Source organism: Triticum aestivum, chromosome 5A, assembly GCF_018294505.1.
Source record: "Triticum aestivum cultivar Chinese Spring chromosome 5A, IWGSC CS RefSeq v2.1, whole genome shotgun sequence".
Taxonomy (NCBI): domain Eukaryota; kingdom Viridiplantae; phylum Streptophyta; class Magnoliopsida; order Poales; family Poaceae; genus Triticum; species Triticum aestivum.
In genome coordinates, this window is record NC_057806.1 from 184694312 (window position 1) to 184766400 (window position 72089).

Here is a 72089-nt window from a genome sequence, read left to right on the forward strand (position 1 = left end):
TCTCACCATTAGTGAACAGGGTAGCTATATCATTTAATTTAGTAAGATGTGCTACAACAATTTCAGATTCATAGCCATAAAAAGGATCAGATTCAACCAAAGTAATTATATCAGGATCAATAAAGAATTCATAATCCTTATCAGTAACAAAGATAGGTGAAGTAGCATAAGCAGGATCATATTTCATTGTAGCATTCAGAGTTTTTTGTTTAAGCTTAGATAATAATTTCTTAAGATCACTTCTATCATTGCAAGCTAGAAAGTCTCTTTTAGTTTCTTCATCCATAACATAACCCTCAGGCACAACAGGTAATTCATATTTATAAGGAGAGCCTTCATAATCACTTTCATCAGTATTATCAGTTTCAATAATTTCATTCTCTCTAGCCCTAGCAAGTTGTTCATCAAGAAATTCACCGAGTGGCACAGTAGTATCGGGCATAGAAGTAGTTTCATCATAAGTATCATGCACAGCAGAAGTGGCATCATCAATAATATGCAACATATCAGAATCAATAGCAGAAGCAGGTTTAGGTGTCGCAAGCTTACTCAAAACAGAAGGTGAATCAAGTGCAGAGCTAGATGACAGTTCCTTACCTCCACTCGTAGTTGAGGGATAAATCTTGGTTTTTGGATCTCTCAAGTTCTTCATAATGATAAGCAGATATAAATCCCAAGTGGCTCAAAGAATAGATCTAAGCTCCCTGGCAATGGCGCCAGAAAATAGTCTTGATAACCCACAAGTGTAGGGGATCGCAACAGTTGTCGGCGTTCTGGGAACGGGGGTCCCCAAACTTGCCTGCCTGCAGCCTGCGGCGTGGCTCAAAAGGGGGCCCAGCACGGCCCGTCTTCATCAACACAGACCCAAGACCCTCGCGAGGGGACAAGCCTCGCGGGGCGGATGACACAGAGCTTCCTCAGGCACGGCCTCTTCAGGCTGACTCGCGAGGAGGCGGAGAGATCAAGGCGGGGTACCTCACGAGGTGCCCGTGACGCAAGCCATGACGACCAATGGTGCCAGGTGGGCGCCAGCCTGCGCAGTGTCCTCCTTTCCTCTTTGGTGCAAAGGGAGCAAGCGCAGGCGAGAGCATCAAGCAAAGGCACCCGTTTCGGTGCAACGAGACCAAGACCAGTCCAACGACAGGGAGGAAGTCATTGTGGAGCCCAAGCCAGCGTCACCACCATAGCCTTTGGCAGGCGAGGACCAACTTTAGTCAGGGTAAGTGTACCAGATGTTCCCCTTCAAAATGGCCAATTGTTGGCGCCCTTCCCACTCAATATTTGGGAAGAGGCCCAGGGCCTTTGCCTATAAATAGGACTAGCCACCCATAGGGTAGGGGGATCGGAATCAGGGAGAGAATCGAGAAGAGAGAGAGAGAGGGGTGACTGAACTCCTCCCAGCAGTTCATCCCCCCAACCAAGAACAGACCCTCACGAGGCTGTTCTTCCTTGTGTTGCTCATCATCATCAGCCCAAGAGGCAATCCACCACACCACACACTGGAGTAGGGTATTACACCACAACGGTGGCCCGAACCAGTATAAACCCTGTGTCTCTTGTGCTGTTCTTTCCATAGCTTAGATCTCAGCGAGGTGGAGGGGTGCAGGTAGGTAGAAGGCGAAATCTCCGCGCACACCCCAGTGTTCGAACCTCAAGGGTCTGCCGGAACCCGAAATCCGACATTTGGCGCGCCAGGTAGGGGTGCACCGGAGTTTTCCCTTCCGCCACCGCCACGACCTGCCTCGCGATGAGTAGCGCGTCGCCCGCTCCGGCCGCCGGCGCCAGCACGGGGGCCAGGGGGCTCCGAGCCCTGGCCCCAGCCCTGCAACGGGCACGGTGGCTGGACAAGTTCAAGCCAACGACGCCGCCGCGCTACGGCGGCGCGACTGATCCGCTGGCCTTCTTGCTGGCGTACGAGGAGGCCATCCTCAAATCTGGAGGTGACGATAGGGTCATGGCCAACTGGCTCCCCATGGCCCTCACCGGTGCTCCGCGCGCATGGCTGCTCCACCTGCCGGTAGCCTCCGTGGCCTCTTGGGAAGAGCTCCGCAGCCTCTTCCCCGCCCACCACGCTACACCAACACCCCTGGTCGTCGCAGCTCTCCTGGGCGGCTCGCAGGCGCCGCCTACAAGTCACCACGTCAAGCCGTTCATCCACCGGGTCAGCGCCGCTTCCGCGCGGCAGGGGGCTCTCTCGGACCGGGCGGTGCCCAAGGCCGGCATGACCTTCAGCTCGGAGGACCGCCCCTCCAACTCGGCCTACTCGGGTGCGCTCCCCATGCCGTGCACCCCCACCATCTGCCAGGTGGCCGTCACCAGAACTCTCATCGATGGCGGTGCGGGCCTCAGCGTCCTCTCGGTTGAGGCCTTCAACCTCCTCTGCATACCCCTGGAACGGCTGCAACCCAGCCGGCCCTTCTGAGGCGTTGGGGGCGGATCATCCAGCTCCTTGGGACAGATCCGGCTCCCAGTAACCTTCGGCACCTACAACAACTTCCGCACGGAGCTGGTCGACTTCACATCGCCCCCATCGGCCTCCCCTACAACACCATCCTCGGCTACCCAGCGCTGTCCTAGTTCATGGCCGCGATGCACCCGGTGTACAACCTCATGAAGATACCTGGGAGCAGCGGTGTCCTCACCGTGCACGGGGACACCGGAGACACGCTGCGGGTGCTCAAGCTTGCCTTCAAGACGGCAGCGTCAGCACAGCCCGCCGACTCGGAGACCCCCGAGCCCAAGGGGGCTGCACCCACCAAGAAGAAACAGTTGTTCACCCAAGACAAGGCAGAAACCAAGCAGATACCCGTCGATGAGGACGGGTCCACCAACGCCACTTTCACCATAGGCGCCAACCTCGAGCCCGAGCAGGAGGAGGCCCTGGTCAGGTTCCTCCGCGCAAACAAGAAGGTATTCGCTTGGGAGCCTGACCAGTTGGGGGGGATCCCTAGGAGCGTAATCGAGCATCACCTCAACGTGTGCCCCAACGTGCGCCCTGTGAAGCAGAAGGCAAGGCGGCAGTCCATAGAAAAGCAGGCCTTCATTGTCCAAGAGACCCGCAAACTAGAAGCCGCTGGGGTCATTCGCGAGGTCCGATACCCGGATTGGTTGGCCAACCCTGTCGTTGTGCCAAAGAAGGGAGGGAAGGAGCGCATGTGTGTCGACTTCACCAACCTCAACAAGGCATGCCCGCAAGATCCGTTCCCGCTCCCCCGCATCGACCAGATCGTCGATTCCACCGCAGAATGCGACCTGCTATGCTTCTTGGATGCCTTCTCTGGGTATCACTAGATCAAGATGGCGGTAGAAGACGTCGAAAAGACAGCCTTCCTAACCCCGTGTGGGGTGTACTGCTACACATTCATGCCATTCGGGTTGCGTAACACAGGGGCGACCTTTCAGCGGCTGATGCACATCACCTTGGGCCCGCAGCTCGGGAAGAATGTTGAGGCTTACGTCAATGACATTGTGGTGAAGTCTCGGGAGGCCAGGACCCTGATACAAGACCTGGAGGAAACCTTCGCGAGCCTCAACGCAGTGAACCTGCGGCTCAACCCAGAGAAGTCTGTGTTCGGAGTCCCCTCGGGCAAGCTCTTGGGTTTTCTCGTGTCCCACCGAGGCATCGAGGCTAACCCGGAAAAGGTCAAGGCGGTCGAGGACATGAGCCCGCCAAAGACCCTCAGAGAAATGCAGAAGCTCACTGGGCGCGTGACCGCGCTAGGGTGCTTCATCTCCAAGTTGGGGGAGCGAGAGCTGCCCTTCTTCTAGCTAATGAAGAAAAAGGGGCCCTTTGAATGGACTGAAGAGGCCGACAAGGCGTTCCAGGATCTCAAGAGATACCTGACCAGCCCTCCGGTCATGGTGGCTCCGCACCCTCAAGAGCGCCTGGTGCTTTACCTCGCCACCACTCCCTACTCCGCCAGCGCAGCCCTGGTGGCGGTTAGGGAGGAGCATAGAATCAAAACCACAGCAGCAGCCTGGGACAAGGCAAATCAGGAACAAGGAAGGCCCACAGAAACCGCCACCGTGGCTGAGGAGGATCAGCCGCCGCAGAGGAGTGCACCGGAGGCGGAAGAGGCCCCTCTCCCAGATGGCCAGCCTCAGGAGGCCTCATCGCCTCAGGAGGCGCCATGGTCTCCGGAGGGTGCCACCAGCACTGACGCACCCAACCTCATTGAGCACCCACTGTACTTCGTCAGCACGGTGTTGCGGGACGTGAGGGCACAGTGCCCCATGCCTCAGAAGCTCCTCCTCGCGCTACTGGTGGCCTCGCGCAAGCTGCGGCACTATTTTCAGGGTCACCCCATCAAGGTCATCTCGTCATACCCCCTGGAGAGAGTGCTCAGGAGCCCTAACTCAGCTGGAAGGGTCACTGAGTGGAACATAGAACTGCAAGCGTTTCAGCTCAAATTCAGCACGACCAGAGTCATCAAGGGAGCAGCATTAGCGGATTTTGTGGCAGAATGGACGGAGGCATCAGGCCTCAAGGGCGACGAGGATTGGTCCCTCTCCCCGGGAAGCGAGGCGCCAGAAGGCTGGGTCATGTACTTCGATGGGGCGTTCTCCAGGCGTGGCGCTGGGGCTGGGGCGGTGCTTATATCGCCCACTCAGGACAAGCTCTACTACGCTGTACAGCTCTGTTTCCAGCAAGGTGAAAAGGTCTCCAACAACATAGCGGAGTATGAATGTTTAATAGCGGGCTTGAAGGTCGCAGCTGCCCTGGGGGTGAAACGCCTCACCATCAAGGGCGATTCCCAGCTCCTTGTCAATTTCTCCAACAAGGTGTACGAGCCGAAATATGAGCACATGGAAGCCTACCTTACGGAGGTCCGCAGGATGGAGAAGCAGTTCTGGGGGTTGGAGTTGCAGCATGTGCCCCGTGGCACCAATCAGGAGGCCGACGACATAGCCAAACGGGCGTCCAGGCGGTTACCTTAGGAGCCTGGCGTCTTCGAGGAGAGGATCTTCAAGCCCTCAGCCCTGCCATCATTGTCAAACATGGCTCAGCCTCGGGAGGAGCTCCCCTAGCCACCTGCCTCAGGAGCCCCGGTCTGTGGCCCAGCCTCGGGAGCACGCCTGCTCCTGATGATGGAACCTCAGGAGGGGTGCTAGATCACGGAGCTCCGGAGTTACTTAACACAAGGGACCCTGCCGGAGAAGGAGGAGGAAGCGGAGCGTGTGGCACGGCAGGCCACGGCATACTGCATCAAGGATGCAAAGCTCTACCGGAAGCGACCAAATGATGTATCCCTGCACTGCATCTCCAGGGAGCAAGGAAAGGAACTGCTGGAAGATATACACGGCGGAGACTATGGACATCATTCATCATCACGGACCCTCGTCGGCAAGGCGTTCCGCAGTGGGTTTTATTGGCCCACCGCACTCAATGACGCTATCGAACTGGTGAAAGCTTGTGAGGCCTGCCAGTTCCACGCCAAGCAGATCCATCAGCCGGCAGGAGGCCTGTAGACTATACCCCTTTCGTGGTCATTTGCAGTCTGGGGGCTGGACATCCTGGGCCCGTTTCCTCGGGCGCCAGGGGCTACCGCTACCTCTACGTCATTGTGGACAAGTTCACCAAGTGGGCTAAAGTAGAGGGCGTCCGCACCATCCCCGCGGGTTCCGCGGTCAAGTTCATCAGGGGCATCGTGAGCCGGTTCGGAGTGTTGAACCGCATCATCACAGACAACGGTTCGCAGTTCACCAGTAACCTCTTCAAAACATATTGTGCTAACCTTGGAACGCAGATATGCTATGCTTCCGTGGCGCACCCCCGAAGCAGCGGCCAGGCCGAGCGAGCCAATGCAGAGGTCCTAAGGGGCCTCAAGACCAGGACGTTCAAGAAGAAGCTGGAGGCCTGCGGCAGAGGTTGGTACGACGAGCTTCAGTCCGTGTTGTGGTCCATCCGCACAACCGCGACCAAGCCGACTGGAGAGACCCTGTTCTTCCTCGTCTACGGAGCCGAAGCGGTCCTCCCTCACGAATTCAGACGTCGCTCCACGCGGGTCCTGGCGTTCAATGAGGCGCAGTAGGACGCCATGCGGGGGATGGACCTTGTGCTGGGGGAGGAACGTCACCGAGAAGCCGCGCTGCGAGCGGCGAGGTAACAACAAGCGCTGCGACGATATCACTGCCGCAACATCCGCCCCAGAACTCTTGAGGTAGGAGACCTCGTGCTCATGCGGGTTCTCTCCAGGGAGGGACTGCACAAGCTCTCTCCCATGTGGGAGGGCCCGTTCAAGGTTGTTCATGTTTCCAGGCCTGGCTCCGCGCGCTTGGAGACTCAGGAGGGGGTGCCGATCTAGAACGCATGGAACATCCGGCACCTTCGGAGGTTCTACCCCTAAAAAGGCCCAGAGCCTGTGAAGAAGGCGAATGCCTGTGAAGACTATCCTTTTTGGAAAAGGCCCAGAGCCTGTGAAGAAGGCGAATGCCTGTGCAGATTATCCGTTTTGGAAAAGGCCCAGAGCCTGTGAAGAAGGCGAATGCCTGTGAAGCTATCGCGTTTTGGAAAAGGCCCAGAGCCTGTGAAGCTGTCGCGTTTTGGAAAAGGCCCAGAGCCTGTGAAGAAGGTGAATGCCTGTGAAGTTGTCGCGTTTTGGAAAGGGCCCGGAGCCTGTGAAGAAAGCAAATGCCCGTGAAGCCTGCTTCCCCCAAGAAAGGCCCAGAGCCTGTGAAGAAGGCCAACGCCTGTGAAGCTCGCCGCCCGTGACACTCTCACGTAATAATGAGTTGGGGCTGTACACGCCCTGGAGTCTCAGGAGCGCCGGCCTCAGGCCCTGGGGCTCCCTCCCACGCCCAGTGGCAGCACTTAGCTCCGCGCTGGTGAGAAGACGTCGAAGACTAGATTAGGTGCCGGACGCGGCTTTTTCATTTGCTTTCCGCAGTTGGCTTGTTCGTTCTCATTTGAAGTTTTATTAAAGCTGTTGCCATCTTTGGCTTGTGGTTCTTCGACTTTTCACTCTCCTGCCTCGATTTCTCTTATGCAAGGCCTCGCGAGGGGGGCAGCCGAGTGCCCTCGCGAGTGTTCCTGTCCTAGTCATTCAAAGGTTTCACGACCTGGGTCCATTACAGGAGCACCCTCTAGTCCGTGCCCCACGGGCACCGCGACACGAACACAGGGCCTGGGTCGGTCGCCCCCCCACAGCTGGGGCCGGGAACTATCCACGCGCGGGCACGTAGCCGGAAGGCACGATAATGGAGGCAAAGCGATGATTAACAGCAATAACCCAAACACGCCCCCGTGGGGCTCCACGCTACTGTCTTTTTACGCAGGAAAAAGGGAAAGAAAGAACAAATCAGGCGCAGCTCGCCTCACACCGGCCTGCAGGGAAGACTCGAGCTGCCTCCGGGGCTCAGGCAGACTCCCTCTCGCACTTCACCGAGGCGCGACGGCGGGCAGACACGCTACCACCTCCCAAGCAGGTACGATGGCATGGAGGCTGGCCGCGGCCACCGCTAGAAGAGTCGCCGCCTGAAGAAGAACCGGTGAAGCTTGGGGAACCCTGAGCGCCGCCAGTCACGCGAGCGCTGTCCTCTCCATCATCGCCGGGGCTGGGTTCCCGACCGCGGTCGTCGTCCTCAGGGCAGCACCCTGCGCGGCGACCATCTTCCCCAAACACCCTCACGTAGAGGGTGGCATCACCATCAAACTTGAAGTGCAGGGTGCACTGACGGCTCAGGCCACGCGCACGGGCAAAGGTCTGCCAACCGCGGGCCAAGGCCAGGCTCCCGGCTGCAGAGACCTCCAGTGAAGCCCATGAGGCCCAGCTGCAGCAGCCGTCTGCCTGAAGCAAGAGGCTGCCCGGGGCGCCGGCCGGGAGTTCGCCGAGGAGGAAGCGAGGAAGTGGAAGCCGGGTGCTAGTCGGCTTCGCCGACCACACAACGAATTCCGGCAGCACCTCTGCAGCGCGAAAGCGCGGCCTAGGGGGTCGCTCGACCGAAGCGCACCCCCCGGCCACAGCAGTCTGCCCGTCACTGTGCCAGAAATCGTCTCCGCGGCCGCAGGGAGCTGCCGTGGTGGCCACAGGATGTTTGCGAGGGCGCCCTCGGGCGCGCCTGGGCGGGGGAGAGGTAGGCTCAACCTGGCGAGCCTTCCCCTTCTCTGCGGCCGAGAACCTCCTCGACGGGGCCATGAAGAAGAAGGAGAAGCAAGGGGGATGAACTGGAAGGGCGCGCACCGTTCCGTACTTATGGCCGGCGAAGGCCAACCGCCGACCCCCACGATCGTAGGTAATCATGACCCGCTTTGCATGCAGGGACTTGTCCAATCCGTGTAGTTGCCGAGGCACCGTGGGGAAGTGGAGACGCCCACATCCAATCAACCGCCACGCGGCGCCCAAGGCCGCAGGCTGTTAGGGCCCGCGGCGCTTCGCTCTTGCCCTTTCGCCTCCCTGCATGGCCAAGTCCGGGCGCGCCTTGGGCCCGGGGGCTACTGTCGGCCTTCTGGGAACGGGGGTCCCCAGACTTGCCTGCCTGTGGCCTGCGGCGTGGCTCAAAAGGGGGCCCAGCATGGCCTGTCTTCATCAACACAGACCCAAGACCCTCGCGAGGGGCCAAGCCTCGCGGGGCGGACGACACGGAGCTTCCTTAGGCACGGCCTTGTCAGGCTGACTTGCGAGGAGGCGGAGAGATCAAGGCAGGGTACCTGACAAGGTGCCTGTGACGCAAGCCATGACGACCAAGGGTGCCAGGCGAGCGCCAGCCCGTGCAGTGTCCTCCTTTCCTCTTTGGTGCAAAGGGAGCAAGCGCAGGCGAGAGCATCAAGCAAAGGCACCCGTTTCGGTGCAACGAGACCAAGACCAGTCCAACGACAGGGAGGAAGTCATTGTGGAGCCCAAGCCAGCGTCACCACCAGAGCCTTTGGCAGGCGAGGACCAACTTTAGTCAGGATAAGTGTACCAGATGTTCCCCTTCAAAATGGCCAATTGTTGGCGCCCTTCCCGCTCAATATTTGGGAAGAGGCCCAGGGCCTTTGCCTATAAATAGGACTAGCAACCCACAGGGTAGGGGGATCGGAATCAGAGAGAGAGTCGAGAAGAGAGAGAGAGAGAGAGAGAGAGAGGTGACTGAACTCCTCCCAGCAGTTCATCCCCCCAACCAAGAACAGACCATCGCGAGGCTGTTCTTCCTTGTGTTGCTCATCATCATTAGCCCAAGAGGCAATCCACCACACCACACACTGGAGTAGGGTATTACACCACAACGGTGGACCGAACCAGTACAAACCCTGTGTCTCTTGTGCTGTTCTTTCCATAGCTTAGAACTCAGCGAGGCGGAGGGGTGCAGGTAGGTAGAAGGCGAAATCTCCGCGCACACCCCAGTGTTCGAACCTCAAGGGTCTGCCCGAACCCAAAATCCGACAACAGTTTTCGAGGGTAGAGTATTCAACCCAAATTTATTGAATCGACACAAGGGGAGCCAAAGAATATTCTCAAGTATTAGCAGCTGAGTTGTCAATGCAACCACACCTGGAAACTTAATATCTGCAGCAAGGTATTTAGTAGCAAAGTCATATGATAGTAGTGGTAACGGTAGCAAAAGATAATGGTAGCAAAAGTAATGTAATGTAGGCATTGTAATAATAGCAACGGAAAAGTAAATAAGCGAAGAACAATATATGGAAAGCTCGTAGGCAATGGATCGGTGATAGAGAATTATGTCGGATGTGGTTCATCATGTAACAGTCATAACCTAGGGTGACACAGAACTAGCTCCAATTCATCAATGTAATGTAGGCATGCATTCCGAATATAGTCATACGTGCTTATGGAAAAGAACTTGCATGACACCTTTTGTCCTACCCTCCCGTGGCAGCGGGGTCCTAGCGGAAACTAAGGGATATTAAGGCCTCCTTTTAATAGAGTACCAGACCAAAGCATTAACACATAGTGAATACATGAACTCCTCAAACTACGGTCATCACCGGAAGTGGTCCCGATTATTGTCACTTCGGGGTTGCCGGATCGTAACACATAGTATCTGACTATGGACTTGCAAGATAGGATCAAGAACTCACATATATTCATGAAAACTAATAGGTTCAGATCTGAAATCATGGCACTCGGGCCCTAGTGACAAGCATTAAGCATAGCAAAGTCATAGCAACATCAATCTCAGAACATAGTGGATACTAGGGATCAAACCCTAACAAAACTAACTTGATTACATGATTAATCTCATCCAACCCATCACCGTCCAGCAAGCCTACGATGGAATTACTCACACACGGCAGTGAGCATCATGAAATTGGCGATGGAGGATGGTTGATGATGATGATGGCGACAGAATCCCCTCTCCGGAGCCCCGAACGGACTCCAGATCAGCCCTCCCAAGAGATTTTAGGGCTTGGCGGCGGCTCCGTATCGTAAAACATGATGAATCTTTCTCCCTGATTTTTTCTCTCCGAACACGAATATATAGAGTTGGAGTTGAGGTCAGAGGAGCTCCAGGGGGCCCACGAGGTAGGGGGTGCGCCCCCACCCTCGTGGATGGGGTGTGGGCCCCCTGGCCTCGATCTTTTGCCAGCATTTTTTATTATTTCCAAAAATACACTCTGTGAAGTTTAAGGTCATTTCGAGAACTTTTGTTTCTGCACATAAATAACACCATGGCAATTCTGCTAAAAACAGCGTCAGTCCGGGTTAGTTCCATTCAAATCATGTAAGTTAGAGTCCAAACCAAGGGCAAAAGTGTCTGGAAAAGTACATACGACGGAGACGTATCAGTGCAGCAATATGGCCCAATCCTTTTTGTAGCAAAGGACAAGCCTGGACAAACTCTTATATAAAGTAAAGCGCTCCCGAGGACACATGGGAATTATCGTCAAGCTAGTTTTCATCACGTTCATATGATTCGTGTTTGGTACTTTGATAATTTGATTTGTGGGTGGACCAGTGCTTGGGTACTGTCCTTACTTGGATAAGCATCCCACTTATGATTAACCCCCATTCCAAGCATCCGCAACTACAACAGAAGTATTAAGGTAAACCTAACCATAGCATGAAACATATGGATCCAAATCAGCCCCTTACGAAGCAACTCATAAACTAGGGTTTAAGCTTCTTTCGCTCTAGCAACCCATCATCTACTTATTACTTCCCAATGCCTCCCTCTAGGCCCAAACAATGGTGAAGTGTCATGTAGTCGATGTTCACATGACACCACTAGAGGGATGACAGCATACATCTCATCAAAATATCGGACGAATACCAAATTCACATGACTACTTATAGCAAGACCTCTCCCATGTCCTCAGGAACAAACGTAACTACTCACAAAGAATATTCATGTTCATAATCAGAGGGGTATTAATATGCATAATGGATCTGAACATATGACCTTCCACCAAGTAAACCAACTAGCATCAACTACAAGGAGTAATCAACACTACTAGCAACCCACAGGTACCAATCTGAGGTTTGGATACAAAGATTGGATACAAGAGAGGAACTAGGGTTTGAGATGAGATGGTGTTGGTGAAGATGTTGATGGAGATAGACCCACTCCCGATGAGAGGACCGTTGGTGAAGACGATGGTGATGATTTCCCCCTCGAGGAGGGAAGTTTCCCTGGTAGAACAGCTCCGCTGGAGCCCTAGATTGGTTCCGGTAAGGTTCCGCCTCATGGCGGCGGAGTTTTGTCCCGTGAGCTAGCTTCTGATTTTTTTTCCTTGACGAAAGACTCCATCTAGCCAAAGATGGACATCAGAGGGCCACCAGGGGGCCCATGAGGTAGGGGCGTGCCCAGGAGGGTAGGGCGCGCCCCCCCACCCTCGTGGACGATGGGTGGCCCCCCCTTTGGTACTTCTTTCGCCCAATATTTTTTATATATTCTGAAAATAATTCCCATGGAGTTTTAGGACTTTTGGAGATGTGCATAATAGGTCTCTATTATTTGCTCCTTTTCCAGCTCAGAATGACAGCTAGTTGTTCATCAGGAAATCTATCATCAATAGGTAGTGGGTCATCGAGAACATTCTCTAACCTAGACAAGTTGTGTGCAACGGGGTTCTCAGCTCCCTTTCTATCAATAATATGCAAATCAAATTCTTGTAGAAAGAGAACCCATCTAATAAGTGTAGGTTTAGCATCTTTCTTTTCCATAAGATATTTAATAGCAGCATGATCAGTGTGAATAGTTACTTTAGAATCAACAATATAAGGTCTGAACTTATCACAAGCAAATACAACTGCTAAAAATTCCTTTTCAGTAGTAGCATAATTTCTTTGGGCACTGTCTAGAGTTTTACTAGCATATTGAAAAACATTTAATTTATTATCAACTATTTGTCCAAGAACAGCCCCTAGAGCATAATCACTGGCATCACACATAATTTCAAATGGTAATTTCCAGCCAGAAGGTTGAACAATAGGTGCAGAAACCAAAGCTTTCTTAAGTATTTCAAATGCGTCTACACAGTCATCATCAAAGACAAAAGGAACATCTTTTTGTAAGAGGTTAGTCAGAGGCCGAGAAATTTTAGAAAGTCCTTAATGAACCTCCTAGAAAAACCGGCATGACCAATGAAACTTGTTATACCATTAATGTCCCTGGGACACGGCATCTTTTCAATAGCATCAACTTTAGCTTTATCAACTTCAATACCTCTTTCAAAAATTTTATGCCCCAAGACAATACCTTCATTAACCATAAAGTGGCACTTCTCCCAATTCAAGACAAGACTAGTTTCTTCACATCTCTGCAAAACTCGATCAAGGTTGCTTAAGCAATTGTCACATCCCTAGCTTCTGGCATTGCTCTAGCCTAGCTTCATGTGTGCATCATGTCTATATTTTGAAACTTGAATTGAGGAATATTGGAAGCCTCAAAACCCTAAATAAAAGAGGGGAAAAAACCCTAGAAATCTTATTCATTGCTCCAAAAGGCTCTTCTTAAATGTTTGATAATTTTTGGTAAGGGTTCTGGTCCCAACCAAAATATTGAACATTTTTAAGGATTTATTTTTGGGACTTTGAATTTAAATCATTAGCTATTTGAATTTGAATTATATTCATACAATTAGAATATAATTTCAAATACCCCTGAAATATTTTATGAGCTTTTGGAAAAGTCCATCTAGCCAAATAAAATTATTCAGAGGAGTTTTTGGCATTGTTTGAATTTGTTTAAAAATTCAAAACAGTGGCAAAACGAAATTAAATAAAACAAAACAGAAGAAAATAAAACAGAACAGTAAAAAAAAGAGAGAGAAGCCCACTTACCTGCAGCCCCACCTAGCGCCCCATCTGGCCCAGCTCCCCCAGCCGGCCCAGCCCACCTCCTCCCCCTTGTCCTCTTCCTCCTCTGCCAGGAGGACGAACAGAGGCGAGGCGTGGCGCGCGCCGACGCTGCCTCGGCCACCTCCTGCTTCCCCCTGGCCACCTCCTGCTTCCTCTCGTCGCCCTGGACCCCGTCCGCGATGCCACGCACCCCCCCCAGGCCTCTCACTCTCTCCCCGAGCTCCTCTCCTCCTCTGGCTCTCTCGCGCGCAGCCACCGAACACACCCGCCGCCGCCGACGAGCTTCCCCGTGGCCACCGGCCACCCCTAGCCTTGCCGATGCACCCAGGAGCTCCGCCTCGACCCCCTCCTTCCTCCCCACCGACCCACGGCCCTCCGGAAGCCCTGCAACGCCGTCACCATCGTTGTTCCGTCGCCGGCCACCGAAGCTCCCCTCCGTCGATTCGCCGGACCCCGTGCCTCCCCTGCCTCGCCAGCAGCACCAGAAGAACCGCGGTGAGCCCTCGACCCGATTCCCCCTCTCCCCGTTTTGCCCCACCTCCCTCTCTAGCTAGCCCCACCACTTTGCCCGAGAATCTCTCGCCGCCGGCAGCTCCGGCCACCCCAGCTGCTGTCACTTGCCTCTTTAGATGCGCCTTTCCCCCAGGAACCCGTAGGAGCAAACCGCACGACAAATGGTGCTCCGTAGCGAGCGCACGGTGCACCTCCGCTGTCGGCCGTGGTCGTCGCCGGCGACACTCCAGCGACTGCCGACGTGGCACGCCTAATTAGCACTAATGACGCCTAAACACCCCCCACAGCCACTGATAGTGGGCCCCGTAGTGGGTCAAAGCCCGGGTCAACGCGGGATTAGCCCCTGTGTCACTGACGTGTGGACCCCACACGTCAGGTTTGACCTGGACCGCCCGTTGACCTGCTGAGGTCAGCATGAGGTCATGCTGACGCCATTATTCATTTTCTGGAATTATTTTATTTCTAAATATTCAGGAAATTCCAGAAAATGCCTAAAACTTCAATAAATCATAGAAAATTAACCGTAACTCCAAATTTAATAAATTATATATGAAAAATTATCAGAAAAATTCAAGGAATCCATCTGTACCATTTTCATGCATGTTAGAACAACTTATCACTACTGTTTAGGGCAAATGAATTAAAGGGCATTTAAATAATCACATATGGAGTTTGAATTTGAATTTTGTATTCAAACCAACTTCATTTAACTTGTTGCTAGATGCATTAGCCCAAAACACATTCATTTTGCTATGTCATGATCATGCATCATATTGTGCATTGCATTGATTGTGTTTCCTTCTGTGTTGCCGGTATTTGTCCCCTCTCGATAGACGTGATACCGAGGATGTGATCGTTGACACTGATGAAGACTCAATGTTATCTTCAGAAGTGCCAGGCAAGCAAAACCCCCTTGTTCATTCCGATAAAATCCCACTCTCTCGCTCCTGCTCTCTTTTACTGCATTAGGACAACAACGACATATTTGATACTTGCTGCGGTAGCTGAACCCCTTTATCCTTTGCATGACCTGTCATTGCCACAGTAAATAGATGAAACCCACTAGCATGAGTAGGAGTTGTTTGAGCCCTGATGTGCCTACTCATTCATGCTTGTTTGTCATGCCTGCTACTGCTTAGAGTTGAGTCAGGTCTGATTCATCGGGGATGAATCAGAGGCGTGTGAACATGTCCTACTGTGTGTGAGCTAAGTGTGTGAACACGATTTGGTAAAGGTAGCGGTGAGAGGCCATGTAGGAGTACATGGTGGGTTGTCTCATTGCAGCCGTCCTCAGGAACTGAGTTCTGTGTTTGTGATCCATGACCAGCTACTACCACACATTGGAATGCTTAAGTGCCCCTCTCGACTTATTAATCAACATGATCTCTGTCCAGGAGTTGCAACTAGTTTCTGGTGTTTGTAGGTAGTGTTAGTAGTCTACCAAGTGGCACCCGGTACAGGTGGGCTTGGGACAGACTAGGCACAGTGGCACGGTGTACCAAGTGGCACCCGGTTGGTGGGCTTGGGAACCCTGCACACATCGTTTGGGGCCGTGAGCGACACCCCGGCCGGATCTCCTTGCGGATGGAACCCGAATAGGCGATAAACCTGGACTAGGGACTTGTTCGGTTAGTCAGGTCGTGGCCGACTCCCTCGCCCGGCTTCCGCTTGAAGGTTGCCGAGGTACATGACGTGTACAGGGCGATAAGTGGCGAAAGCGTGTGTGAAGAAGTACACCCCTGCAGGGTTAACATCATCTATTCGAATAGCCGGATTCCTCGGATATGGAAACGTGGACCCCTTGTACAGTTCATAGACAAGTGAAAGTGGATACTCTAAAATACGCAAGATAAGCGTGAGTGCTATGGATGGCGTTCTCGTAGGGAGACGGGAGCGGATCCATAGTGGTGTATTGATATGGTGAATATGTGGACTCGTGTGCGCCACCTCAAAGAGTTACTTGCAGTCGTAGTTCAGGATAGCCACCGAGTCAAAGCTGGCTTGCTGCAGTCAAACTCCACCATCCCCTTTGTTGATAATGATGCATATGTAGATAGTTCTGATGTAAGTCTTGCTGGGTACATTTGTACTCACGTTTGCCTATTTTATGTTTTTGCAGAGAGACTTCAGTCTCACTAGTAGTTCCACGTGGACTTCGACGTTTAGCTTGATACCTCAGCTACGATCTTGTGCCCTCGGCAGGATCTGATAGATAGTCAGGCTTCTCAGCCTTTTTCATTTATAGATGTCTGTACTCAGACATGATAGCTTCCGCTTGTGCTTTGACTTGTATGCTCTGATTGTTGGGTCGTGAGACCCATGTTTGTAATGTCTCGCTCCTTGGAGCCTATTGATTAAAATATTTGAGTCGTAGAGTCATGTTGTGATGCCATGTTGTAGTTGCACATATCGAGCATATTGTGTGTATGTTATTGAAATGCTTGGTATGTGTGGGATCTGACAACCTAGTTGTTTATCCTTGGTAGCCTCTCTTACCGGGAAATGTCTCCTAGTGTTTCCACCGAGCCATGGTAGCTTGCTACTGCTCCGGAACACTTAGGCTGGCCGGCATGTGTCCTTCTTCGTTCCTGTGTCTGTCCCTTCGGGGAAATGTCACGCGATGAATACCGGAGTCCTGTTAGCCCGCTACAGCCCGGTTTACCGGAGTCCTGCTAGCCCAGTGCTACAGCCTGGATTCACTCGCTGATGACCGACACGTTCGATGCTGGGTCATGGATGCCTGTCCCTGTAAGTCTGTGCCACTTTGGGTTTACGACTAGCCATGTCAGCCCGGGCTCCTTATCATATGGATGCTAGCGACGCTATCATATACGTGTGCCAAAAGGCGCAAACGGTCCCGGGCAAAGGTAAGGCGACACCCGTGGGAATACCGTGCGTGAGGCCGCAAAGTGATATGAGGTGTTACATGCTAGATCGATGTGGCATTGAGTCGGGGTCCTGACAGCGTTGGTATCAGAGCTTGACTGCCTGTAGGATTACCAAGCCAAACTGGTCGAAGTTGAGTCTAGAAATTCTTTAGTTATATAAGGGAATTGATTGTGGGATGGAACGTAAGGCTCTTTTTACTCCTTATACCTCATGGCCTTCTGATCTGAGTCATCATCTTCTCTTCTACGGGGATTAAGAACTAGGCTATCTCTTCTTTCCATTAGGATCACGTGTTACTAGTCCGTAGACTTAAAGATTGTTGGATTAAGCCTCAGTTCAGTTTCTACCTCTGTATGTTAATTGCTGATCTCGAAACCTTGATATTGTGCTTCTGAGTGGTTATGCCACCATTTTTGTGAATGTCTCAAATCTTTTCTGAGCATTTACAGCCGTTATGCTGTCCGAGTCATCCCAGGTTTCTAAATAGTCTGATGCATTTGCAAAATCCTTTCCCTCTGGTCTCGATGTTCCTTTATGCCAGCTCAATCACACTAATTGTTGAGTTGAGGTATTCTATTGCCTTGACATTATGTTGGAGTTACTATAATGACCTTAGGTGTCTCAGGGGATCATCTAGTAGCCTAGCCATGATTTATGCTCCAGTGTGATGACTCTGGCCGTCATTATCGAAAGCATCCCGTGATGCCATTTGGTTAGTAGGTATTCTATTCCTTGGGCTTTGAACCCGAGATTCACTCCACTTACTTCATGTTGATAGTGTTTGCTAGTTCCTTCAGGATATTAGTAACTTTGCGATAGTCCTCGAGGTCCGTGGTATTTCCTTCTTCCAATTACCATGAACCACTCTTGGCAGGAGTTCTTCTGGATTAAAAGATCACAATTAGAGTACTCTTGAGGAGATCTCCACTCATAAATCGTGACTCTGCCAGTTCTACCTTTCTGCATGGGTTATCCGGAAGAAATATGTTGAACTTGGTTCGACATACTAATCTATGCATCCACAACTCAGAAAGTTATATGTTCCTTTGAGCTGTTCTCTTTAGTTGCATTCTGACCCTCGTCTATCAATTGATAGTCAAGAGTATGCGTGCGTTCGTTCATCGATGCCTATGACTCTTGTGGTCTGTCAAGCCATTCCATTCCGGGATGACTAGGAGAAACAAACTCCAGTACCTCTTCCATATCTAGGATTGGGTCAAAAAAGTTGTGCTCCACAGAACAAATTGCTAATCCAGCTTTTGTTCTGCTCTATCTTGGAGTATTACCATCTTTATATCGGGATGTTATAGGAATTGCACACCATCCTATGCACTCTTGGTACAGTGATACTTCTTGCCATCATTGTTCATTCCTCGGTTCCTGTATTATTGTAACCGGAATGCCGACAAGTGAATCGTGATGTGTGAAACCAATACTCCTAGCAACCTTGTTGCTTGGTAGTTAAAGGACAATAATTTCATTCTTAGCGTGTTGTTTATTGAATCATCATCCTAAGATTGATTGTGCTACCTAGTTCTTATTTCGGTGCACCCTTCGATTGATGAGTTAAGATCTTGTCAAGCCCTCACTCATTTGATCATATCGTCTTGCCCTCAAAAGCGAGATTGTTCTCGAGCTTAGTAACATACCGGTGGTTCGTGATTTCCCGAATATCTTCTCGGAAGTATTACCAGGTTGTCACCTGACTGCTATGTTGAGCTCGTGATCAAGTCGGGTTCTTGTGAACCACCCTTTCTCCAAGAATCTGTGATGGATATCCCGGAGCTAGTTGGTTAAGCTAGACAACAACTTGGAGAGTTGGAAGATAAAAGCTTGTCTGACTTAGTTCATGTTAAGGGATATTTTTCTGTGTATGTGTGTGTGTTGAAGAAAGATGATATCTTCATTAATTGGTCCTTGTGATCAGTTGTTGGACCTATTGTCTTACCCCATCTATAATTTGAGTATGGGCTATCATCCAATCAGACCAGAACCAACGATATTCGTAATGTTGTCTTACTCGTGGTTGATCCCTCGAGCATACACCATTATATCTTTGGGTCTGACCAATGCTAACACTTGTTCACTTAACTATGGAATTCCTTTTAAAAAGGAAACCCGGAAGAATTGTTGTTGAGCCCATTGACAACATCCTTATCTCCTCCATGATTTTGTTGAACATTAAGCTAGTGTTGGAAACTTTTGAAAGCATTTCTTCATGCTAACTCATGAAGCATTTGTTTGATGAAAGGAGTGACTTCCTCTTATACACGTGCATTTGGTGATAGTTGCCGCCGTGGATTCGAGAAAGTCAATGTTGTTTCCTTTGGAATCATCCCAAATCAGTCATGCATACGTGCGAAGTATTCTGTGGTTCGGAGACTTGCAACCTCCATTCTATATGGGTCCCTAGCACACCAAGCCACTGATTGATTTGTTCAAGATTAATAAGTTTTAAGTGCTAGTCCCGAAGGTACCAGACGGATTTGTACAAAACTTCGATATCCTCGCTGATGGTTTCCCCTTCTGAACTCGGTAGTGTTTTATTATAAGACTACTTTGTGGTCATGCTTGTCTTGGACAACGTGTTCACATGTTTGTAGCAGAACCAGCTCATGTGTTGGAGCTTACTATCGTAGTTCATTCCCCGAGAATCTCGCAGCGTTGTCTCGTCGGATTGTGTTGCAAACTTTCATTTTTCTTCCTAGACTCGATGAGTCTGGAATATCCTGACACCAACCAGATCTGAATCTCAGGCAGATATGATGGTTTGGAACATTTCCCAAGAACTATAATATCGGTCCCTCGAAAACCGGTAAAGTGGATGTCGTGGCCAACACACCCAGCCGGAAGACCTGTTATTATAATATCTTGATTGAGGAAGTTGGCCACCTCCCCATAGGGATTTCGTAGGATTTACTCCCTAGTTGCCCTATGGATTTCGAGATCCCGAAGTCCGACCCTTTACTTGATGTTCTAGATATCAAACCATATCTATGGGTGTATTACGCTAGCACATTAAGGAGAACATTAGAAGCGGAGTGCTAAATGTCTCTCGGTCGTTCATCCAGATTTTATTTGCTTGGCCTCGCTAAGGTGAAATCTAAGAAGGTGTTATCTTCCTTTGCATCGGCATTTTCCACCGGTATTCATCATGGTAGTAAGTTGTGTTGCCAGAATCCTTGACACGGATATTGGTAAAACCTTGATGATTATGGAAATGCTCAAGTTCTTGAGAGCACGCACAAGCGTTAGGTGTTACCATCGGCACTAGCTAGGTTTGCTCTCTACTTCCTCGGTTATGCTATAACTTCTCAACAGTGGATTTACTCTCTATTGTTGGGTTCTTCCCCAGTTACCAGAATCATTCCCAGCATTTGCATTTTGTTCCCAGCTTGCACCGCCAATGTGCCATTCTACCATGGGTCCCTTCCATCTCCGGTGATGAGGAAATTCATCCATTATGTTGTCTTCAACAAGGTAATCCACATCATCCAAGTCCGAGTATGCCATTCTACCGACCCCCTCCAAACGATCGTTGTGAATTGCCTTATGCTGGTATGAAGAGTTTCAATGATCTCTGAATCAAAAGTAATTCTTTTTGCCACTTAAGGAAATATCTCTACGAGTCACCTTCCCTAAGGTGTATCGTTATGGTATTAAGACAATTCAACTCCTCGCTACGTTAACAATCGATTACCACCTTCTTAAGTGTGGAATTATTGTCTACCTGGTGAACCTTCGTCATCCGTTTCTTTCCACCCCTCTTGATGTGTATCTCGTGTCTCACCTGAGAGATGGTTCTAAGTCTCATTCTGTGAGTTAGTCCTGAGTTGTTCGACCTTCGAGAAGACCGATCCTTTTAGAGTTTTCCTTTCCTCTTCTTGTCATGATTAGCTGAAGTTCTCAGAGCAAGACGACAAGACCAAGATGGTGTTCAAATCAACGTTCAACTGAAGTGCACCCTGGATCGTGAAGATTATACTAGTTGCGTTTCCCCTTCACCTTACCCTACGCTTGAATCTCGAGACGAGATTCTTGTTTAGTGGGGGTGAGTTGTCACATCCCTAGCTTCTGGCATTGCTCTAGCCTAGCTTCATGTGTGCATCATGTCTATATTTTGAAACTTGAATTGAGGAATATTGGAAGCCTCAAAACCCTAAATAAAAGAGGGGCAAAAACCCTAGAAATCTTATTCATTGCTCCAAAAGGCTCTTCTTAAATGTTTGATAATTTTTGGTAAGGGTTCTGGTCCCAACCAAAATATTGAACATTTTTAAGGATTTATTTTTGGGACTTTGAATTTAAATCATTAGCTATTTGAATTTGAATTATATTCATATAATTAGAATATAATTTCAAATACCCCTGAAATATTTTATGAGCTTTTGGAAAAGTCCATCTAGCCAAATAAAATTATTCAGAGGAGTTTTTGGCATTGTTTGAATTTGTTTAAAAATTCAAAACAGTGGCAAAACGAAATTAAATAAAACAAAACAGAAGAAAATAAAACAGAACAGTAAAAAAAAAGAGAGAGAAGCCCACTTACCTGCAGCCCCACCTAGCGCCCCATCTGGCCCAGCTCCCCCAGCCGGCCCAGCCCACCTCCTCCCCCTTGTCCTCTTCCTCCTCTGCCAGGAGGACGAACAGAGGCGAGGCGTGGTGCGCGCCGACGCTGCCTCGGCCACCTCCTGCTTCCCCCTGGCCACCTCATGCTTCCTCTCGTCGCCCTGGACCCCGTCCACGACGCCACGCACCCCCCCCAGGCCTCTCACTCTCTCCCCGAGCTCCTCTCCTCCTCTGGCTCTCTCGCGCGCAGCCACCGAACACACCCGCCGCCGCCGACGAGCTTCCCCGTGGCCACCGGCCACCCCTAGCCTTGCCGATGCACCCAGGAGCTCCGCCTCGACCCCCTCCTTCCTCCCCACCGACCCACGGCCCTCCGGAAGCCCTGCAACGCCGTCACCATCGCCGTTCCGTCGCCGGCCATCGAAGCTCCCCTCCGTCGATTCGCCGGACCCCGTGCCTCCCCTGCCTCGCCAGCAGCACCAGAAGAACCGCGGTGAGCCCTCGACCCGATTCCCCCTCTCCCCGTGCCCCACCTCCCTCTCTAGCTAGCCCCACCACTTTGCCCGAGAATCTCTCGCCGCCGGCAGCTCCGGCCACCCCAGCTGCTGTCACTTGCCTCTTTAGATGCGCCTTTCCCCCAGGAACCCGTAGGAGCAAACCGCACGACAAATGGTGCTCCATAGCGAGCGCACGGTGCACCTCCGCTGTCGGCCGTGGTCGTCGCCGGCGACACTCCGGCGACTGCCGACGTGGCACGCCTAATTAGCACTAATGACGCCTAAACACCCCCCACAGCCATTGATAGTGGGCCCCGTAGTGGGTCAAAGCCCGGGTCAACGCGGGATTAGCCCCTGTGTCACTGACGTGTGGACCCCACACGTCAGGTTTGACCTGGACCGCCCGTTGACCTGCTGAGGTCAGCATGAGGTCATGCTGACGCCATTATTCATTTTCTGGAATTATTTTATTTCTAAATATTCAGGAAATTCCAGAAAATGCCTAAAACTTCAATAAATCATAGAAAATTAACCGTAACTCCAAATTTAATAAATTATATATGAAAAATTATCAGAAAAATTAAAGGAATCCATCTGTACCATTTTCATGCATGTTAGAACAACTTATCACTACTGTTTAGGGCAAATGAATTAAAGGGCATTTAAATAATCACATATGGAGTTTGAATTTGAATTTTGTATTCAAACCAACTTCATTTAACTTGTTGCTAGATGCATTAGCCCAAAACACATTCATTTTGCTATGTCATGATCATGCATCATATTGTGCATTGCATTGATTGTGTTTCCTTCTGTGTTGCCGGTATTTGTCCCCTCTCGATAGACGTGATACTGAGGATGTGATCGTTGACACTGATGAAGACTCAATGTTATCTTCAGAAGTGCCAGGCAAGCAAAACCCCCTTGTTCATTCCGATAAAATCCCACTCTCTCGCTCCTGCTCTCTTTTACTGCATTAGGACAACAACGACATATTTGATACTTGCTGCGGTAGCTGAACCCCTTTATCCTTTGCATGACCTGTCATTGCCACAGTAAATAGATGAAACCCACTAGCATGAGTAGGAGTTGTTTGAGCCCTGATGTGCCTACTCATTCATGCTTGTTTGTCATGCCTGCTACTGCTTAGAGTTGAGTCAGGTCTGATTCATCGGGGATGAATCAGAGGCGTGTGAACATGTCCTACTGTGTGTGAGCTAAGTGTGTGAACACGATTTGGTAAAGGTAGCGGTGAGAGGCCATGTAGGAGTACATGGTGGGTTGTCTCATTGCAACCGTCCTCAGGAACTGAGTTCTGTGTTTGTGATCCATGACCAGCTACTACCACACATTGGAATGCTTAAGTGCCCCTCTCGACTTATTAATCAACATGATCTCTGTCCAGGAGTTGCAACTAGTTTCTGGTGTTTGTAGGTAGTGTTAGTAGTCTACCAAGTGGCACCCGGTACAGGTGGGCTTGGGACAGACTAGGCACAGTGGCACGGTGTACCAAGTGGCACCCGGTTGGTGGGCTTGGGAACCCTGCACACATCGTTTGGGGCCGTGAGCGACACCCCGGCCGGATCTCCTTGCGGATGGAACCCGAATAGGCGATAAACCTGGACTAGGGACTTGTTCGGTTAGTCAGGTCGTGGCCGACTCCCTCGCCCGGCTTCCGCTTGAAGGTTGCCGAGGTACATGACGTGTACAGGGCAATAAGTGGCGAAAGCGTGTGTGAAGAAGTACACCCCTGCAGGGTTAACATCATCTATTCGAATAGCCGGATTCCTCGGATATGGAAACATGGACCCCTTGTACAGTTCATAGACAAGTGAAAGTGGATACTCTAAAATATGCAAGATAAGCGTGAGTGCTATGGATGGCGTTCTCGTAGGGAGACGGGAGCGGATCCATAGTGGTGTATTGATATGGTGAATATGTGGACTCGTGTGCGCCACCTCAAAGAGTTACTTGCAGTCGTAGTTCAGGATAGCCACCGAGTCAAAGCTGGCTTGCTGCAGTCAAACTCCACCATCCCCTTTGTTGATAATGATGCATATGTAGATAGTTCTGATGTAAGTCTTGCTGGGTACATTTGTACTCACGTTTGCCTATTTTATGTTTTTGCAGAGAGACTTCAGTCTCACTAGTAGTTCCACGTGGACTTCGACGTTTAGCTTGATACCTCAGCTACGATCTTGTGCCCTCGGCAGGATCTGATAGATAGTCAGGCTTCTCAGCCTTTTTCATTTATAGATGTCTGTACTCAGACATGATAGCTTCCGCTTGTGCTTTGACTTGTATGCTCTGATTGTTGGGTCGTGAGACCCATGTTTGTAATGTCTCGCTCCTTGGAGCCTATTGATTAAAATATTTGAGTCGTAGAGTCATGTTGTGATGCCATGTTGTAGTTGCACATATCGAGCATATTGTGTGTATGCTATTGAAATGCTTGGTATGTGTGGGATCTGACAACCTAGTTGTTTATCCTTGGTAGCCTCTCTTACCGGGAAATGTCTCCTAGTGTTTCCACCGAGCCATGGTAGCTTGCTACTGCTCCGGAACACTTAGGCTGGCCGGCATGTGTCCTTCTTCGTTCCTGTGTCTGTCCCTTCGGGGAAATGTCACGCGATGAATACCGGAGTCCTGTTAGCCCGCTACAGCCCGGTTTACCGGAGTCCTGCTAGCCTAGTGCTACAGCCTGGATTCACTCGCTGATGACCGACACGTTCGATGCTGGGTCATGGATGCCTGTCCCTGTAAGTCTGTGCCACTTTGGGTTTACGACTAGCCATGTCAGCCCGGGCTCCTTATCATATGGATGCTAGCGACGCTATCATATACGTGTGCCAAAAGGCGCAAACGGTCCCGAGCAAAGGTAAGGCGACACCTGTGGGAATACCGTGCGTGAGGCCGCAAAGTGATATGAGGTGTTACATGCTAGATCGATGTGGCATTGAGTCGGGGTCCTGACAGCAATCATCAAAGAAGTTCCATAAACGGAGAAATCATCCATGAAAACCTCAACAATCTTTTTGCAAAAGTTAGAGAATATAGCAGTCATACATCTTTGAAAGGTAGCAGGTGCATTAGATAAACCAAAAGGCATACGTCTATAAGAAAAGGTACCGAAAGGGCAAGTAAAAGTTGTCTTTTCTTCGTCCTCTTTTGATACAGGAATTTGAGAGGAAACAGAATAACCATCTAGAAAGCAAAAATGTGTATGTTTGGATAATCTTTTGAGCATTTGATCAATAAAAGGTAACGGGTAATGATCCTTTTTAGTAGCTTTATTTAATTTGCGGAAATCAATTACCATTCTATAACCTGTAACAATTCTTTGTGGGATCAATTCATCTTTATCATTAGGAACAACTGTAATACCTCCTTTCTTTGGGACACAATGGACAGGACTTACCCGCTGACTGTCAGGAATGGGATAAATTATACCTGCCTCCAGAAGCTTTAGTATTTCTTTTCATACCACTTCTTTCATCTTAGGATTTAACCGTCGTTGGTGATCAACAACCGATTTAGCATCCTTCTCCAATTTTATTTGGTGTTGGCATAAAGTGGGACTAATGCCCATAAGATCATCAAGATTATATCCAATAGCAGCACAGTGCTTCTTGAGAGTTTTCAATAATTTCTTTTCTTCATGCTCTGAAAGATTAGCACTAATAATAACATGATATATCTCTTTCTCGTCAAGATAAGCATATTTGAGAGTATCAGGTAAAGGTTTAAGCTCAAACACGGGATCACCCTTGGATGGAGGAGGATCCCCTAGGATTTCAACAGGCAAGTTGTGTATCAAAATAGGTCCCTGTTTAAGGAATACTTCATCTATTTCCCTTCTTTCATTCATAAACATATCATTTTCATGGTCTAGCAAATATTGTTCTAAAGGATCACAAGGAGGCATGGCAATAGAAGCAAGACCAATAATTTCATCTTTACTAGGCAATTCTTTATCATGGTGTTGTCTACAAAATTTAGCAAAATTAAACTCATGAGACATATCCCCTAAACCAACAGAAACAATATCCTTATTGTAGTCTATCTTAGCATTAACAGTATTCATGAAGGGTCTACCAAATATAATGGGACAAAAACCATCTTGTGGGGAACGAGGAACAAGAAAATCAGTGGGTTATTTAACTTTCCCACGCACTACTTCAACATCTCTAGCAATCCCAACTGGTGAAATAGTATCTCTATTGGCAAGCTTAATAGTAACATCAATCTCTTCTATCTCAGCAGGTGCAATATCATGCATAATTTCTTTGTATAAGGAATGAGGTATTGCACTTGCACTAGCACCCATATAACATAAGCCATGATAACAATGATCTCCTAATTTAACAGAAATAACAGGCATGCCTACAACGGGTGTATGTTTATTTTTAGTATCAGGTCTAGCAATTCTAGCAGATTCATTGCAGAAGTAAATAACATGCCCGTCAATATTATCGGCCAAGAGATCTTTAACCATAGCAATACTAGGTTCAACTTTAATTTTCTCAGGGGGTTTAGGTGTCTTAATATTACTTTTGTTAACCACAGTTGAAGCTTTAGCATGATCGCTTATTCTAACAAGGAAAGGTGGTTTCTCAATATAAGCAGTAGGAACAACAGGATCATTATAAGTGATAATCTTTTCTTCAACTTTAATAGGTGCAACTACTTTTACTTCAATGGGAGGATTATATTTAAACCACTTCTCCTTAGGGAGATCAACATGAGTAGCGAAGGATTCACAGAAAGAAGCTAATATCTCAGAGTCAAGTCCATATTTAGTGCTAAATTCACGGAAAGCATCGGTATCCATAAGAGATTTAACACAAGCAAACTTAGGTGTTATACCTGACTCCTTACCTTCATCGAGATCCCAATCTTTAGAGTTGCGTTTAATTATTTCTATTAAATCCCATTTGAATTCAATAGTCTTCATCATAAAAGAGCCAGTACAAGAAGTATCGAGCATGGAGCGATTACTGAGAGAAAGCCGAGCATAAATTTTTTGAATAATCATTTCTTTTGAGAGCTAATGATTGGGGCATGAACATAACATGGCCTTAAGCCTCCCCCAAGCTTAAGCGATGCTTTCTCCTTCGCGAGGCCAAAAATTATATATATAATTACGATCACGATCAACAAGATGCATAGGATAAAACTTCTGATGAAATTCCAATTTCAATCGTTGGTAGTTCCATGATCCAATATCATCACATAGCCTAAACCATGTCAATGCATCTCCCTTCAAAGATAAAGGGAAGACCTTCTTGTTGATAACATCCTGCTGCAAGCTTAAATAATCCACAAACTTTATCCACATAGATTAGGTGCAAATCGGGATGTAATGTTCCATTACCTATGAAAGGATTAGCTAGCAGTTTCTCTATCATACCTGAAGGAATTTCAATGTAAACATTTTCAGTAGGTTCAGTAGGTTGAGGAGCAACTCTTTGCTCTACTGGTTGGGGTGAAGATACCCCAAACAAGCCCCTCAAAGGATTATGTTCCATAGTAACAAGTGACAGTAAATTTCAGCACACTATATAAAATTTTCCTTACCAAATTCCACCTACCAAAGGTGCTTCACTCACCGGCAACGGCGCCAGAAAAGAGTCTTGATGACCCAAAAGTGTAGGGGATCTATCGTAGCCTTTTTGATAAGTAAGAGTGTCGAACCCAACGAGGATCAGAAGGAAATGATAAGCGGTTTTCAGCAAGGTATTTCTTTGCAAGCACTGAAATTCTCAGTAACAGATAGTTTTGTGATAAGGAAATTGGCAACGGGTAACAAATAGTAAAAGTAAATAAGGTGCAGCAATATGGCCCAATCCTTTTTGTAGCAAAGGACAAGCCTTGACAAACTCTTATATAAAGTAAAGCGCTCCCGAGGACACATGGGAATTATCGTCAAGCTAGTTTTCATCACGTTCATATGATTCGCGTTCGGCACTTTGATAATTTGATATGTGGGTGGACCGGTGCTTGGGTACTGCCCTTACTTGTACAAGCATCCCACTTATGATTAACCCCTATTCCAAGCATCCGCAACTACAACAGAAGTATTAAGGAAAACCTAACCATAGCATGAAACATATGGATCCAAATCAGCCCCTTATGAAGCAACTCATAAACTAGGGTTTAAGCTTCTGTCACTCTAGCAACCCATCATCTACTTATTACTTCCCAATGCCTTCCTCTAGGCCCAAACAATGGTGAAGTGTAATGTGGTCGACGTTTGCATGACACCAATAGAGGGATGACAACATACATCTCATCAAAATATCGAACGAATACCAAATTCACATGACTACATATAGCAAGACTTCTCCCATGTCCTCGAGAACAAACGTAACTACTCACAAAGCATATTCATGTTCATAATCAGAGGGGTTTTAATATGCATAATGGATCTGAACATATGATCTTCCACCAAGTAAACCAACTAGCATCAACTACAAGGAGTAATCAACACTACTAGCAACCCACAGGTACCAATCTGAGGATTGGATAAAAAGTTTGGATACAAGAGAGGAACTAGGGTTTGAGATGAGATGGTGCTGGTGAAGATGTTGACGGAGATTGACCCCCTCCCGATGAGAGCATCATTGGTGTTGACGATGGTGATGATTGCCCCCTCCAGGAGGGAAGTTTCCCCGGCAGAACAGCTCCGTCGGAGCCCTAGATTGGTCTCGCCAAGGTTCCGCCCGTGAGCTAGCTTATGATTTTTTCCTTGATGAAAGACTCCATATAGCCAAAGATGGGCATCAGAGGTCCACCAGGGGGGCCATGAGGCAGGGGGCACGCCCAGGGGGTAGGGTGCGCCCCCCACCCTCGTGGACGGTGGGTGGCCCCCCTCTGGTACTTCTTTCTCCCAATATTTTTATATATTCTGAAAATAATTCCCATGGAGTTTTAGGACTTTTGGAGATGTGCAGAATAGGTCTATAATATTTGCTCCTTTCCAGCCCAGAATTCCAGCTGCCGGCATTCCCCCTCTTCATGTAAACCTTGTAAAATAAGAGAGAATAGGCATAAGTATTGTGACATAGTGTGTAATAACAGCCCATAATGCAATAAATATCGATGTAAAAGCATGATGTAAAATGGACGTATCAAAGTTCCGTGAAGTTCCAGGTCAATTGGACTCCATTTGGTTTTCCTTTTATGCGATACTCAAAAACAAGGAAAAAACAGAAACTGGCACTGGGCTCTAGGTTAATAGGTTAGTCCCAAAAATCATATAAAATAGCATATAAAACATCCAAGGTTGATAATATGATAGCAGTGAACAATCAAGAATTATAGATAAGTTGGAGACGGATCAGCAGCACCAGAACCTTTTTGCTGCCCGTCTGCCGGCCGTTCACCATCACCGGCAAGGTATTGCTGGTCTTGTCACTGGTACATCGACGTGCTAAACAAACGGTTTTTAACCCCTTTCCGCGATGGCATTTGGAACCATCGCCAAGTGAGTGTGTGTGATAGGGTGTCCTTCCCACGCAACCCAGAAATCATCGGGGATAGGCGCTCTTGGGACCCAGGCTAGGGTTGTGTGCGATCGGGCGAGGCATCGAAAGCCAATCATTTCCGTAGGTATGTACATCCCACACGGTAATCTGAGAAAACCATTTCCGTAGGTATGTACATCCCACACGCTGAATCCCAGAAAAACATTTCCATAGGTATGTATATCACCCAAAGTGAATCGAAGTAATTCGTTTTTGTTCTTATATACATCCCACACAGTCAATCCAGGGAAAATGTTTCCATTCGTATGTATATAACACACAGTTCTTTGTGTGGAAACGTTTGTGCAAGGTGGCCTAACGCAAACAGTTCGCTGCCGGAAGCCGTGTGTGATTGTTAGTTGATCGAACACCCCTACTTTCTAGAAACCGTGCGGGTTGTTTGAGTTCATCGCCCATGGTGCTGTCTGAGTAACCATCTGCAATAGAAAACCCAAATAAGCAGGGTAATTAGCCTATTATTGATAATCCATGTACTAATCAAACTGATATTTCTTATAAAACACGCTAGATATTTCATATCCATATAAAAGCAACCAGGATTTCATAATCGAATTACATCAGATAGCTTCGGCACTCAGTTACGCCATTACACAACAGCACCAAGTTTCACATGCAGCATCAAAAACCTTTGGAAAGTAGCATCATACATGGTAAATAGACAGATGAATCTCATCTAGGAAACAGCAGAAGTAGAAGGCAAATATGAGCCTTCAGTGATGTTGAATGTCCTTGCAACTTTAGGCCAGTGGCTATGGATAATTGCCCGTCCAACCTTCATCCTCTTCAGCAAGACTTCAATATTGTACTGTGGGTGTTGAATGAATACCTTTCTCGCCTCTTGACCATGTAGGTGGTTTGAGAGGTAATCATCGGTGAACTAGTTTGAAAAGTACTGAAAACAAAGCTATGAATAAATCGCTGTTGTAAAGTTTGAAATGGCGCAAGGGGTAAAATCAAGGTAAAATTGTTGGTACCATCCTATAGTTGACTGATGTCTTCTTCATTGTGCAAACAAAGATCTTGCTGTTATTCGTCATGAGTTTCTTCATCCTAACAATCTTTCTGAGGTTCTTTACTTGACTGATATTCATGGACATCTCATTTCCCAATATGCAAAATGGGTCAAACAGTGAGTCTAAGCCTCTGACTGCAGGACCTACATGTGCAAGACCAAATTGTAAGAAACCTAAATATTAGAATGATTCCTACAACTGCACAATAATGTGCTACTAGCCAAAGGACCCTGCTTGAACAAACATCGATGGTAAACCGCAGTGTCTCCCATTGTTTCCCTTCAACACACATAAGGAAGATCTTGATCAGGTTAACTGAGAGTTGCCATACTATCAGTAGAATATGTATTGAGTACAACCAAATTCGATTGGTGTCACATGCATAACAATACAAAATTGTACCGACAACAAATGAAAATCAAATTGCAGAACTGAACCAAACAGTTAAATGGACAGCAGACCAAATGAACCAAAATAGTTAATAGAGCACAACATTGCAGAATAGAAACATGTACTAGAAGATAGGACAATTAACAAAACAAAGAATGCTTGAGAACAGTACTACAAAATGTAGCAATTGTTGGACCGAAGTGTTAACTGAACATTACATTTCAGAGGACCAAACTGTTAACTGAACATCAGATTGCATATTAACATTACAGAGGACAAATCACTATAAGTCACTGGCAGTCGCCTCGAGAAAACATGACGAACTGTATTTTAAAGTAGACAACCGCGTTGTGGTGTCGATGGTGGCCTCGAATACGAGGTGCTCCTCCAAGATCTGGCGGTCGACACGCATGGCTGCCATAGCGACCTCGTTCACGCGTGCAACCACATGCTACTCAGCTCCACGTTCTACTCCGTGTAAAATGGCTATGTGTGGAGGTTTATTGGAGGAGGGGTAGTGATTTCGGTGGAAGGTGTCGCTCCATCGGTCGGGGCATGTGGGACGGGAAAGGAGGAGATTGGTGTGGATGGGGTGTGGATTAACTGACCATATCGACGAGGCCCCATAGCAAGAAGAAGGGTCGGCGGCGAGGAGGCCACGCAGCAAGAAGAAGGGTCGCCGGTGAGTGGACGGCGCTGCAAGAAGAAGGGTCACCGGCGAGGAGGCGACACTGCAAGAAGAAGGGTAGCCAGCAAGAAGTCGGCGCTGCAAGAAGAAGGGTCGCCGGCGAGGAGGCTAAGCTGCCAGTAAGCAGCAGTGAAGGTTTGAACTTGGAAAGCAAGGAGGAACAGTGCAAATGTGGCTTTTGGTAGGAGGGAGGGGCGGGGAGATAGATATTTCCACGGTGACCAAAAAATTTCACTCGGTGCCGCGAGAAACTGGCGTGCAAGTCTGGTTCAAGCGGGGGTGATGGACTGTAGACGACGAAGCTTCCTGCGTAAGCCAGACAAGATGGTGCGCCAAGATATTTTATATCACATCCCACACGATTCTTTCTAGTACATTGTTTGTGGTATACCTGATTTTTTATTATGTTTTGAAAGACAAAATGGTGTTACAGAGGAAAAGGATGGTGTTTGAATTGCTAGAACATTTACGTACAGTGAACATGCAACTAGTACATGAGTGTCATGTTTAAATTTGGAATTATTCCGGGTTCATTTGGCATTTTTATGCATTAATTGAGTTCTCGGCATTTAATGTGCATAATTCAAATTTGAACTACAAGTACATGCTCCAATGCACCAAAGTTTTCTGAAAAATCACATGTGTGTCTTTGGGTGAATTTATTGGTCCCATGCAAGAAAATGGAATAAAATTCAAACATCTGGGTGTCGTGGCTCGGCCGGAATTATTGAGAAACTTGGTTTTTTAATTCTTGTAAATCCAAAACACGGCTGAAAATCATGAAACATGGCATGGTGTCATGACATGGCACCAATAGGCTGCAGTAAATTTTTTGGCCGGATTGGGATAAGCTTTGGTGTAAGCTTCTTGCAAACCGAAGCTTCCCTCAAGAAGGCTCTTGGTTCCGAGAGGGAACGTGTCACCTGCGTGTGCGAAGCGACATACATACACTGCCTTCTCCCGCCTTAATTTTTGTACACTGGAAGATTAGACCAAATAGAAGTATTCCATGTTTGTTTGGCCTTTTTTATACAATAATTGAGTTTCTAGGCATTTAATGTGCATATTTCAAATTTGAACTACAAGCACATGCCCGGTGCACCAAAGTTGTTTGAAAAATCACATGTGTGTCCTTGGGTGAATTTCTAGGTCCCATGCAAGAGATGGGAGTGAAATTCAAACATCTGGGCGTCATGGCTCGGCCGGAAAGATTGAGAAACTTGGTTTTTCAATTCCTGTAAATCCAAAACATGCCTGAAAATCATGAAACTTGGTATGGTGTCATGACATGGCAGCAGCATGCTGCGGTAATTCTTTTGGCCGAATTGGGACAAGCTTTGGTGTAAGCTTGTTGCAAACCAGAGCTTCTCTCAAGAAGGCTCGTGGTTCTAAGAGGGGACGTGTCACCTCCGTGTGCGAAACCACATATGTACACTGCCTTCTCCCGCTTTAATTTTTTTTACACTGGCAGATGTCCGTGTACAAAAGTGGGGGCTCTCCTTTGTACCCCTTTACTTATGCACGGGTAGTCAGAGCCGCCCCCGCAACCACACTGAGCAGGGCAGAGGAGGGAAGCCGGAGCATGAGACGACTGAAGCAATGCCAAGGCCAGAGGAACAGAGAGCAAGAGGGCGAGGTGGACTCCCCCGGTAAGACCCTTGCCGGGGCAGCCTCCGCATGCCGGCAAGAGCCTTGCCGGGGCAACTTGCCCAATGCCAGCAGAATGCGCCGCCCTTGAGCCAAGAGGTTCCAACGCCATCACCCACATTGGAACCAAAGCCCGGGAGGCGCCTCCATGGTGGCATGCAGATCTTTGTGGAGATCATAAGTACACAAGATCAGATGAAGACCAGAAGACGATGATCCTTGGCAAGGTCCTTGCCAAGGAAATCCATGAGACCCCCGACAAGATCCTTGCCGGGGATGATCGCGGTGCCACGGCAAGACCCTTGCCGGGCCCCCAGAAAGACCCTTGCCGAGGACATCTGCGGGGCCGCAGACAGGCCCACGTCTGCCAAGGCTCCACCGCCGCTCCCATGCAGATGCTAGCTCAACCAGTTGGGCAGGCGTCCGCGTGGCAGCGTGCGTCCTGCACACCGACTCAGCAAGCACCTGCGTGGTGGCATGCAGATCTTTGTGAAGACTTCGCCACCATGCCAGCCCAGCAGCCAGCCAACGTGGCGCTACAATGCCTCGTCAGCTCGGACGCTCTTCGGAGCTAGGCGAGGCGACAAGAGCTGGCACGAGCTTCATTGCCGTCCCCAATAAAGCAAGAGGGGCATGTTGGCAGCGCATTAAATGCGTTTGTCCAACGGTGCCAGAGGATAGACTCAGCCACTATACACCTTTCCACCTCCTGTGTGCCACTATGGCGACCCCATTTCGGCTATAAAAGGAGGACCGAGGTGTACTGGAGAGGGATTCGGATCTTTGGAACTAGACACACTCCGTAGCTAGTTCAAGAACTCAAGAACACTCAAATATACATCAAAGCAAGACTAGGGTATTACACATCTCTGCGGCCCGAACCTGGGTAAACAATCCTTGTGCTGACCGCCAAACCCTCTCTTTGGACAACCCCACGCCCGCCAACCGTAGAAGAAATCCCAGTGATTCCATAGGTGTCGTTTCCGCCGACATCTTTGGCGCGCCAGGTAGGGGGCGCAGTTCTGAAAATCTGGTCTGGTTGAAGCAATGGCTTCATCATGGTCGTCACTCCAAGGAAGAAGACGACCGAACAAGTGACATCCTTGGTGGATGCAGTGAATGCTCGCGCAGCGGCAGAAAAGCTAAATCATGCAAAACTTTGAGCAATTCCTTTTTTATATATAAGGTTATCGTCCTCGACGATCTTGTCCTGTGTATGGAAAACTTGCATGCAGCGGGGCCCTACCACTATTGGCAATTCCCTCGTTCTGTTTCGAGTCCAGTCAATAGTTCGAGCGGCTGCGTCGAGAACGGCAGGGTGACCTTCTGCGATTGGCAATCTCTCATTCTGTCTCGAGTCCGCTCGAAAGTTCGAGCGGCCGCGTTAAGAGAAGTGAGGTGGTTTGCCCGGCAGCAAGCACACCCGGCAGGCCATTGGGGATCCGTGATAACCCACAAGTGTAGGGTATATATCATAGCCTTTTAGATAAGTAAGAGTGTCAAACCCAACAAGGAGAAGAAGGAAAAGATAAGCGGTTTTCAGCAAGGTATTCACTGCACGCACTAAAATTGTCGGTAACAGATAGTTTTGTGGTAAGGTAATTTGTCACGAGTACCAAGTAATAAAAGTAAATAAGGAGCAGCAAGATGGCCCAATCCTTTTTGTAGAAAAGGACAAGCCTGGACAAGCACTTATATAAAGGAAATCACTCCCAAGGACACATGGGAATTATCATCAAGCTAGATTTCATCACGCTCATATGATTCGCGTCCGGTACTTTGATAATTTGATATGTGGGTGGACCTATGCTTGGGTGTTGTCCTTCCTTGGACAACCATCCCACTTATGACTAACCCCTATTGCAGGCATCCACAACTACAATAGAAGTATTAAGCTAAACCTAACCATAGCATGAAACATATGGATCCAAATCAGCCCCTTACGAAGCAACGCATAAACTAGGGTTTAAGCTTCTGTCACGCTAGCAACTCATCATCTACTTATTACTTCCCAATGCCTTCCTCTAGTCCCAAAAAATGGTGAAGTGTCATGTAGTCGATGTTCACATGACACCACTAGAGGAAAGACAACATACATCTCATCAAAATATCGAACGAATACCAAATTCACATGACTACTTATAGCAAGACTTCTCCCATGTCCTCAGGAAAAAACGTAACTACTCACAAATCATATTCATGTTCATAATCAGAGGGGTATTAATATGCATAATGGATCTGAACATATGATCTTCCACCAAGTAAAACAACTAGCATCAACTACAAGGAGTAATCAACACTACTAGCAACCCATAGGTACCACTCTGAGGTTTGTATACAAAGATTGGATACAAGAGATGAACTAGGGTTTGAGATGAGATGGTGCTAGTGAAGATGTTGATGGAGATTGATCCCCTCCCGATGGGAGGATCAATGGTGATGATTTCCCCCTCCCAGAGGGAAGTTTCCCCGGCAGAACAGCTCCGTCAGAGCCCTAGATTGGTTCTACCAAGGTTCTACCTCATGGCGGCGGAGTTTCGTCCCGTGAGCTAGCATATGATTTTATCCTGGACAAAAGACTCCATATAGCCAAAGATGGGCATCAGAGGGCTGCTAGGGGGCCCACGAGGCAGGGGGCACGCCAGGGGGTAGGGCGCGCCCCCCACCCTCGTGGATGGTGGGTGGCCCCCCTCTAATACTTCTTTCGCCCAATATTTATATATATTCTGAAACGTGCTCCCGTGAAGTTTCAGGACTTTTGGAGATGTGTATAATAGGTCTCTAATATTTGCTCCTTTTCCAGCCCAGAATTTCAACTGCCGGCATTCTCCCTCTTCATATAAACCTTGTAAAATAAGAGAGAATGGACATAAGTATTGTGACATAATGTGTAATAACAACCCATAATGCAATAAATATCGATATAAAAGCATGATGCAAAATGGACGTATCAACTCCCCCAAGCTTAGACCTTGCTTGTCCTCAAGCGAAAGTTGATATCGAAAAATATTTCTACATCTTTAGAGATAGAGGGGTCGATAAAATAAAATACGGACATGATGACATCATGATCATTCTTAGAACAGCAACATATATATATTGTCATATGATCTCTTATGCTAAAGTAACAATTCATTCACAGTTTCAAGTATGAATCATAAACTTCATTGAAAACTAACAAACTATAATCTCAGTCATTGAAGCAATTGCAATTTATCATAACATCGGAAAGAGTCCATATAAGAGCTTTTCAGCAAGTCCACATACTCAACTATCATTTAGTCTTTCACAATTGCTAACACTCACGCAATATTTATGGGTATGTAGTTTTAATCGGACACAGAGAAAGATAGGGGCTTATAGTTTTGCCTCCCAACCTTTTACCTCAAGGGTAACGTCAGCAATAATAATTCATGAAAACTCACATCCAATTAGCCATATATATCAGGATCTTTCCAACACATTGTGCTTGCCAAAGGATAAAATGTAAAAAGGAAAGATGAAGATCACCATGACTCTTGTATGAAGTGCAAGACAAGAATAAAAGATAGGCCCTTCGCAGAGGGAAGCAGAGGTTGTCATGTGCTTTTATGGTTGGATGCACGAAATCTTAATGCAAAAAATGTCTCTTTATATTGCCACTTGCGATATGGACCTTTATTATGCAGTCCATCACTTTTATTTCTTCCATATCACAAGATCGTATAAAGCTTATTTTCTCCGCACTAATAGATCATACATATTTAGAGAGAAAATTTTATTGTTTGCAACGATGACAACTTACTTGAAGGATCTTACTCAATCCATAGGTAGATATGGTGGACTCTCATGGAAAAACTGGGTTTAAGGGTATTTGGAAGCACAAGTAGTATCTCTACTTGGTGCAAAGAATTTGGCTAGCATGAGAGGGAAAGGCAAGCTTAACATGTTGGATGATCCATGACAATATAATTTATCTCACATGTAAGAAAACATAACCCATTACATTGTCTTCCTTGTCCAACATCAACTTTGTAGCATGTCATATTTTGGTGAGTGCTCACAATCATAAAAGATATCCAAGATAGTATATTTATATGTGAAAACCTCTCTTTCTTTATTACTTCCTATTAATTGCAACAATGACCAAAACTATGCTTGTCAACTCTCAACAATTTTTATTCATCATACTCTTTATATGTGAAGTCATTACTCTCCATAAGATCCATATGATCTCGTTATTTCTTTTTATTCTTTTTCTTTTTTTTATTCCCTCAAGATCATAGTAAGATAATCAAGCCCTTGACTCAACACTAATCTTTATTATATATAGCTCATGGACTCGATTACATAGAAGGATCATAAAGCAAAACTCAAAACTAGATCATACTAAAATTTATTCTACTAGATCAAGATATTACCAAAAGGATCAAACTAAGAAAATGGTAAAGATAAAAGTGTGATGGTGATACGATACAGGGGCACTCCCCCAAGCTTGGCAGTTGCCAAGGGGAGTACCCATACCCATGTGTTTATGTCTCCTTCCTCGGAGGTGGCGATGATGGAGTTGTTGATGATGTCGGCTTATCGTCCATCTTCCAAGGAATAGGCTCACCGTCATAGAAGGATGATCGAGTCTCCGGGATCCTCAAATCTGCAGCCAAACTCATCCTCTTTAATCTATATTCATACTCACATTTTTGGTTTGGCAGGTCATAGATCTGGGCTTGGAGGTGCTCAATTTCCTCGTGAACCTTGAAGATGGCCTCCCCAATGTTCTTGTCAGCCAGCTTGTGGTTGTTGGTGAACTCCATGACCATTATATGATTGGAGTCGTGTCCATGTTCCACCATCTCCTGGCACTTGAAAACTTGTTGCTCCATTGCCTCGAGCCTTGTCTCCATGCTTCCAGTCCTCCTTGGTCCCTCAACATCGCGGATGTGTAGCAACCCCTCACGTATCTCAATGGTTTGAGGGTGTTGCAGCACCTCCGCGATGTAGGGGTTGATGACCTTCTTGAAGAACTTGTCCTTGGGGGCACTTGAAGATGCCATGGCGATCTAGATCTGTCAGAAAAATAGCTCAAAACAAAGACAGAAGATATTCGCGTGATACGGTGGTCAAAACTTTCGGGAGATTATATAATGAACTTTTACCAACCAAAAGAAGTATCGTGCAAGAAAACGGAGTCCGGAGAGCACACGAGGTGCCCACGAGGAAGGGGGCGCGCCCTCCACCCTTGTGGACGCCTCGTGTCCTTCCCGTACTGCTTCTTATTTTCCTATTTTCTTAAATATTCCAAAATGGAGAAAAATTGCTATTAGGACTGTTTTCGAGTCGGTTTACTTACCGTACCACATACCTATTCCTTTTCGGAGTCTGAAACGTTCTGGAAGTGTCCCTTATGTATTCCTCTGGGGTTACGGTTTCAATAACATTAGTTTCAACATTTATGGGATTACCTGAGATGTAATGTTTGATTCTTTGACCGTTTACAGCCTTCGGATTTGTGCCTTCGAAGTTGTTGATTTTTATAGCACTGGAACGATAGACTTCCTCAATGACGTAAGGACCTTCCCATTTAGAGAGAAGTTCGCCTACAAAACATCTTAAACAAGAGTTGTATAACAATACATAATCACCTACATTAAACTCACGTTTTTGTATCCTTTTGTCATGCCATCTTTTAACCTTTTCTTTAAACATTTTGGCATTCTCATAGGCCTGGGTTCTCCATTCATCAAGTGACCTAATGTCAAAAAGCCTCTTCTCACCGGAAAGTTTGAAATCATAATTGAGCTCTTTAATGGCCCAATATGCCTTATGTTCTAGTTCAAGAGGTAAGTGACATGCTTTACCATAAACCATTTTATACGGAGGCATACCCATAGGATTTTTATATGCAATTCTGTAGGCCCATAATGCATCATCAAGTTTCTTGGACCAATTCTTTCTAATAGTGTTTCGCAAAATTAATTTAAGCTCTCTATTGCTCAGTTCTACTTGACCGCAAGACTATGGGTGATAAGGAGATGCAATTCTATGATTAACATCATACTTAGCAAGCATTTTACGAAAAGCACCATGAATAAAATGTGAACCACCATTAGTCATTAAATATCTAGGGACTCCAAACATCGGAAAAATAACTTCTTTAAGCATCTTAATGGAGGTGTTATGATCAACACTACTAGTTGGAATAGCTTCCACCCACTTACTAGCGTAATCAACAACAACTAAAATATGTGTGTACCCATTAGAGGAAGGAAACGGTCCCATATAATCAAAGCCCCAAAAATCAAATGGTTCAATAACAAGTGAATAATTCATAGGAATTTCTTGATGTCTACTAATATTACCAATTCTTTAACATTCATCACAAGACAAGACAAACTTACAGGCATCCTTGAAGAGAGTAGGCCAATAAAAACCGGATTGCAATACCTTATGTGCAGTTCTATCTCCAGCATGGTGTCCTCCATAAGCCTCGGAGCGACACTTGTGTAGGATCTGTTCCTGTTCATGCTCAGGTACACAACGTGTAATAACACCATCTACTCCTTCTTTATAAACATGTGGGTCATCCCAAAAGTAATGCCTTAAATCATAGAAGAACTTTTTATTTTGCTGGTATGTGAAACTAGGTGGTATAAATCTAGCAACAATATAATTAGCATAACCAACATACCTTGGAGCAGTACGAGAAGCATTTATGACAACTAGTTGTTCATTAGGAAAGCTATCATCAATAGGTAGTGGGTCATCAAGAACATTCTCTAACCTAGACAAGTTTTCTACAATGGGGTTCTCATCTCCCTTTCTATCAATAATATGCAAATCAAATTCTTGAAGCAAGAGAACCCATATAATAAGTCTAGGTTTAGTGTCTTTCTTTTCCATAAGATATTTAATAGCAGCATGATCAGTGTGAACAGTCACTTTAGAATCGACAATATAAGGTCTGAACTTATCACAAGCAAACACAACTGCTAAAAATTCTTTTTAAGTAGTAGCATAATTTCTTTGAGCACTGTCTAGAGTTTTACTAGCATATTGGATAACATTTAATTTCTTATCAACTCTTTACCCTAGAACAGCCCCTACCGCATAATCACTAGCATCACACATAATTTCAAATGGTAAATTCCAATCAGGAGGCTGAAAAATAGGTGCAGAAATCAAAGCTTTCTTAAGTATTTAAAATGCTTATACACAATCATCATCAAAGACAAATGGAACATCTTTTTGTAAGAGATTGGTCAGAGGCCTAGAAATTTTAGAGAAGTCCTTAATGAACCTCCTATAAAAACTGGCATGACCAAGGAAGCTTCTTATACCTTTAATGTCCTTGGGGCATGGCATCTTTTCAATAGCATCAACCTTAGCTTTATCAACTTCAATGCCCCTTTTAGAAATTTTATGCCCCAAGACGATACCTTCATTAACCATAAAGTGGCACTACTCCCAATTCAAAACAAGATTAGTTTCTCCACATCTCTGCAAAACTCAATCAAGGTTGCTTAAGCAATCATCAAAAGAAGTTCCTTATACGGAAAAATCATCCATGAATACCTCAACAATCTTTTCACAAAAGTTAGAGAATATAGCAGTCATACATCTTTGAAAAGTAGCAGGTGCATTGCATAAACCAAAAGGCATACATCTATAAGCAAAGGTACCGAAAGAGCAAGTAAAAGTTGTCTTTTCTTGATCCTCTTTTGATACAGGAATTTGAGAAAACCATAATAACCATCTAGAAAGCAAAAATGTGTATGTTTGGATAATCTTTCTAGCATTTGATCAATAAAAGGTAAAGGTTAAGGATCCTTTTTAGTAGCTTTATTTAATTTGCGGAAATCAATTATAATTATATAACCTGTAACAATTCTTTGTGGGGTCAATTCATCTTTATCGTTAGGAACAACAGTAATACCTCCCTTCTTAGGGACACAATGGACAAGACTCACCCACTGACTGTCAGCAACGGGATAGATTATACCTGCGTCCAGAAGCTTTAGTATTTCTTTTCTTACCACTTTTTCATCTTAGGATTTAACCGTCGTTGGTGATCAATAACCGGTTTAGCATCCTTTTCCAATTTTATTTTGTCCTTGCATAGTGTGGGGACTAATGCCCTTAAGATCATCAAGAGTATATCCAATAGCAGCACGGTGCTTCTTCAGAGTTTTCAATAATTTATTTTCTTCATGCTCTAAAAGGTTAGCACTAATAATAACAGGATATATATATCTTTCTCATCAAGATAAGAATATTTAAGAGTATCACGTAATGGTTTAAGATCAAACACGGGAACACCCTTGGGTGGAGGTGGATCCCTAGGATTTCAATAGGCAAGTTGTGTTTCAAAATAGGTCCCTGTTGAAAGAATACTTGATCTATTTCCCTTCTTTCATTCATAAACATATCATTTTCATGGTCGAGCAAATATTGTTCTAAAGGATCACTAGGAGGCACGGCAATAGAAGCAAGATCAATAATTTCATCTTTAATAGGCAATTCTTTATCCTGGGGTTGTCTACAAAATTTAGCAAAATTAAAATCATGAGACATATCCCCCAAACCAATAGTAACAACATCCTTTTTGTAGTCTATCTGGGCATTAACAATATTCAAGAAGGGTCTACCAAATATAATGGTACCAAAGTCATCTTGTGGGGAACCAAGAACAAGAAAATCAGCATGGTATTTAACTTTCCCACACAAGACTTCAACACCTCTAACAATCCCAACTTGTGAAATAGTATCTCTATTGGCAAGCTTAATTGTAACATCAATTTCTTCTAACTCAGCGGGTGCAATATCATGCATAATTTCTTTGTATAAGGAATGAGGTATTGCACTTGCACTAGCACCCATATCACATAAGCCATGATTGCAATGATCTCCTATTTTAACAGAAATAACATGCATGCCTACAACAGGTCTATGTTTATTTTTAGTATCGGGTCTAGCAATTCTAGCAGCTTCATCACAGAAGTAAATAACATGCCCATCAATATTATCGGCCAAGATATCTTTAACCATAGAAACACTAGGTTCAACTTTAATTTGCTCAGATGGAGTAGGTGTTCTAGTATTACTATTATGAACTACAGTTGAAGCTTTAGCATGATCCTTTATTCTAACACGGAAAGGTGGTTTCTCAATATAAGCAGTAGGAATAACAGGATCATTATAAGTGATAGTCTTTTCTTCAACTTTAATAGGTTCAACTACTTTTACTTCAATGGGAGGATTATATTTAAACCACTTCTCGTTAGGGAGATCAACATGAGTAGCAAAGGATTCACAGAATGAAGCTACTATCTTAGAGTCAAGTCCATATTAAGTGCTAAATTCACGGAAAGCGTCGGTATCCATAAAAGATTTAACACAATCAAACTTAGGTGTTATACCTGACTCCTTACCTTCGTCGAGATCCCAATCTTCAGAGTTGCGTTTAATTCTTTCTAATAAATCCCATTTGAATTCAATAGTCTTCATCATAAAAGAGCCAGTACAGGAAGTATCGAGCATGGAGCGATTATCGAGAGAAAGCTCAACATAAAAATTTTGAATTATAATTTCTCTTGAGAGCTCATGATTGGGGCATGAATATAGCATTGACTTAAGCCTCCTCCAAGCTTGAGCGATGCTTTCTCCTTCGCGAGGCCAAAAATTATATATATAATTACGATCATGATGAACAAGATGCATTGGATAAAACTTCTGATGAAATTCTAATTTCAATCGGTTGTAGTTCCATGATCCCATATCATCACATAGCCTAAACCATGTCAATGACTTTCCCTTGAAAGATAAAGGGAAGACATTCTTCTTGATAACATCATCAGGCATACCTGCAAGCTTAAATAATCCTCAAACTTCATCCACATAGATTAGGTGCAAATCGGGATGTAATGTTCCATCACCTATGAAAGGATTAGCTAGCAGTTTATCTATCATACCCGAAGGAATTTCAAAGTAAACATGGGAATTTTCAGTAGGTTCAGTAGGTTGAGGAGAAACTCTTTCCATAGTAACAAGTGACAATAAATTTCAGCACACTATATAAATTTTTCCTTACCAAATTCCACCTACCAAAGCCGCTTTACTCCCCGGCAACAGCGCTAGAAAAGAGTCTTCATGACCCACAAGTGTAGGGGATCTATCATAGCCTTTTCAATAAGTAAGAGTGTCGAACCCAACGAGGAGCAGAAGGAAATGATAAGCGGTTTTCAGCAAGGTATTCTTTGCAAGCACTAAAATTATCGGTAACAGATAGTTTTGTGGTAACGTAATTTGTAACGAGTAACAAGTAATAAAAGTAAATAAGGTGCAGAAAGATGGCCCAATCCTTTTTGTAGCAAAGGACAAGCCTGGAAAAACTCTTATATAATGGAAAGCGCTCCCGAGGACACATGGGAATTATCGTCAACCTGGTTTTCATCATGTTCATATGATTCGCGTTCGGTACTTTGATAATTTGATATGTGGGTGGACCTGTGCTTGGGTGTTGTCCTTCCTTGGACAACCATCCCACTTATGACTAACCCCTATTCCAGGCATCCACAACTACAATAGAAGTATTAAGGTAAACCTAACCATAGCATGAAACATATGGATCCAAATCAGCCCCTTACGAAGCAACGCATAAACTAGGGTTTAAGCTTCTGTCACTCTAGCAACCCATCATCTAATTATTACTTCCCAATGCCTTCCTCTAGGACCAAACAATGGTGAAGTGTCATGTAGTCGACGTTCACATTACACCACTAGAGGAAAGACAACATACATCTCATCAAAAGATCGAACGAATGCCAAATTCACATGACTACTTATAGCAAGACTTCTCCAATGTCCTCAGGAACAAACGTAACTACTCACAAATCATAGTCATGTTCATAATTAGAGGGGTATTAATATTCATAATGGATCTGAACATATGATCTTCCACCAAGTAAACCAACTAGCATCAACTACAAGGAGTAATGAACACTACTAGCAACCCACAAGTACCAATCTGAGGTTTGGATACAAAGATTGGATACAAGAGATGAACTAGGGTTTGAGATGAGATGGTGCTGGTGAATATGTTGATGGAGATTGACCCCCTCCTGATGAGAGGATCGATGGTGATGACAATGGTGATGATTTCCCCCTCCCGGAGGGAAGTTTCCCCGGCAGAACAGCTCCGCCGGAGCCCTAGATTGGTTCCGCCAAGGTTCCGCCTTGTGGCGGCGGAGTTTCGTCCCGTGAGCTAGCTTATGATTTTTTCCTGGATGAAAGACTCCATATAGCCAAAGATGGGCGTCAGAGGGCTGCCAGGGGGCCCACGAGGTAGGGGGCGCACCCAGGCGCGCCCCCACCCTCGTGGACGGTGGGTGGCCCCCCTCTGGTACTTCTTTCACCCAATATTTTTTATATATTCTGAAATGTGCTCCCGTGAAGTTTCAGGACTTTTGGAGATGTGCAGAATAGGTCTCTAATATTTGCTCCTTTTCCAGCCCAGAATTCCAGCTGCCGGCATTCTCCCTCTTCATGTAAACCTTGTAAAATAAGAGAGAATAGGCATAAGTATTGTGACATAATGTGTAATAACAGCCCATAATGCAATAAATATCGATATAAAAGCATGATGCAAAATGGACATATCAATCCGTCCTCAATGTGCCGTGGCCTAGGTTTCTGCACCGGCGAGCCTACCCGATTAACGTAGGGTGGACATACAAAGGGAGATCAAACGGGAAAATAACATTCATCGTTTCAAAAGCACTGCAGAGTTATATTACATCAATTCACTACAAAAAAATACACTTTTGTGATGATACGTGTTTGTCATAGTAGGTCATGTTTTCTGTCATGCATGTACATCCATGACAAATTTATGACAGAATCAAGATAGTCATACTTGTGCTGTCGTAGAAGTGTTCCATGACATTACCAAAATTATCACCATGGAAGTGTCCACTTCCATGACGATAAATCGCGCGTCACAGAAGTGCTTTCGTCAAGGGTGACCGACACGTGGCATCCACCGTAACGGAACACCATTAAGCTATCGGGTCCGGTTTTGGATCCGATATCCCGTTAACAGCCCCGACCAATGAGGATTTTCCACGTGCAAAGTTATCATTGGCTGCAGGAAACACATGTCGGCTCACCGTTGGGACAGATGTCATCCACTCATTGGACCCAAAGCGCCTATGATACGTTGACACGTGGCACGGCCCAACAGTCCTGTGAAAAGGCCGGCCCGTTTGACTTGGTCAAAAGGTGGCGGGCCGGCCCACGGCAAGCCTGTTAACGGCATGTTCGCATATAGCCCATTTACAACCCGCTATCTTAGGGCCCGTTTACGGCCTATTCGAATTAGGCCTAGTAGCGTTATTTGGGCCATCCAATATAATTCTAGCCTATTTTAACTTCCGGCCCATGTATGGCCCATGACGTCTGTCGGCCCATATGAGACCCTTAGTAACCCTCGGCCCCTTAACGGCCCGTGGTAAAACTGGCCCGTAATGAACATTGTATCACTTTATACCTATTAATGGCCAATTACTTCGTTGGGCCGTTTCCAGCCCATGTTATCTTTCGGCCATCTCAAGGCCCATTTATTCTTGGGCTCATTTCCAGCATTCGGTTACTTATGGCTTGTTGCTGTCATTTTCTGCTTGTGGGCCAAATTCAGCCTGTGGTTACAGTCGGCCCGTTTGTGGCCCGTTAATACATTCGGCCGTTTTCATGTCAAAGAAACCCATTGGGCTGCTTTCATAGAGTTATCAAATACAGCCTATTAACGGCCCATTATTGTCCATGAATAGTACGGCCCATGACTGGCGAAATGATGATACGCCCCATAGAAGGCCCATGGATCCTACGGCCCGTAAAAGGCCCATGGATCGTACGACCCACAGGAGGCCCATGATTACAACAGTCCGTGTGTTGTCATGATTATTTTGGCCTAGTTTCCAAAAATAGATTATTGTGACCACTAGAAAAACACAGAAAAAGAACTGCAGTGACTACAAGCAAACAACTAAAGAAGACAATAAGGAAATAAATAAGCAAGCAATTAACGCTAGCCTATTACTGCTATTACACACATTACATCAACTGGGCATCAAAGTTCGCCACCAGTACAAATATAGGGAACAAATTAGCATATTACATACACTGGAAGTCGAAATTGGCAACCAATGCAAATAAACTCGGCAGCAAAACAAGAGCATAACTGAAACAACTTCAGAAGAGCTCAAGAAACATGGTATCCACCATGCTGGCAATAAGCTTAGCAAGATTATTAGCTTTGTCCTTTTTGGCGCTAAAATCCTCCAACGCTTGCTGTTGCACCAGAAAGTATGCATCTGAATGCTCCAGGGACTTCCGCAGTCCTTCCGCTTCTTGTTGTAGCACAGCTGATCGATGTCTTTCAGCTTGTAGTTGAGACTCAAGAAACCGAACTGATTCAAACAGTGAGTTTGAATAGCTTGTGCAAGCGGTAGTGGCCAGTAACTCGAACACTAAACTAAGACAGGACTTTGGGGTTGTCTCATTGTCTTCGAGATAGTCTTCCTTAGCTATTTTATCAGCTTTCTTGGAGACCAACAAGGATGTGTTACTATCCTTAACCTTATCTGCATTACTTCCTTTACCATTGCTTAATAAGGCACTCTTCCCCAATATTCTGTCAGCATTCTAAAAGAAGAAACAAGCAAACACATAACAGGTTTAGCACGTACTAGTATATGAAACTCATTTCGGTGAACCAGTTCATTAGTAAGGTGGACATGATTAAACTACCAAGTCTTCTATTGCCAAGTACTAGTACATAATAAAAGCATCAAGCAAACATATATCTATGTCCTATGGTCGCTGCATTGTCTTGCCAAATCAAAATAGAGACACGGTTAAAACCATATCAGTTCAAGACAAAGCAGCAGTGAAAGAATGCAATGCGTGGGAAACTACACGACACAACAAGATTTCAGATGGGTTCCACGGGTCTACATGTACAACAACACTTTTGGCTCTGTTGTGATGCTAGTAATGTGCATGATATGAGAAGTCAACTGTATACACAATTGAAATTGAAATCAACAGAGCTATTGATAAGAGCAAGCCTGTTAAAGAAACATGCGTGAACATACCTACTGTGCCATTGGAGTTTCGATTGGATCCTTCAATTTAAAAATAAGTTTGTAGGAGTAAATATAGTGATACAAGAGCAAAGCAGTATGAACGATAGCAATCATAGTTAAAAAAGGCGCGCCTAGGCTCTAGGCGTTGGCGAAACGCATTGCACATAACTACGCTTAATCTGTGCATAACTGCGCATAGGCATGCACTTTGGTCAGGAAAGCGCAAGGCAGTGGCAAAACACACAATTAACGCCTAGCGCTTTTTTGAACTATGATAGTAATGGAATCTTAAATTAGAACAATTGTTCTTGAGGTTTAGGAACTTGTTCTACATGAACAGATTATAGTATGACGCAAGAATATAGTACTTAAAATAGAAAATGAGCTCATAGACCTTACCACATTCTTGGTTCGGACCAGTACAGAACAAGGTGTTCCTAGTCATCGTCCAGTAAATGTGTCTCAGGAGAACATAAGGAAATTTGATGAGTTTCTTTGCCAGTGAAGTATGTTTTATTCAGGTAATTCCGATACTGCCACCAAGCATTCTTGAAGATAGCAGAGGTATTAGCACAGGTTACATCATCCTGAGTTTCCAAATCGGTCCTTATCTATAGAGAAAAATGGGGAAATTTGATGTATTATAATCATCATGGAGGTAGGATGTACGGGACAAAGCAAAGTAATTGCCATGAATAACATTACTTACACATAACTCCTGGACAAACACCTGCAACTGGCATTTTCCTTCATCTTCAGTATAATATTTTCAAGATGGGAAGATACGCACATATGATTTAACAACATCAAATGCGATAGATGCTAAACTACGACTAGCTGGTTGTGCTTCCTCCATGGGAATAGGCGTACTAACTGGTGGAGTTGGGGTTTGTCGTGGTAGTACTGGCCCTTTGAGCACTGGAGTTGCCTTACTAACTGCTCTTGTTTGGGAGCTCTGTGGTGTAGATGGTGTTGTGTCAACAAGAACTGGGTTACTATCTGCTTGGGTTGGGGTTAGATTGGGTGAAGCTGGTTCTATGTCCAGCGCAGTAGGGGTACAATCTGCGAGAGTTTGGGTTATGTGTGGTAGGGCTGGTGCTTGTGCATGTACAACCAGGGTGCTATCTCCACCAAGAGGTAGCACTGTTTTAGCTGGTTCTCTGTCCATCGCAGTAGGTGACGGTGTCCTGGACTAGGGGGTACTCACCATGTCGTCTCTCGGTCAGTTAGATTGGGCTGATGACCCCCATGGTCGTATACTCATGGGCCAGTTCGGACAGCTGCCACATACAAGGAAGATTCCAAAAGACTTGGTGGTCAAGACAAGGACTCCTCCCCCACCGGCGTATTCGGCTAGGACTCTTGTTATCCTAGACCTCTGGTGCATTATATAAACCAGCGCCAGGCTAGTCGATCGATATACAAACAATCATACCATAGGCTACTTCTAGGGTTTAGCCTATACGATCTCGTGGTAGATCAACTCTCGTAATACTCATATCATCAAGATTAATCAAGAAGGAAGTAGGGTATTACCTCCATCGAGAGGGCCCGAACCTGGGTAACATCGTGTCCCCCGCCTCCTGTTACCATTCACCTTAGACGCACAGTTCGGGACCCCCTACCCGAGATCTGCCGATTTTGACACCGACATTGGTGCTTTCATTGAGAGTTCCGCTGTGTGATCGGCAAAAGGATCGATGGCACGTCTGTAGATTAACTACGACGTCGACATCTTCGTCACCGGCTCGACTGGTCACCTTGGCTTGACCGAGGACTGGGCCCTGCCTCCGATCATCATGTTCGGACGAGGGAATTCATCAGCACCAACTCCGATCTCTATCAAGCTCATGGAGGAATCGTCCACGGAGCTCGGGGGCTCAACGTCAACATTGCCCTCGGGCGACCGTGCTGTTTTTCTGGACAGCAAACGCGTATCCACCGCCACCGCATCCTCGAGTGTCGTTTTAACGATCGCTTCGGTAGAATTGTGTGGAATCGAGTCTACAACAACCCTGGAAAATTTCGTCGAGTTCCGATGGAGGAATCTCTGACAATCTACGATATACCGGAGCCCTATCAAATCCAGACGGGAATCTGGATGAGTTTAGGGCGTGGTATCCAGAACCCAGCTCGGAAGTCCTTTGGAAGATCCAACCGTTCATCTGCTGTGGAATTCCCGTATCTACCACCCCTCCGAATTTCAGCTCGATCCGACCGTCCAAACTCCGGGAATCTTCCGATTAGAGCATCACTTTTCATATATATTTCCTGCGCGAATACGGATCCAACCTGATTTCATGTTTTCTTTATGAACGTGATATTTGACAACCTTTTTAAAAGGAATTTTCTTCTAAGGTATTGTACATTATTTTTAACACGCTGAGGTAATCTTCGCCATCACGCTGGTGTCAAACCAGTCCGGCAATATAGCTCCACGACTGTCGACCTGCGCTAGACATGTCGTCGCTTTCTAAGCCGAGCTCAACTTCTTCGGATCCTCACCTCGGTGAGCCGAATAAAAGTTCGGAATCACCAAGGATAAATCATCACCAACATCGCCGCCCTACGGATTACACGGAGCAGGCACACCGGCATTGCCGCGTGGTCACTTCATCAAACCAGCGTTGGCCGCGTAATAAGTTACGACCTGGGTCGGCATGGCCACACTGTTGCTTCTTCGAGCCGATGTCCATCACACTGAACTACTTCAACACCTCGGCTGACATCGCAGCTACAACAACTCCTCACCGGCCAGCTCCGTCACCTCGGCTAGACCGGGGACTTGGCTATTTCTTCATCAACATACTCCAGTGACTTCGGCGTCACCTGCTGACCAGCTTCGTCACGTTAGCTGGACTGAGGGCTTCGCCTCGGCAAGCTAACCTTTGCTAGCATCACCAGGCCATCGCTTTATTGCCCATCAGGCAATGGGTGTGCGGATCGATTCCCGATTTTGGGAGTCGCTTTTCGTCAGAATGCTACAACAAATAAACCAGGTGCTATTAATCCTTACAATTTTTGCTTGTTGGGTTTATTTTTCTTAAGGAATTATTACTCTGGTTTGTTCCATCATCTGTACACAGGTCTATCAAATGGCGGCCACATTAAAAACGGTCGCGTGGTGGTTCAGTCAGTTTCTGTACATAGTTCGGCGAACGCCGCATCCGGAGCCCGGACCGCCCTGCAAATTCAGGCTTTGTCACGCCTTCACTACGTCACACTGACGCCCTGCATTAACATTGGCTTCGGCGCCAGGCCACATTTCTTTAAATAAATTATTTTTGTGTAAAGCAACTATGCAAGGATTATATATATATATATATATATTATTTCCTGGACCGTGCTGTTTTATTTGTGCAGGTAATCGATTTTGACTGCGTTAGGTGGTCACTACTCCGTAGTGCCGAACTCCTTGCTCGGACACCTCAGGCCTAGGGGCTGGGACCTCGGCCATTCCGAGGACTGCGAAACTTGTCGGATCTGTCACAGATCAATGGGCGTCTTCATCCCGCCACAAGCCCGAATCGCGTCGTCAACACCGAGCACATTAAACAGCTAAGTTGCTTTCATGCTCAAAAACATTCAGTTTTAAATTTTGTTCGATTCGACCAAGCATTATACTTTTCGGCACAAAGTTGTTTGTGACAAAGTACCTTATCAAAAATTTGTTTGTGACGCGCATATTCAAATACCCCGTTTATTTGGGGGCTCCCTTGATGAAGCTTTTCCTCTTGCATACGATTATACTTGTACGGCTTCGTTCCTTGTTCGTGTATTACGCCACAATATGCACCATATTGACCTAAGCGATTTGCAAGCTTGGTTGCCTCGCTGCTGTACTTACCCCTACGTTCCGGATTGTTCGGCTAGGGAGTAAAGGGAGCACCTCTGCGATTGTCACGACCGGGTCATCCGAGCTCTGACCTCAGACTAGGTGAAGCCGAAAGCTAGCGCTCTTATTGTTTCAATGATGGTCGGCACACAATGGAACTCATGAGTACAAAAAATCTATTGCACAAGTCTCATAGTAATAATGAGCACCGAAGAAAGGTATCGGTAGGGGTACTATTTTCTTCGAAGATGCTTCTTACACTTCGTCAGTAATATAGCATAAGTTCCCTCAGCGCGCTTTGTCTGTTATAGCCTTATGGCCTTGCCTGGTTATCGGAAACACCGTTGATATTCTCGACAGGGGGAGTACATAACACTTTTCGGTCCTTGACCGAAGAGGGAGAAGCCGACAGTCGGTTAAGACGCGTATAAAGTTCGCGTGAACACATATACGATATAATTACCTCGGTACATACAATCATTATACATAAAATTCTTTTACCCAAGTCACTTGAGGGCTCTTCAAATTTATATATGAGTTGTAAATGTGTTTTCTTCTTGGTCGTTGTCAAAACACGACATAAGCACAATTTTTTTCCAATTTTCAGATTCGCACCGAACACTTGATCTTGTTCAGACGTCAAGTTTTTACTGACGTTTTTTGGTTTTCCAAGCTTATGGCACTTTTAAACTATTTGTGTGTTTCCAGCACAAGTCTCACAGTGCAACACCGGACACCTTTAGAGATTCGGCAAAAACATTCTCGGATCTTGCTATATATGCATTGGTTTTAAATTGTGTCTTCGGTCAATAGTTGGGTTGCCCGACTCCTGTGCTTGACTCCTATGTTCCACTTTGTCCGGCTAGGTGTGCAACGGGAGAACCACTGCGATTGTGCTTCCAGCTCGCATGGTTAAGCACCTTAGTGGAGAAAGCCGAAAACTGACTGTCACAATAAGCGCAAACTGGTCAGCGATCCGATGACCGTGTTAAATGATGGGTCGTTCATAACATTGGCCGAAGTGTTTATGGATTGACCTCAGCTGTCGCCGAACACTAACCGGGGGCTCATAGCTAGCTTCCCCAGTTTAAAGCTCCTATGGCTAAGTGAAACTTATAAAGCCAAGATATTTGATTGCCTCATTTCCGCTAACACAACCGCCTCCGGGCACCGAGACATCGGCTAAAGGGTTGTCTGGTTATTGCAGAAACACCCTGCGTAGTATCTACAAAGGGGTAGAAGCTGACGATGGGCCACTTTCAACTAATAAACGGTCGCAATGGGGTCAAAATAAGTATATATCATCAGCATTTGTATTCATTATACAAGCGTTGCCCTCTATAATTATCATTATATAAAGCCATAAATATGCATCAATTTGACTTAAGATTTTGGCCAAGCTGGGTTGCCTGGTTCCCGTGCTTACCCTTACGTTCCCAATTGTTCGACTAGGTGGTAAAGGGAGCACCTCTGTGATTGTTACTACCGGGTCATCCGAGTTAGTACCTCAGACTGGGTCAAGCCGAAAGCTAGCAATCTTAAAGGATTACCTTGGTCGGCAACGACGGAAGTAAAAAAATTGGTTCACTAATACCATAGAATTCAGGAACTTTCCCCGAACTAAATCCTCAATATTTCCCTCCCACATTGATCGGAGCTGAGGTTTCATGATCATGCTTAGCATGACAACCCAAAGAAAGGAACTGATAGTGGGACTATGTTCTTTGGAAGATGTTTCTTATGTTAAAAAGTAATATAACATATCTCTCCGCGTACCTTTGTTTATAAAACCGTATGGCCGGATTGCCTTGTTTGCCGTAAATCTTTGCCCTCATAAAGGCTTTATATAGTAGGACAAATACTCCTCGGTTGCTGGCCAAGGAGGCGGAAGCCGATGGTCGGTCAACAAAGTTTTTACAATGCGGATCCGAGAATTAATGATGAAAGTACTTGGATACATAGAATCATTACACATAATTTGTAATTTTATTATGGATATCAATCCTTAATTCGGTCACCCGTGCCCACATTAAGGCTCGGGCTACTGGGCTTCGTGCTTATCATTTACAAATATTAAAGGGGTACATCGATCCCCTGATCTGCTGTTGCCAACCCGACCAGTGGCTCGGGGGCTACTGCATTAACAATCCAATGCAGAAAATTTAAAGTGCAATATAGTTTTCGAGGAGATTATTATCCTTAGGTTGGTCGGCCACACCCAACCTAAGTCTCGGAAGCAGCCCATGGCCAAGGTAGTGCATCACCTCGGAAGCAGTCCGGCATAAAGCTCAGGCGCCAGTGGCTGGCTCCATAGAGGGCATTTCCGACATTAAGCTCGGCTAAGCTCCTTCAAACTTTTTTGAGACAAGGTGATCTATGACCCCTCGGATATAGTCTGGCGTTGAAGCTCGGATACATTCCGGCGTTGGAGCCCGGATGCAGTTTGGCATTGGAGCTCAGCTGTAACAATACTCTTATGCAATCCAGCATTGGAGCTCGGATACATTCCGGCGTTGGAGCTCGGAAGCATCCTGACGTTGGAGCTCGGCTGTGAAACATAAATCGGATGCAGTCCGGCATTGGAGCTCGGACGCAGGAGGACACTGCCGCTCGGGAACAACTTCAAACCCGCGGTGTGGCATAAAAATAACAAGGCATTGATAAAGGATGGAAACTTAAAGGGGATCCTCAGATACCCGACGTATAAACTCTTGGGATGCATGTTGGTGATCCTCAAGATCGAAGAAGATTTGTTGAACCAGTTTTCATGACCGACGACCAAAGATGAAGAACAGTTTAGAAGAATCAAGGAGTGTCCCCAACTTGAAGACCGGTTCAGGGGGCTACTCACGGTGTCCTGGACTAGGGGGTACTCACCATGTCGTCTCCCGGTCAGTTAGATTGGGCCGAGGACCCCCATGGTCGTATACTCATAGGCCAGTTCGGACAGCTGCCGCATACAAGGAAGATTCCACAAGACTTGGTGGTCAAGACAAGGACTCCTCCCCCACCGGCGTATTCGGCTAGGACTCTTGTTATCCTAGGCCTCTAGTGCATTATATAAACCAGGGCCAGGCTAGTCGATAGATATACAAACAATCGTACAATAGGCTAGCTTCTAGGGTTTAGCCTCTACGATCTCGTGGTAGATCAACTCTTGTAATACTCATATCATCAAGATCAATCAAGCAGGAAGTAGGGTATTACCTCCATCGAGAGGGCCCGAACCTGGGTAAACATCGTGTCCCCCGCCTCCTGTTACCATCCGCCTTAGACGCACAGTTCGTGACCTCCTACCCGAGATCCGCTGGTTTTGACACCGACAATAGGGTTACAATATGCGGGAGTTTGGGTTATGTGTGGTATGGCTGGTTCTCATTCATGTACAACCGGGGTGCTATCTCCACCAAGAGGTAGCACTGTTTTATTTGAAGACCGTGTTTTTAGTCCGCTAGATGCTGGCATCACCTGCTCCAATTCAAATGGCTGATAAATAGGAAACATAGTTGAATGTACAGACATTTTATGAGAGACAGATCCAATAGATAGTGTGGAAAAAAGAGGGCATGAAATAGTTGACATGTATATTGTTTAACTAAAATGGATAGCATGACATAATTTCACATATACGATGTCTATCTAAACTGGATAGCATAGCATAACATAATTCAAAGATATGATGAATAACTAAACAGGATCGCATGACATCATTCACCTACATGTTATCTAAGTAATCAGGATCGCATCATTTAATTCACATATGTGATTTATATGCTAAACAGAGGGCATTAGATATGATGTCTGAACTAAGAACATGGTGTTGAATATTGTGTATATGATGTCTAAACTATGCAAGGCAAGACACCATATGCATGATATGAGCAGTATAACTGTGCCAAGTTAGAGCACACACCTTGGTGGGGGAGTAGGACTGGTCATCTGTCTATGAATCCATCTCTGAGGAGCTATCGGGACCCAACAAGAGATCTGCTTCGACAGGTAGCACTGTCTGCTCTGAAGGCCTAGTTTTCACTCCAGATTTTTCAATCTCCCACCCAAATGGCTGATTCACAGGAAGAATAGTTTAATGTACAAACATTGTCGACAAATGGAAATGTAATGAAGAAAAGGATGGGCAAGATATCATTCAAATATATGATGCCTGGTTAAACATGATGGCATTGCACATTTCACATATATTATGGCTGGCTAAAAGACATGAGACTGCATAATTCCAATATATGATATAGAAACTAAATAGGTGGCATTACAGAACATGTCTAAACTAAGAAGATGACATATATGATGTCAAAAGTAGGCACTGCAAGGCAACATATGCATGATATGACTAACATCATCATGCCAAGGTAGAGCAAACACCTTGGGGGGTAAATAGGAGTGGTTAGCGGCATATGAATCCGCCTTAGAACAAATATCTTCCTCTGGATTACAATCTGGAGAGGGGTGGGGAGGGTTTTCCATTGAACCCACCATGGAGCGATGACTGCATGACATTGTATTGCGGCACAAAACTCTTCTCTTTTTCTCTACATGTTCAGCATGACTGTGTACAATATCTGACATGCATACGAAAAAATACTGTGAGATTATGTAAGGAGAGCTTGAAGAAATTTAGAGTGATGGTAACTACTAGTGGATGGATCCAAAAATAATGATAGCAGGCTGATGGTTGCTTTAATTTAATAAAAAGACAGATGATGATTGCTTTACTATTTGTTTCCCACCCAAGATGAACAACATAGGCATACCCTAGGTGAACCAGATATTAGACAGAGATACTATTCATTGCTTCCTCGATATGTGCCCCACAACTAATTTAGAACTCAAGTTTGAACATTAATTTGGACCTGACTTGGAGTCCAAGAGGCGAACAAGACGATAAAGTAGCAGGTAATTTTAAGCAATGCATAACTGAAAGGATCGAGATGGACCTAGAGGGGGGTGAATAGGTACAAATACAAATTTTAATTGTTACTTGGCAATTTTAGGCAATAGTACGAAATATGAAAGTGAGCCTAACAATTGCAAGTGTGATGCTAAGAGCTAAACACGATAATCAAGTAATACAAGTAGATGAGTAAGCTAGCACAATATGATATAGGTAAGTGCAGACGAGACAAGTAACCACAAGTAGAGAGTTAAGGTTAGGGATAACCGCAACTCCGAGAGACGAGGATGTAAGCCGATGTTCACTTCCTTGGAGGGAAGCTACGTCACCGTTTAGAGAGGTGGGTGTTACCACGAAGGCACACCAACGCCATGAAGGCTCACCATATTCTCTCTTTGAGACAACACCACGAAGGCTTTTCTCAACCACTAGTGGTAGACCTTGGGGTGGTCTCCAAACCCTCACAAACTTTTCTGGGGGTAATCACAAGGGTCGATTCCTCTCTGAAAGACTCCTACCACCTAGGAGTCTCCAACCTCCAAGAGTAACAAGAACGATGGGGAAAGCTCAAGACTTGCTCAAGTCACAAATTCCTTAGGTGCAAAGAAGGGGAAGGAGTGGATCTGTCACTTGATCAAACAACTTCTCTCAAATGCTCTCAAATCCCTTGGGGATCTAAGATTTGGTGTGGAGGAGTGAGAGAGAGTGTGTAATGTGTTCTAGGGTTTGTTCAAAGTGAGTGGTCCACCCTATCCCGTGGGGAAATAAAGCTATATATAGTGGTAGTGAAAAGCTAGCCGTTTGGCCACTAAAGGAACACGAGCTGCCGGACGTCCGGTGGGTACCGGACGACCGGTGACATAGATAGGACCGGACGTCCGGCAGGGCGGCCGGTCATTCGGTGGCTGGGACACCAACCTGGGACACATGTGAGGAGTGAGGCGCATAGGCAGTGGACATCCGGAAGGCGCCGGTCGTCCGGAGCCCGGACGTCTGGTATTGTCGGAAATCCATTAATTGCAGTTCTGTTGGAGTGCACCGGATATCTGGAGATGAGCAGACGTCCGGTGACCGGACATCCGGTGTGACCGGTCTTTCGCTAATATCAGTTCTGTGAAGACTCACCGGACGACTGGAGAGAGTCGGATGTATGGTTGGTTGAGAGAGGCCGGACGTCCGTAGACTTCGGACGTCCGGTGAAAGTTGGACCTTTTAGCTTAGAAACATACTACCATTTTTGCACAAGTTAGAGGAAGAATTTTGAGATGGTATGAGAGGGAATTTTGTGGTTTTGAGCAAGTTCTTTTGCGAAATCCATCGATCCCCTCTTAATAGTGCGTGATCCCTACACTCAAGAGCAAACCGAAAACAAGGAGCCGAAGCTTTTTATCTTTGTCTTGTGTCTCTGCTCTTGAGTGATATATGTTTTATGTCCGTAGTCATGATCCACACACACACATAGCCCTTGGGACATAATCCTGAGAAATACTTGATAAACATGATTAGTCCCAGTATGCATGTTGTCATCAACATCAAAATTGATTAAGGGCATGATTGCACTTCCAATCTCCCCCTTTTTGTTAGTTGATGACAACATACATGCACTTTTGAGAATAAAGCTTTGAATATCGAAAGAATTTAAAAACATTGAATATCGAAGGATTTGTTGTGGAGCTCCCCCTCAATATGTGCAATAACTAATAGGTAAGCATGAAGAGGGAGCTCCCCCTCAATATGATACCAACACAACCGAAACTCATACACAAGATAATCAAGATAACATCAGATTTAGAATAGGCTTCACAAGGATTCATCACTCATAGCATATAACATAAGTCGGTACAAACATATCATAAGTTCAATAACAGGTTAATCACATAGCATGAGTTCGATAACAAGATAATAAGATAATATCATAGCATCATATCACATAAATAAGTGCCTACTCCCCCTTGGCAGCAAATACCCAAAAGGAGGTGTCATAACAGCATCAAAGAGCATCATCGTCATCATCATGATGAGCGCCACTACCTCCAGCCTCATCAAGGAAGTCAGCCCACTCAGGACCCGAAGGAAAGCCGAAGTCAGAAGGTGTATCATAGGAAGACGTTCATCGTCACTCACATCGTAAACTCCGAAGTCTCTCAGATGAGCCTTCAAGGCATTCTTGGAGGTGACCAAGCGTGTGACAACGTCATGATTTTGAGAGCAATGAAATGTAAACATCTTCATCATGGCAGAGTGAGCTTTCCCAAGAAAGCGAGAGATGCGACCAAAAGGTGCGGAGCCGGAAGAAGTAGACCGAGTGGCGGAAGAAGGAACACTAGCCAGAGTACGACGACCAGGAGAAGAAGAGTCCTTGGGAACCCAATCATCCTCCATGTGAGATGGAATGACCCACCGTTCTTGCAAGTGAGTGCGGGCAATGGGAAACGGAGCAACACTCTCGATAAATGCCTGAAGAAAGGGGGCATGAGGAAAGGCTCGCTTGTGTTGAAAACAGGCCAGACGGATCTCATGACACAGAAAATGAGGGATATTTATCTTCCCTGTGGGAGACACATAGAGGCGATGCATGAGATTAATGCAGTAGCTGTTACATGACCCCTTGTCACCCATCTTGGGATATATGGTGCGAATAACACACTGAAAAATGATGTAGAAGGGTGAGCGCCAAATTGAAACTTGGTTCAGGGCCTTTTGTTTCTCCTGATTAGACATTTCACTTATGGGCTTGAGAAGATCCGCACAGACCTCTATGCCCTTGGGCCTATGGTTAGGGTCATCCTTATGGATTTTGAACCCTGTGTCAGGAAAACCAAGAGCAACAACAAATTGAGCATAGGATGCCGTGAGCATGGTGTCGGAGGTCATCCAAGTGACAGTTTTATCGGGACCAAAGTAACAAGTGGCATAGAATTGATGAATTGCAGCATGGTTAAAATCATGCTGGAATTCAAATGGTGCAGCAAGACTGGAGGACTCAATGAGCTCAATAGCTCCCGGATATTTCGTCGGATGAGTGCGGATATGCTCTAAGTCGATGCACATATGGATAGATAAACCTTTAGGAATGACTACAATTGTGAAAATGTCGGCTTGGACATTTGTGCGAAAATGAGCATCCTGTGAAACGCTAAGAATAGTGAATTGATCTACACCATGATGAAGCTTAAGGTAAGAAGCGATGGGAACCTCATTGAACCGTTTAATGATGCGGCCGTGAGGGAGTGGAGGTTCAAGAGAGATGCGACGGGCAGCACCTTGAGGTTGTACCGGAGGAGGAGGAGGCTTGAATGTGGGCCGACGAGTTCCAGGCTTGGGTGCAGTGGTGCGAATAGCAACATAAGCGGGTTCCTCAATTTCTTCCAATTCATCCTCGTAGTCGGATTCTTCCGTCGAAGAGGCGCTAGTGGAGCTGCGAGGGTGAGCGACACGCTTCCGAGGACGAGCACGCTCCTACGAATCATCGGACCCACCACGAAGAGACGAACGAGAGCCCCCAGCGGTGACCTACTTGCGAGCAGAGCGCTTTGTCCGTGGCATTGCTACCTAGGGAAGGAGAAGACTCCAAATCTTAACAATCGCCATAGATCAAGAAGGTTAGAGCAATGGGGCGAGGGGAAGGAAAATAGCAGTTGCTACCTCGGGAGGTCGAGGAGAAGATGCGACGGAGAAGAGGTTTCCCCCAATGCCGGCCGGGTCGAGAGAAGGGCGGCCGGAGGCCTGACGACAGCCGAAAGGGCCCAACAGGGTCCCGGTGGTGAGGGGCCCAGCCCGTGAACGCAGCAAGGAGAGAGTGCGGCAGCGGCGGCGAGAGGAGCAGTGGAGAGAAATTATGTTTAGAGACGACCGAAATGCACGCCCTAGTATATATAGGTGGGCGAGAAACGTACCAGACATCTGGTGTGAACCGGACGTCCGGGACCTGAGAGGGCAACCTGATATGAGAAGTAGCGGACGACTGGCAAGAACGGACGTCTGACGCGTTTAGACAGAGCAGTAATTAATGGAAGTCCGGTTACAGCGGATGACCGGCAATAGGGCACCAGAGAAATTTGTACGGATGACCGGTACAGATCGGACGACCGGTGCAAGAGCACCAGAAAGGATTTGACGGACGTCTGGTATTGAGGATGTCTGGTGGCATTTTTTATTTATTTAATATCTTTTCGAGGAAGACTAGGGTGCCATAGTTGGTGCTAATGACAAGGATGGAGAGATGATGAGTGAAATATGTAGTAGGATGCAAGGACACCCTAGGTGAAACAATGAGTTTCCTAAACCAACAATAATAAACACACATACTGCTCACATGTTGTTCTAATGACAAGGCGGTGGCTAATGCCACCATGTATGAGTATATGTGACATGACACTGCAAAGATTTGAACTTTGGGTCCATAATCAATATGCCATCATTGAAAGCACCATAGTTAGAGTAACAAGGTAGTTTGAGAGTGTTTGTTCTTTTTATGCATTTCATAGGGTGAGAGAACGCATGAGTTGAGTGTCTCCCCCTAAATATATGCCTACATAGAGACAGGACATTATGACAATGCATGCATGAGTACTAGTTTTCACATAATGTTGTCAAGCTCCAAGATACCAAGTTCATGCCTAAGTTGACAAAATCTTGCCTTATCCAATGGCTTGGTGAAAATATCTTCAAGTTGCATATCTATGCCAACATGAGCAATGTAAATATCACCCTTCTCCACATGATCTCTCAGGAAGTGGTACCTAATGTCAATGTGCTTGGTGTGGGTATGATCTTTGGGGTTCTCATCAATATTAATGGCACTTTCATTATCACATAGAAGAGGCACATGTCTATAGGTGATACCGTAATCCTTCAAAGTTTGCCTCATCCATAGTAACTGAGTTGCACAACTGGCGGTTGCAATATATTCAGCTTCGGAAGTGAAGAGGGCAACACAATTTTTCTTCTTCAAGGACCAACTTACCAAGGAGCGTCCAAGAAATTGACGTGCACCGGAGGTGGATTTACGATCCACTTTGTCTCCAGCCCAATCCGCATTCGTGTACCCAATGAGATCAAACTTAGCATCCTTGGGGTACCATAGACCCAACTTTGGGGTGTGAACAAGGTATCTAAGAATATGCTTAACCGCCTTATGATGGCTTTCCCTAGGGGAAGCTTGAAATCTAGCACACATGCATACACTAAACATGATGTCTGGTCTGGATGCACAAAGATAAAGCAATGAACCAATCATAGAGCGGTATTTAGATGGGTCGAAGGGGATACCGTTTGAGTCTTCAGTGAGTACAGTTTTGGTTGGCATGGGGGTCTTACATGGGATAGCATCAGACATGCCAAATTTTTCTAGGATATCCTTGAGGTATTTGGCTTGAGACAAGAAAATTCCTTCTTGAAATTGTTGAATTTTAAAACCGAGGAAGAACTTCGAATCTGCATTGAGTGACATTTCAAAATTCTTTGTCATTGATGTCGCAAACTTCTTGCATAAATGAATGTTAGGAGAACCAAAAATGATATCATCTACATAGATTTAGCATAAGATCAAATCACCTTTGTCCCTCTTAGTAAAAAGAGTGGGATCGATCACCCCTCTCACAATACCATCATCGAGTAGAAACTTCTTAAGATGATCATACCAAGCACGAGGTGCTTGTTTGAGGCCATGCAAAGCCTTATGAAGTTTATACACATAGTCTTTGTGATCGGGGTCAACGAACCCAGGTGGTTGTGATACATATACTTCTTCTTGTAGAGGACCGTTAAGGAAAGCACTCTTCACATCCATTTGATGTAATGTAAAGCCATTGAAAGCAGCATAAGCAAGTAAGATGCGAATGGATTCAAGACGGGCAACGGGGGCAAAGGTCTCACCAAAGTCCAAACCTTCAACTTGTGAGTACCCTTGTGCCACTAACCTTGCCTTGTTGCGGATGATTACGCCATTCTCATCTTGCTTGTTCTTGAAAATCCACTTTGTTCCAATGACGTTGTGTTCCGTAGTTGGCCTCTTGACTAATGACCACACTTGATTGCGCTCAAAACTATTCAACTCTTCTTGCATAGCAATAAGCCAATCGTTGTCTATCAACGCATCTTGTACCTTGAGAGGCTCAACACTAGACACAAAAGAGAAGTGAGCACAAAAGTTTGTCAATTGTTTACGAGTGACTCTACCTTCCGATATGCCGGTGAGGATTTTATCAACATCAACACGACCGGCCACTCGAGGCATGATGGAGGTTAAGGTTTCGCGAGGTTCAACTTCATGTCCATCATCCACGTCCTCAACATATGGATCATTAATGTGTGGTGGAAAATCTTCTTCTTCTTCTTGCATTTGTTGAGGTTCATTGTCAATGATTGCACTTTCTTGTTCTTTCCCTTGAGGATGATCTTGTTCTTGATGATTATCATGAAGAGGAACTTGATCATCATCTTGTACTTGGACTAAGGGCATTGATTGAGTAATAGGTGCTTGTGGTGGTATGGGTGTGGAAGTAGTTTGATGGTGTGTGAGGCCTTCATCTTCTTCTTCATCATCATGAGGGTCTTGTTCCATTGGAAGAAGTGCACCAACACCCATCGTCAAGATATCTTGAGAAGAATCTTCTTCACCTACATCACTTAGATCAACTTGCTCCCCATGGGAGCCATTAAATTCATCAAACACCACGTCACAAGTTTCTACAACACATCCATTGGATTTGTTGTAGACTCTATAGGCGTGAGAGTTTGATCCATAACCAACAAATATGCCCTCAATGGTTTTAGATTGAAATTTTCCTAACCGCTCTCTTTTGTTGAGGATGAAGCATTTACACCCAAATACACGAAAGTACTTGACATTTGGCTTGTTCCCGGTTAGGAGCTCATATGGAGTCTTTTCCAATATCGTGCGGAGGAAGAGCCGGTTTGAAGCATGACATGCAGTGTTGACGGCCTCGGCCCAAAAACTATGTGGCGACTTGTATTCATCCAACATGGACCTTGCCATCTCCACAAGGGTGCGGTTCTTCCTTTCTGCAACACCATTTTGTTGGGGAGTGTATGGAGCTGAATATTGATGCTCAATCCCTTCATCACTAAGAAATCCTTCCAAGGTGTAATTCTTGAACTCGGAACCATTATCACTTCTTATTGCCATGATTTCTTTGTCAAACTTGCGTTGTGCTTGCTTGGCAAAATCAATGAAGGTGATCTTCGTCTCGTCTTTGGACTTGAGGAAAAACACCCATGTGTATCTTGAGTAATCATCCACAATGACAAGTCCATACTTTTTCCCACCAAGACTATCCCATGAAGGAGGCCCAAACAGATCCACATGAAGGAGCTCCAAAGGCCTTGAAGTAGACACAATATTCTTGGGTGGGTGCTTTGATTGATGTTGCTTCCCGGCTATGCATGCACTACACACACGATCTTTCTCAAAAGAGACATTTGTTAGTCCAAGGATGTGATTTCCCTTTAAGAGATCTTGAAGATTTCTCATGCCGACATGGGCTAGCCGGCGATGCCATAGCCACCCCTTGTCGGCCTTGGCCATTAGACAAGTTGCATGGAATGTGCTCTCTTTCGAGAAATCAACCGTGTAAAGGTTGCCATCCAACTCTCCAACAAAGGCCACTTCGAGAGTATCTCTCTTAAAGACTTTCACATCCGTTAGTCCAAATAGTGTATCATAACCAACAGAGGCCAATTGGCGAACAGAAAGCAAATGGTATTTAAGGGATTGGACAAGCATGACATTTGCAAGAGACATGTCATTTGTGATAGCCACCTTACCCAAACCGAGTACCTGTCCTTTTGATCCTCCACCAAACATAATGCTCATAAATGGTTGAATAGCTTCCATGAAATCGTAGAGCAACTTGCTATCTCCGGTCATATGATTGGTACATCCACTATCAATCACCCATTTTACTCCACCGGAGAAGGCAACCTACACACAATTATTACTTGGTTAGAGGCACCCATTTTGCAATGGGACCTCTCAAGTTAGTCACAAGGGTCTTAGGGACCCAAATAGCATAAAACCGAAATGCATTTCGAGGACCAACAAACTTTGCACAAACTTCTCCATCCTTAGTCTTACGAAGAACATAGGATGGAGGCATGAACTCTTTTGGCTTGTTGACAGTGGGCATGCCCCTTGTGGCCTTCCCACAAACAACCTTACCTTTCTCCTTGTGCCCTTCTCGTACAAAAGTTTCTTTTAGAGGGGTGGTGCACTTTTGAGAGGATGTCTTCTTCTTGCTTGTGCTTGGGTCAAACCCGAGTCCTTCTTTGGCAAACACTTCATTGTGTTGGATCAACACCTCATTAAGGTTCTTTTGCCCTTGAGCACATGTCATGAGCCCTTTCTCGATTTGAGCTTTGAGAAAGCGATTCTCCTCAATAATAGATGCTAGATCACTACTAGAGTTAGTAGTACAAGCATCAACATTGATTATAGGAGAATAGTAAGCCTTGACTAGAGTTTCAAGATAAGTAAGCTGGAGTGTCTCTTTGTAAGAAGGGTGAGCTCTTCTTCCTTGGTCTTGAGGGACACGGATAGGAGCTCACAATCCTTAGAGAGAGATGCATTAGACTTTACAAGCTTACTTTTATCATTCATCAACTCTTCGAAAGAGTCGATAGCCTTTTTCAAGGAGGCAAGATCTCTAGTATGAACATCAATGTTTGCACCAACTTTTAAGCATAGTTCATCATTGCGTGCTTCCTCATATTGTACTTTCCACTCAAGGATTTCATATTTTTCCTTTTCCTCGGTGACGAGGGTTTCGAGTTCCTTAATGGAAATGGTGTGCTTACTCACCATCTCCATAAGCATATGAAACACAGTGAGCTTCTTTCCTTTAAGAGAGCACATGAACTTATTTAGTTTAGCAAGCATAGGATCATTTATATCATCATCCTCATACCTATCCTCCGCATCAAGATACTCATAACTAGGAGTAGGAGGAGTGAAAAGAGGAGGGTTTGATCGTGGGGTTACCTTGACCTTGTCAGGAGAGTGTTGGTCCTCTCCATCTTCTACCACGGCCTTCGCCATGAGACACTTGTGAGTGTTGCCCTTGTAATCCTTCATGTAGTTCTAGGTGACAACTTCACCACTCTTGTTGACTAGCCTTAATGTGTTTTGAGAATCTTGAGCAACTCCGGCAACACCACTAACATCATCAGGATCAGATTCTTCTTGAGCAACCATTGCTTTCCCATCTCTCTTCTTGAGCTTGGAGTTCAAAGGATTTGGCAACTTATTCTTGGGAAAGGTCTTGGGAAACCTTGGTTTATCTTCTCTCTTCTCATAAGGGCACTCGTTGGAGAAGTGGTTGGTTTCTTCACAGTTGTAGCATTTTCTTACTTTCTTCTTTTGAAACCTTCCCTTGAATTTTCCCGCGCTAAACTTCTTGATAAAGAGAGCCATGTCTTCATATGAAGGGCCCTCATCGGATTCAACCTCATCACCATCTTCATCATCATCATCATCTTCTTCTTCTTCACTTTGCTCATCTTCACATACATGCTTGGCCTTCAATGCAAGATTGATCTTTGATGATGGAGTACCATGCATGGCAAGATGTTTTGTAGCATTGGCCTTTGACTCTTCAAATAGTTGGAAAGTGGATATGATGTCATCTTTAGTCATTTCCTTGAAGGCATGGTGTTGTCTTATGTCCCATACCATCTGATGGTGATATGGAGCAAGAGCATGGAGCAACTTGTCCACAAGGAATCGCTTAGTCATGTTAAATCCATCTTGTGTCTTGTCACACTCACATGACTCAATATCAGTGGTGAGAGTCATGAGACGCTCAAGGAGTTGATTTGGAGTTTCACCTTTCTCCATACAAAAGTTTTGCAATTGCCCCTTGGAAATTTCATATTGAGCACTCCAGAGGGTGGAGGTACTGGTCTTGGATCTTATAATACTCTTGGCACTTGTGATGTGTATGAAAGGTCTCCTTTGCTTTTGAACAATACCTCTCCTTATACACATGATTGTCGTGTCATTGAGATTCTTGTCATAAATTTCTCTTGGTGTAGGATTCTATGGATCAACCACATGGTAACCATACTCCAAGATCTCTAGCATCTCATCATTTCCAAATCGAAGATGATCTTGCATAGCAACTCTCCACAAAGCAAAATCGGAAGTGGAGTCAAGTAAAGGAGGTTTGCCTTGAGAGTTATATTTTGGTTTCTCAACTTTGGGTCTTGCATAAAGCCAAGGAACACTAGAGTGTTCATTGCTAGGAGGTTGTTGACCAAGTGACGGAGTAGGCACAGTTGGTCTCGAAGCCGCACCACCCGAAAGTGGTGCAAGCACCATGGACAATGTGGCTATCCTCATTTGGATCAAGGCCTCTACAGAAGCATCATGCTCCTACTTTTGCTTGGCAAGGGCCCGTTCTAGATCCTCTGAAGTAAAGGTCTTGACTTCAGAAGAAGCCTTGCCTTTATCTTTCGGATCTACAACAAGGGGAGCCCCATCGAGGTTCATCTTGCTCTAGGGCGGTTAAGCCACAAGAATAGAGCACGAGGCTCTGATACCAATTGAAAGGATCGAGATGGGCCTAGAGGGGGTGAATAGGTACAAATACAAATTTTAATTGTTACTTGGCAATTTTAGGCAACAGTACGGAATATGAAAGTGAGCCTAACAATTGGAAGTGTGATGCTAAGAGCTAAACAAGATAATCAAGTAATACACCACCACCTAGATGCATCCCTCTCTCTATCTCTCTATCCTTCTCACCGTGCCTCATTTGCTTCTAACACACACATGCATGTATACCGATCAATCTCCCAACATATACCTAGGTCTACTTTAACTATCCCCCCCATCGATCGACGTACGTCACAAGTTATGTCTCTCCTTTCTCTGACAAAGGACAATTGATCTTCCTATGTAGTTATGTCTTCTTACCGCAGCCATATCGTCCCCCTCATCATTCATGCATGCCTCCTGACCCATCTCTCACATGCACGTGCACAGACAAGCAGCCATCCCCTGTCTTATTGATATTACAGGCGTGCCCTCCGGTTGTCTAGCAAGCCTATCCCACCATTTGTTAGAAGCAACTCCACTACCACCCCTCCAACACTCTAACTCTTTCTCTCTCCCAATCTTATTCCTCTCCTACACATATGCATGGATGCCGATCGATCTTCCTTAATACATGAGGTAGATCGATCTCCCTTAATACATGAGGTAGGCCTCTCTCCTCCTCCACACATATACCAGCCATTGTACCTCTATAGTTAATTAGGCCTCCCTCCCCCCACCACAGACCGATAGTCGAGCGTTGTAGGTAGGTATCCAAGCCACAGAGACAAATTGTACATGTCCCCTCTCTCGTTCTAGTAGGCCAGCCACTCTATATCTTTGACATGGGCACACATAAATTCGATGGCACTCTTTATCGACCATGCGTGCGCACACACACACATCATCCCTCTCTTCGATTCTATGGACACCTCCAGTCGATGATACCTCCACTCTCTTCTCGTGGATCACCCCCTCTATATTGATTCCTTCAGACATGTCAATTGGAAAAATACGCCCATAGTGACTCGGATGAATATCTCGGCTCCGAAAACTTGCGGTTATATGATATATCCAGGACTCTATTTCACACACATTGCATATGTTATATTTTTTGATTGACCCCCCCCCCCAAAAAAAACTCTCACGAACCCACACACTATATCTCTCTATGTTTGTATCTCTCTCACACAACCCCGCGTAGGTGGTGTACGTATACAAGAGGAGAATAGGTGACCGTGCACATATTCACGCTTCGTGCCCAGCCACACCCACACGAGTACACGGTGGAGCTCATTTCTGTACGAAATGGCAGCCCACGTGCTAATTTGAATGCGTGCAGCAATTGTTTACATACGGAGGTCGTGTACCACGCGTGCACGAAACAAAGTTCGACTTGATGCGTTGGCGCATTATTTTTAAATAAAGTTATATTTTTCAATGGCAGGTACACAAAATATAAAACAATTTTTATGGAGAAAAAGGTAGTCCGCTCCACTATATACAATGGAGCCTCCCTGCCTAGTTTGTCTCTCTTCAGAGTATCTCACACAAGGCTGCGGTGGCCTCTCTCTCTCACCGTTGGGCACTAATTCGGCCGCATCCCATCCGCCAGCGGAAAGGGAGGACGTGCATCGTTTCTCCATTCAACAGTGCCGAGGCAGCACGTCTCGATCTGCGGTACACGACGTTCTCTCTGACCAAGCTCCGGTGCGGTAGGGCCTACGCCACCTGCTCGCTGCCGCAGTATGGGCAGATTCTGCCCGCCGCCGCTCACCTAGTTACATCTCGACGACCTCCGGGTATCCCCTCCGGCCTTGCTCCACTGCCCGTCTTCCCACGTCGCTGCATGTGGATCTTCCATAGTTCTTTGCACAAAACATAGCTCGTCCGACGTACTTTTCATGTTGCAATCTTGTCCTCACACCGTTTTAGACAAACACAACCGTGTTGTTATCTTCCCTTAGGACAAGGAATATGTTTCTTTTTTGTCGTCGCAACTGTCATCAACAATATTTGTCTTTTTACAAATTTCAAATGGGTATATTTTAGAGTGTAGATTCACCCATTTTGCTTCGTATGTGTACTCCCTCTGTTGCTAAATATTTGTCTTTCTAGAGAATTCAACAAGTGACTACATACGGAGCAAAATGAGTGAATCTACACTCTAAAATATGTCTATATACATATGTATGTAGTAGTCCATTTGAATCTCTAAAAAGGAAAATATTTGAGTAGTCACTCATTCAAATCTCTAGAAAGACAAATACTCTGGAGTATATTTAAGAACCATGGGGGTAGTCCATAGCCGCATGGGAGACTTAGACCAGTCGTTGCGCAACATTAATAGTGAGTAATCAGTAGTCAAATCATAAGCCCCACCTTTCCCACTATAAGTTGCTCGGAACAAACAATCATCAATATGCTCTTCTTTGAATCCGCTCATACTACTCCATCCGTCACTGTTTATAGAGCGCGCTTCAGAAAAAGAGAAAATCTCTGGGACCAAGGCGACTAGTGATCGGCCTGAAAAATAGCATTGGTAGTTATAGCACGACGTCTATTACTACAGGAAATAATGCGTGCACACATGCATGCCGTGCTTCCACCCCGGGTACACACATGCATGCACTTACTCCGCTCCATAGTACTACATCGAGAGAAAATTGCGGTTACCCTAATTAATTGAGCATTAAACCAAACGCGTCTAAAGTCTCTCTAGTGGTGGAAATGCATTGAGAGAAATGCATCATAATGCAGCGTGCCCTATAAACTGTGACGGAGGGAGGAGGAGTATGAAGGTGAAAAACCAAGTACGTGTATGGCCAGTCGGTCAACGCACCTCCTCTTGGCATATCACTGACATGTGGGAACAGAGTGTGAGCAAACCGATCTCAGTTGACGGCAAAATGGCCAACCCGCCGTTCCTTGAGAGAGACAAGGAGCGAGAACACACAAACGGGCTCGCACGGAGGCCAAGATATATTCGAGCATGGTTGATTGATATCATCATTACATGTTGGGCTGCCGTTTTCCGCCCTTCTCTGGTATAAATGTGTACTTTATCAGAGATTAAATAAATAAGAGTACAGAGGCCCCACCATGCGGTTCTAGTAGTAGTACTACTCGTACTACTAAACCTTGCGCTCAGCTCTTCGCCTCTTCATGAAGTCGAACAATGATGGTACTCCGCATGTTGGGTACTAGTACAATGTATGCCTCTGGCGATCTAACACCGAATGAACTGATGCATGTCCACCGCCTGGGTGAGGGTACGTTGCATTAGTCAAAAGGCGTAAGTGAGCTTCACCTTGTCCTACAAGCTTCTCCTTGTTCTGTGAGTTGATGGGTGACGGTGTCAAAACCGGCGGATCACAGGTAGGGGGTCCCAAACTGTGCGTCTAGGCTGGATGGTAACAGGAGGCAAGGGACACGAAGTTTTACCCAGGTTTGGGCCCTCTCAATGGAGGTAAAACCCTACGTCCTGCTTGATTAATATTGATAATATGGGTAGTACAAGAGTAGATCTACCACGAGATCAGAGAGGCTAAACCCTAGAAGCTAGCCTATGGTATGATTGTTGATGTGTATGTTGTCCTACGGACTAAAACCCTCCGGCTTATATAGACACCAGATAGGGTTAGGGTTACATAGAGTCGGTTACAATGGTAGGAGATCTGAATATCCGTATCACCAAGCTTGCCTTCCACGCCAAGGAAAGTCCCTTCCGGACACGGGACGAAGTCTTCAATCTTGCATCTTCATAGTCCTGGAGTCCGGCTGAAGGTATAGTCCGGCCATCCGGACACCCCCTAATCCAGGACTCCCTTAGTAGCCCCCGAACTATGCTAAAATGACGATGAGTCCGGCGCGCAGATTGTCTTCGGCATTGCAAGGCGGGTTCTCCTCCAAATTCCATGTACCTGTTGAATAAAGTCCGGGTTCTTGTAGATGTTGCGCTCCTTGGCTTCTGCGCCCAATAATGGCTGCTCCCCACGTGTCAAACGAATATGAAAGGTCTGAGTATTTTTACATTCACACCCCTAGCCGCGTAAACAAGCTGACCTATTTAAGGAGACGAGGATTTAGATCCAAACCACACCTTCCCCCTTCGCGAGTATTCATCAGAGCGCATTCGACAAAGATCCATTCCACCATGGCCAGCCATCGCGACTCCTCCTCCCGCCCTTCCAGCCCTAAGCCTGGATATTGAGAAAGATGCTCCATCCCGCATAGCGAGTTAGTGATGCTCCAGACCAAGGGATTTCTCCCCCGGCCTATATGATCCCGGTTCGAGCCGTCTTGCCATCTATAATGGCGTAGAGCAAGCGGAGAGCGCCCCTAATCCCTCCAAAGGAGAGCGGGTGTGCCTCGTCCCTTATTTAATAAGGGGGCTCGAATTTCTAATTCACCCATTTCTCTGGGCTGCTGGTGTTCTACGGCCTCCAGCTACATCATCTCACGCCTGCCTCAATATTGCATATCGCGGGCTTTGTAGCCCTCTGCAAGGTGTTTTTGGGTGTTGAAGCTCATTTCGGACTGTGGAGGGAGCTATTTTGCCTCGTGCCCCGTTCCAAGAAGGGGTCTATGTATCAAGTGGGCGGAGCCGAAGTATGGCGCATCGCCGGGACCGGCTATCTGTCCGGAACCCCAAAGAAGGCATCCGAAGACTGGCCCTCGGAATGGTTTTACATAGAAGACGTCCCGCTGCCGGATCCTGTCCGGATCGGCCTCCCTGAATTCAACAATGCTCCCTTAAAGAAGCGCCTAAGCTGGCGCCCACGGAGCCCTCAGAGGGAAAGTGACAGGGACGTTGTTTACCTGATGGGCCAGATAAGATTGTTAGCTCATTCCGGACTAACCATGATCGGGGTCATGGCCGCATGCATCATGTGAGGGGTGCAGCCGCTACAGTATAGAGGCCACCCCATGTGGGATTTCAACGGGGAGGACGACACCACCCGCTACGGCCGTAAGGGGTCAGATTCGGCTGCGGCTCTAATAAAGACCTTGTCCGCTTTGTACAAGGAAGAAGAGGAGGATTTTCTCCGTGTTGACCCAAAGGGTGGATTTTCCATGTACAATCCTCCTAGCTGGGTGAGTGATCACATCTTGTCCATCCGTTTTATATCCCCATTGTTAAATATTTAATCTTAGTGATTTCGATGCAGGAACTGCGCCAGGCTGTTAAAGAAATAAACAGCCCTCCTCCGCAACCCGAGGACCCAGGACGGTCCCTCGACCCAGACTCACAAGAGGATCCGGAGCTTTCGGTGGATCTGATTGATGGAGTGTTCCATCAATTGAGCAAGGACAACGCCCTGGTGGCCATTACGGCCAATTATCCAGGGCTAATCCCGGCCTCCCAGAAACGGGAGGCCGAACCTGCGGCGACAAGCCAACAAGGGGCCGCATGGCCCCGTGGGCAGAAAAGAGGTGCAGTACGGACCGGGGCGTCAGCGCAAAGGTATGGCGCACCCCCTTATCCCAGGTGTCATACCTTCAGGGCATATTAACACTTGTGCTCTCTTCAGGACAAAGAGACCTCGCCGAACTATATTCGGAGAGGCCGCCAATCGCACCTCCACCAGCCAGGCTCCAAAGCCTAGCCCGGAAGCGGGACCGAACACAAGGCGCGCACCGGATGCTCCTCCGACGGAGGATGTGGACAGGTTG